The sequence below is a fragment of the Lactuca saligna genome, chromosome 8, assembly GCF_052625555.1.
Source record: "Lactuca saligna cultivar CGN05327 chromosome 8, ASM5262555v1, whole genome shotgun sequence".
NCBI classification, from domain to species: Eukaryota; Viridiplantae; Streptophyta; class Magnoliopsida; order Asterales; family Asteraceae; genus Lactuca; species Lactuca saligna.
This window is the reverse complement of record NC_136424.1, coordinates 207,721,403-207,783,052: the sequence shown is the minus strand read 5'-3', so window position 1 is coordinate 207,783,052 and position 61,650 is coordinate 207,721,403. Positions and strand designations below refer to the sequence as shown.

The 61,650-nt window shown below is 36.6% G+C and overlaps 2 protein-coding genes and 1 long non-coding RNA gene across 5 annotated transcripts; 2 read left to right on the top strand and 1 right to left on the bottom strand.

The window, feature by feature from the left end:
- The first annotated feature begins 16,251 nt into the window (after positions 1 to 16,251).
- LOC145010458 (uncharacterized) lies at positions 16,252 to 16,749 on the top strand. The gene has a single exon (XM_078968997.1). The coding sequence runs from the start codon at positions 16,252 to 16,254 to the stop codon at positions 16,747 to 16,749; it is 498 nt and encodes a 165-aa protein (XP_078825123.1).
- A 14,369-nt stretch (positions 16,750 to 31,118) lies between these two features.
- LOC145012959 (bifunctional riboflavin kinase/FMN phosphatase-like) lies at positions 31,119 to 34,880 on the bottom strand. Its single transcript, XM_078971745.1, has 10 exons — positions 34,704 to 34,880; positions 34,205 to 34,391; positions 33,729 to 33,859; positions 33,109 to 33,178; positions 32,845 to 32,910; positions 32,570 to 32,724; positions 32,366 to 32,443; positions 31,690 to 31,826; positions 31,521 to 31,613; positions 31,119 to 31,438 (listed from the first exon to the last, which is right to left on the bottom strand). Exons 1-10 carry the CDS (start codon positions 34,762 to 34,764, stop codon positions 31,352 to 31,354), a joined length of 1,065 nt encoding a protein of 354 aa, XP_078827871.1. The 5' UTR covers positions 34,765 to 34,880; the 3' UTR covers positions 31,119 to 31,351.
- Positions 34,881 to 40,933: 6,053 nt separating this feature from the next.
- On the top strand, positions 40,934 to 44,030 carry LOC145008260 (uncharacterized). 3 transcript variants are annotated; one of them, XR_013663332.1, is made up of 4 exons: positions 40,934 to 42,665; positions 43,038 to 43,174; positions 43,256 to 43,318; positions 43,894 to 44,030. It is a non-coding gene; the product is annotated as an uncharacterized LOC145008260 (long non-coding RNA). The 3 variants fall into 3 exon arrangements; XR_013663331.1 differs by lacking the exon at positions 43,894 to 44,030 and having other exon boundaries at positions 40,934 to 41,661; positions 41,966 to 42,665; positions 43,256 to 43,498; XR_013663330.1 differs by lacking the exon at positions 43,894 to 44,030 and having other exon boundaries at positions 43,256 to 43,498.
- Positions 44,031 to 61,650: the final 17,620 nt, after the last annotated feature.

Sequence of the window (61,650 nt, the reverse complement as noted above, 5' to 3'; positions counted from 1 at the left end):
ATACCTTGGATCTATGTTTTCACTAATTATACATGCAAATGGTTTCCAAGGCATTAAACCTATAACTAGCATGCATTTGACATAAACCATATAATATACTAGTTAGGGAAACATACCTTTTATGTGGCTTGAAGCCTTGATGTATTTGGCCTTAAGAGCTTAGCACCAATAGTATGAAATGCCTCAAATGGAATCACAACACACCTAGGACAAAGGTGGCTCTTGAGAGAGAATTCCATGCACCAAAACACCTCCATATTTCTCTAAGAAAAGAAGTGGTGATTTTGGCTATGGAGTAACCTATTTATATGTAGGATTCCAAGGGTCATAGGTATAACCCATAATCCATACCCATGGGTTTTATGATCCATGGTTCATGTGGCCCAACTCTTTATGTATCCATACATAAACTTGGTCCAACATGGATCATAAGCCCAACACATATAAATATAACTAATTTTCATAATTAGTCCCTATAGATTTGATTAGTCTCTTTTGATCACTAAATTAATTCTTGATCGATACTTATTAAAACATATGATTTCATATTAATATATTATAACTTATAATATATTAATAAGCCATAAATAACCTTCTCTCAAAAGTCCATCCTAACAAATTGTCCTGATGATATGCAACCCAAATGAACCATGCTACTCTCGGGTCAAGTACATACCAATAATAGTTATGGGCTTAGACATCTAATCCAACAGTCTCCCACTTGGATAAGTCTAAAACTATTATTGCAAGTACGACTTCATAACCCGACTAGCAATCGTAGCTCTTAAAGTTGCTGTCGAACTCTGAAGAAATCAATGACGCATCCATTAGATAAGGGATCATATATTCCTCCATTCTAAATATCATATGGACTGAGACATGGATTATAATCATTCTCTCTGTCCATTTGTTGTTTCCCGATTTCCGATTTATGACGACTAACTAATTGAACAAATCAAATCAGTCCTGGCCCGGCCGAGCACTTCCATTTGTCATCATCAAATCATCGAGGGGCCCACAGATATCGCTTTTATCCCGAAGGTAAAAGGAATGGATAAACTTCGACTCATATGGCTTGTTCTACTACTTGTTGAATCATACACAAAGGCACGTTTTATAACACCGAGTTACCAAATGCGTTTTTGTGCAATCAATGTACAACCAACTCATAGTAACAACTCATATCTCTAGGTTTGAAGAATATAAGATATTATCGTCTCATGATCACTCGTGATAAAATCCATGAAGTGATTCCAATGAGCGCGGGTTGAATCCAATACTCAGAACTTATGAGCACTCATGGGTGTTGTAGCCCTTTGTCCAACATCTTAGACCTCTACAAGCCAACCCATGACAGTCTTGATTCATATCTACTTCCAACATATGACCAACCGTGGATGCTTTGAATAACTTAGTCATTCTGGAAGAATAACCTAGTTTATTCTGGAAGTCAAAACATGCAAAATGAAACACAAGAATAATTGAATCCAATATGGTATCAAAACCTATGAACATAAATAAAACACCTTTTATTTATCACCATATGATTACACATTATTCATTGTATACTGTTTCAGCTAACAACTATATTCTTGAATTTAAAACAATAGTTGTCCCATGCTCCAAGCATGTACACTATGTTTTCTAAACACTAGTCATGTCATACACCAAGTATGCATACTATGTTTGTCTGTGATCTTTACTTTGTGAACTAGATCAATTAAACATAACTTCAATGATTCTCTTTTCACACTCCCAAATCCTTACTGCAAGTACAAGAATTCCAAATTCATGTCATTTACTGAAATCTGTTAGATTCTAAACTTATATGCATTGATCCTCTCGTAATGATTATGCACAAAGTCAGACAGACTTGACAACAACCATTACAGAGAATTCCAAAAGAGATCAGCTCCTTAGAAACATCCTTCTTGCATTAAGTTTCCTAATCTTAAACAGATTGAAAATTCTAACTTTGAAACATTTCCAGATTCCATTTTGACTATCTCTTTTGAACAAGAGTTGCCTCCTTAGAGATTATGTCAATATAGTCCTTCTAGAATTATCACTATACTTCCAACTGTCCTTGAGTAACCAATCTTTGATAAACCTTAGATTGTCCTCGATAATTGTTTAATCCTTTTAGTCATATCCAGTTCTAAACCTTTTCCCTTCTTAATGCCCCAGGCATTTGGAAAATTTTAGAAAGGATGAATATAGCACATGTAATCGATCCTATATCCAAAGCATATGGGACACGATTCATGATGTCTCACATAAAGACTAAACCAGTCTTTTGCTATAACATTTCCATATCTATTTGCCAAGTTCAGATTATGAAAAGGGATGCCGTAATCATAATCGAATTTAAGAACGCAAATAATGGACCCATATACAGAATTTCCTTATGTTGACCCATTCCAACATGAAATTCATATATATTTCCTTGACTAAATGATTAAAACCTCACGATCTAAGCTTATAGATTTGAGATGAAGTATAATTTCCTCTCCCTTAATTATAGCAAAACAACTTTTCCCAATTGAAACCTTTTGTTTTCTATAATTAACATTGCTAACATGCAATACTTATCATAATTATCATGCTCCCACTAACATGATGATTATTAGCATAACACTTATGCTCCCACTAGCTTTGACATGTAACCAGAAATCAACTGAACTTCTAGAATTCAATACTTTATTGACTTTCTTACCAAAGTTCAGATTTCTGATACTAGATTGCCTTGATAAGACTTTATCAATATCATACACCTCTCTTAGATAGCTCACATGTGTGTCTAAACAATTATGAAGAGGGATGCCGTAATCATAATGTTTAGACCTTTTGTCATTCCCACAATTGCTATCTACTCAAAATCTACTTAGTGAAAGAGTTTCCTTACCATCATTTTCATGAATCGAAGAGCAACCTTATGACACTTAGATTTAATGGTGTATGTGTTCTTATCCATGTGAATTGTCAAAACCATAGTCACAAGACAAGGATAATGACAAATCCAAACTCATATGGACTAAACTCAATCTTAACTTCTTGCCACCTGGCAGCTCAAGGGCCTGCCATTGCTTCCAAGTTGTTGTGCAACACATTGAGAACTCTAAGAACTCATATGCAAAGCCAACTTTAACTGTAATGGGCACAGAATATGTCAACACGATAGGTTATAAACCTCAAGTCGTGTGCTAGTGAAGAACTTCAGGTTCTATTCTTGATTAGTTCTTGAGACTTTCAAGACCTTTAAGACTCCCACTGTCCTCTTGACCTATAAGACTCCCTTGTCAAACATCCAAGAGATAGTGTGGATTCTAACCAAGACAAACACTTCACACAATTGGCCTAAGTTGGTCTTTGTTTTATCCAAAACATCACAACTTACCAATTTCAAATGTACAAGAGTAGAAAACTTTTACTCTTACATTTGACAAGTGTTTTAAACCTTCTTTAAGACATGTCACTCAAGTTACAATCTTGGAGTATGACTCTAAGAATTGTTTTTGGAACGAAGTATGAATCATATTCTTGATTTAACCACTTCAACAATTCATAGTTCCTCTTCTTAGCTATAAGAAAGCACTTAGAGGATGAATTGTGATAAGGTCTCTAAATCATTAAGATGATCATAAAAACTGATACGAAAGTACTCTCCCATCTTTTCAGATTTGAGAAACTTCTATCCTTCTGCCTAATTTGATTCTTCTTATTCGCTCTGCCTTACATTGGAACCTTTTTCCAATGTCTCAGAATTACACTTAAGCTTGTAAGTATAACCATATTTACTGAACTTTAGTAAATTATGACGAATAACCTTATTGATCTTTTGTGGTGGACTTGACCAATGCATAAGAATGTGTACTCGACCCCTTAGTCCTTTACTTGACTCACACATCCATGTGAACAAGTAATTAGTCTTAATTTTCCAATACTTGAAAGTTCTCATTCATCATGCTATACAACTTGCATGATTCCAAATTCCGGTCCAATTGAGACTTGGGTGATGAGAATCTTTCCTTATTTGGTAAATTTAGACATTATCACAAATGAAGGAATCAATTTCATATTTCCACACTTGCTATTAATGGAATCATATAAGCAACAATTTTTCCTCAAATGCCATTGTAAGGATATTTTAAAATAAATAAAATCAAAAATTTTCTTTTATTTTAAAACTATGCGGAAAAACTTATCCTTACAATCCATATGAAAACTTGTTGTTATCTATTCCTAAGCAATATCTCATAACTCCTAAGAAGTAGCTCAAGAATCCGATCTTCAAACTACGCGATAGAAATCCATCTATGCGATCAGATTCAGCGTATTCTTTCTTTAAGTTTCTTCACTTTTCTTTGATTCATAAAACATTACCATGTGACCCAGTCACATCATGTATCAGGAATCTCATAATAGAAACTTAACAGAGTTAGATAGTGGACTTTACCTGAAGTAGAGTCAAACTTGTTGACTTTAACCTCCTTAGGTAAATTTGGCAGCTTCGCAACCAATGCCCCTTCCTTTGGAAATATAAACATATGGACACTTTGATAATGGTACACGAGACTATCATAGACTTAGCTTTTCTCTTTACCATTTGGTCAACCGAGTTGACTATGGCCGATCCCTTTCCATTGGGAAGAGAATGCTTTTTTGGATTTCCTGTGTCCCTATTGTCAATGTCCATCAAGTTTTAAGGAAGTTGATCTTAATAAATAGATAAGATCATTAAGGGTCATGTCATAGTCTGTTTCATAGGTGTCCCAAAGGAACTCTCTATGTGACTTAGAAAGTGATTGAACCACCAACTTTCTCAAGACTTTGACACCCAACTCTTCCGGCTTGTCAATATGTGACTACATCTCCAAGATGTGACCACACCTAGACCTTGCCTTGCCAATAGGGCTTGAGTGATCTTAAACTTCTCAAGAACTTGTGGGTTAGGGAGAATAATTGGAGGAGGTGAAAGAAGTATGATTTCCAAGGGACATCATCTTTATTAGGAAAGCTTGTTTCAAGAGATTTGGGAAGATCATAAATGTCTAAACTAGACATCTTTTGGGAGATATTCAATATAGTTGATTTAAAGTCCTTAATATGACACCCAATATGAAATATTAAGGCTAGGACCCAACAAACTATTTTATAACTTAGAAGAGGGATGCCGTAATCTAAGCTATAAAATATTTGAAGGTAGGTGAATGACGATTCACCAATTTCCACCATGAAAAACGAAATAATAATTAGGTTTTAATTGGTTTTGAAACTCCTAGATCTTTGAGATTCATTGAACTGTTCAATGGCATGTTTCAATCTCGAGTGTGCCCTTCAAGTTTTGTGACTGTGATGCCGAGGATCACAAAACAAGGTGTGAAGTAACCATGCAAATTACTTGGCACCCTTAAGTGTTTACCCCTCAATCGATGTGCCGGTTAACCACACACGCTCCATCGATACTATGATAAACATTAAGTTACCCTTTGCCTACCTTGTTAAATACGAGTTAGTGTGCCGGTTAACCACACACGCTCCACTAACCGACTTAAACAAAGTGCAAAGTGTAATTTCATGGATTAGCACCTTATTCACATTTTCCTAAGTAACTAAGATTGGGTATTTATAAAAGGTTTAGTTACTTAGTATTTTTCATTAATAATTTTAATGAAGGGAGAATTATAGTCCTTGTCCTACCCGTTCGGCTAACGACCCTCCACCAGTCAAGGAAGCGGTGGGTGAGAGTGGACATCCATTAAACTACCATTTTATAAGCTGTAACCTTATACCACCCCTTATAGACCGGCTTCGTGAATGAGGCCTACTAACGGTAAGACTGACTTTACTCTTATACATATATATAAATATTATTAACTTATAATATTATAAAGTATAAGGGTTGAATTTTAACTTTTAAAATTCTAAGGTCTAGTTTGGAATTAAAGTATACATGGGGGGTAACTTTACAAATTCCAAAACTTGAGGACAAGTTTTGAAACCTTTCAAAACTCTTGGATTTTTCATAACTTATGAGTTTAATTAAGGTTTAATGAAAAAAAAACCAAGTTCCATAACTTGAGGACAAGTTATGGAAGACATTAAATCATTTAATGATGACATTAAAAATAGAGACTCTTCTATTTTCATAACCTATGAGTCTTAATGACATTTTAAAAAGAAAAACTCTTCACTTTCCATAACTTGAGGACAAGTTATGGAGTTCATAAAACCATTAAGATCAAATATTCCAATTAACACAATAATCAAATAATTTTTCTATGATCTAGATTAAACTCATAAGTAAAGATAATTCATATCAACAATTTTCAAGAAATTAGATAATCATATAAACTAATACAAATCTTGAAACTTTGATAATTATCCTTTGAAGACTCTTGAACTTCATAACCTAAAGAGTTAATAAATGAGACATTTCACATCCATAACTTATGGAAGTTTCAAAACTCTTAATATCATAACTTTAAAAAAAAACTTTTGAGTTCCAAAATTTTATGACAAAATTTGTAACTCCTTAAAACCACTTAGATCAAACTTTTAAAATAAATAAATAATCATATCATTCTATCTTTTAATAAATTGATATAATTCAACTCTTGTAGTAAAGTGACTCAAATTTTACAAATTGTTAGTTTTTCATAAAATCAAGTAATTATCATAAAATTTGACAGACTTCATGTTTTTTTTCCATCAACTTGAAAAAAAAAAACATTTGCATCAAATATAGTAGAAAACAACCCATGGCTCTGATACCACTGTTGGGTTTTGGTATAATACAACATCCTATGGTGCACATACAACCCTATATACCTTGGATCTATGTTTTCACTAATTATACATGCAAATGGTTTCCAAGGCATTAAACCTATAACTAGCATGCATTTGACATAAACCATATAATATAGTAGTTAGGGAAACATACCTTTTATGTGGCTTGAAGCCTTGATGTATTTGGCCTTAAGAGCTTAGCACCAATAGTATGAAATGCCTCAAATGGAATCACAACACACCTAGGACAAAGGTGGCTCTTGAGAGAGAATTCCATGCACCAAAACACCTCCATATTTCTCTAAGAAAAGAAGTGGTGATTTTGGCTATGGAGTAACCTATTTATATGTAGGATTCCAAGGGTCATGGGTATAACCCATAATCCATACCCATGGGTTTTATGATCCATGGTTCATGTGGCCCAACTCTTTATGTATCCATACATAAACTTGGTCCAACATGGATCATAAGCCCAACACATATAAATATAACTAATTTTCATAATTAGTCCCCATAGATTTAATTAGTCTCTTTTGATCACTAAATTAATTCTTGATCGATACTAATTAAAACATATGATTTCATATTAATATATTATAACTTATAATATATTAATAAGCCATAAATAACCTTCTCTCAAAAGTCCATCCTAACAAATTGTCCTGATGATATGCAACCCAAATGGACCATGCTACTCTCGGGTCAAGTACATACCAATAATAGTTATGGGCTTAGACATCTAATCCAACAAGATACGTCTCGTAAGGTCAAAACGGAGATAACAGACCTTAGACAGTATCAAATGAAAGATACGTCTTGTAAGGTCAAAACAGTGTGACTCTGAAAATGAATCACCAGTATACTGTGTAGATTGCTGGTGAAATACCGTTATCTTAAAGCCATGAATTATAAGGTAACCCAGGATACTCGTAACCATACTGACTAGAGTTCCAGACGCCCTACAAGCATCTATATAATGTGACATTTATCACCCCTTGGCTTGATAGGTCGTGGACTATAGCTAGCAGTCAGGGTGCGGGGTTGTCAATCCCGTATAGGCCTATACACACAATGTCCGCTCTCCCTATAGGAGACTCTGGTTACCAACTAGACGACGGAGAAGGCCGCATCCCGAAGATACATCCCAAATAAAGGATAGTGTGTTACTAGGAGGGAGTGGGTTTCTAATGTAAGTGTAGACTAGAGGTATAGACTCTTAACTGAATTGGCTGAAGAAAACTCGTATGTCTATGCTCGTGTATATAATATATAACTAATGAATCGAACGACCTTCAGATGGACATCCGATCCCACCAGACCACATCTCAACGAAGAAAAGGAAATAGGGCGGACAAGCCTTCCTAAGTCCTTCAATCATTATTTATATGCATCTATACAAGCATAAACATACATCTAACTACGTTTGAGTGTGTATCAAGTGGTATCATACGGTGAAGTATAAGTTTACAGTCGAACATCCGAGTTGTGAAGTATAAGTGTACAGAGGAACATCCGAGTTGTGAAGTATAAGTGTACAGTGGAACATCCGAGTTGTGAAGTATAAGTGTACAGTGGAACATCCGAGTCGTGAAGTATAAGTGTACAGTGTGGTATAATCGAATCGTGAAGTATAAGTGTACCAAGTATAAGTGTATCACGAAGCGGAGACGACAATAAGTGAAGTAAGAACATCTATCAAGTATAAGTGGAGTAAATTCGTTATCCAGTATAAGTGAAGAAGAATCGTATTACTAAGTAAGAGCGTGAATAAGTATAAGCGTCATCAGGTATACGCGACTACAAGTATAAGTGAAAGCGTTACCGAGTCGGAGTATAAAATAAGTATAAGCGAAGCAGCAGTATTTAACAAGTAAAAATATACGTCTAAAAGGGAAATCTTTAATGAAAAGCCTTTATGTACAGAGAAAATCACAAATTGTATTCTTTTGTAAAATATGTTTAAAAACCTTAGAGGATCTTTCATAAACCAATTTAGAATGAATTTGGATAAATCGGTATAAGTAAAAGTTATGAAATAAGTAAAAATCACTATAGTGTCCCACTTGGTAAAACAGTGTAAAGTGGTAAAATCTTGTGCATGCGGGTTATCAATCACATGTGATTGACATGATAATTGGCATGTTTAACTTGTATTCCCCCCTATAAAACATTTAAAAACATTAAAAAGTTCATTCAGGGGTATGAACTCACCTGGTGTAAGTAGGTCCAACGAGAGTGCTGTTTGGGCGTTCGGTGCCACGTAAGGACTCGAACACACTCAATGACCTATTTAACATATGATAACATATGTTCACATACAATTAGTATATTTAATGCTAATTACACAAATATACGCACTCAAAGGAGCAGAAAACACTTTTGGTTAAGTGTTTGGGGTCCCGGGTAGCGTTTAAGGGTGCTAAGGGTCTCCTATCAGTTGTGGAACTTTGCTAAACTCAAATATCAAGTGTGTGAATGGGTTTAAAGCATTAACATGGACCATTTTGGAGTTTACGGCCTAACTCAAGGGAGTTTACGGCCATAAACTCCCAAGGTCATATTCTTGGGTGTTTTATGCTTCTATCTTGCTCATTGATTTATTCTAAGCACTTTTCCCAAAAGGCATGAGTGGGTTTGAGGCCTCTAAGGGCATGATATATGAGTTTACGGCCAAGGGACCACTCCTAAAGGAGTTTACGGCCGTAAACTCTAATCCTTAGAGTTTTGGGAAGTTTAAAGCCCCTAATGCCTTTCTAGTGATTTCAAATGAAGTATGATGCTATTTTGGAGGATTAAAACCATCATTTGAGTGGATTTTGGGGAGTTTACGGCTTAGATAAATGCTTGGGCCGTAAACTCCAAGCCATGCCTCATTTCCTTGTGTTTAAGCCTTTAAATCCCCTCCTAGTATTTCATGGTAAATGTATGAGGCTATTTGGGGGACAAAACAATTATTTTGGGCATGTTTAAGGGTGTTTACGGCCTTGACCCTTGTCTGGCCGTAAACTCCCTTTAATAATTCATTTTGGAGTGTTTCAAGGGTCTAAACTCAAGAGGATAAGTTCCTAAATTATGTATGAAGCCCTAGGATGAGTTTGGAGTGCATTTGGGACCATGACTTGGGGAGTTTACGGCCTAAGCATGTGCTTGGGCCGTAAACTCTTCTTTGAGTCCTAAATCCATGCATTTTAGTGTTTAAACACCCCTAGGCTAATTCCCCTATTTATTTCCAAGCTATTAGGGACAGGTTTGGGTCATTTTGACCTTGTTTTGGGTGTTTACGGCCTAAGGAGGTGCTTAGGCCGTAAACTCCTTTTCCATTGCTTCTAAGTCCGATTTTTGGGCTATAAACACACATCAATATGTTTAGAATAAGCTAGGGTAAGCGGACTTACAATTTGGAAGCGTTTGGTTGCGGATTCGGGGCTAAAATGAGTCTAGAGAGAGAGTATAGAGAGAGAGTGTAAAAAGTATCCAATGGACTCCACTCACCCTTACATAGGGTTTTAAGTCCGGACTCAGTGGAATTCTACCCGATACTACCGTTAAACGGGGCTTTTGGTCGCACCCGATCTAGTGGTCGTAATAATGAAACTTAACATTTCCAATTAAATGGAAATATGTGTTATGTGTTTTATTTCCTTTCATCACGGCTTAACTGCATGCTTATTGCAACCAAATGGAATGTTTACTAAATTGACGCCCTCTAAGTAACGGAAATTTTATACAGTGGAATATTCCGTTAATGGTAACGGAGAAATGTAACGGGACAACTTGGGTTGTCACATTATCCCCCTGTTAGAGGGAATTTCGTCCCGAAATTCAGGTTTAGGCAATGAAGTAGGTATGAATGGCCTAGTAAAGGTAGGTGGATACTTCCTATACGGTTGTCCTCACATTCCCAAGTGAATTCTAGTCTGTGCTTGTCATTCCGACAGACCTTCACGTACGGGATGCGGATTCCGTCTAGTGTAGCTAGTGGGTTCCAACTGGTATATTTATGAAGTCAGGGTCCTCAATGGTTTTTATCAAGATGTGTGAGGCACGAAAAGTGTTATCGGGAAATCACGTATCAAGGCTAAGAAGTAGATTGATCGAATGTGAACCTTGTGGTATATCCGAAAGTAATAGCGGCCTGAAAAGGGTTGGACCATGTCTCCATGAGGATTCTCGGATAGTCCTAAACTCTTGGAAAGGAGTAGAGCTTTTCAGTACTAAGAACAGAGTGTACTTTTATGGAAAGATCAACACTGGCATGATCGCCATTTCGAAGTTCCTAACGTTCTCAGTTGTACTGGATGTGTAGTCCTTCAGGTTAGTCCTTAGGAAGCTCGGGTGGTCTTCGGTTTCGTGTTTTCTTTCAACTGGCTGATAGAGACTTTCTAGATTGCCGTGTGGATTGCGCGACTATGGTCATTGGTTTGCTATAGAGCGTCTATCCCAGACTCGTGCAAAATGGTCCTGCACTAACGACGCTTGAGATACGGAAACCCTGAGGGTCGGGGAGATAGGGTTTCACTAGATGAACGTTGGACTATCTCGGGAGGTGGTTCTATTATCTCTGCGTGAGATAGTATTAGTGGAACACCTAATAGTCCAATGAATCTCTAAGACTGTGGTTTATCCTAGCGTGGAAGGTGTATGTTCCTGCATAACCCTTCGACTAACACCAGGGCTGGTGTCAAGCCTATGATCTCTTTTGGATCCGAGTCATGAGATTTAACGCACCTATTTTCACACTTGACCAAATATTCTTGGTTGCGAAGGTTATCTTGTGGTTCTCGGTATCCTAGTGTTCACTTTAGGGAATGTATTTCATCATTTACAGGACGACGACGATTTCCTCATGCAATAGGGTGGAGGATGATAGGCACTACCTGTCTGTAACAGGGTAGGTAAAGTGCCTGAGTAGTTAGAGCATCTACTGCTACTACTCTTCTGAAGGTTCTGGGTTTTCTTGGTCTAGGTCGAATCTAATGAGTATAGAGTCTTCTCACCCGGAACTTTAACAGTTCAACTCGTAGTGATTTTCTTGACTCCGGCTCCTATTTTATGGATTAGGGTGAAAGTGTTTTGCGAAGTGGTTCGTGGTAGAGCTCATGCTTTGTCTAACCACAATTATCAGGTGTATGCGAGCAGTATACGATTGAGGTCGGCAGGACGTTCAGCTGTGCGACTCCACCCCAAACCCACAACCCAACGAGGAACAGGGAATAGGGAGGAAACACACACCTTAAATCTTTTTGATCTCGATTATATACTACCTTTATGCATATACCTATTTATAGTGGTCAGTCTCATGAGTTCTGTTCTCTAGGTTCACGAACCTAATGTGCGAGGTTTGAAGGGTCTCTCGGGGGAAATCTACGGAGTATGCTTCGGTCGGTTGTCGTCTTCTAGAGTCTCTGCAATGTCCTTCGCTTCGGTGTTCATCTGAATACGAGGGGTCGGTCGACGGTGTGTGGTACCCTCACTTGGGTACCTTGGAAGGTCTGAGATAAGAGGAACTATTGACGGATCGCATTGGTTTTGTTTATTTGTGTTATGTTCAGGTTCAGAAGAACCTTTATTTGCCGATATGGCTATGGAGAAAACTCTTTTTACACAGCACTAAGAATGTACACATGGTTGCACGAAGTCAAACCATGATCAATAAAGTCATCGAAGTTGGGACACTCCGACATGGTGTAAAGTGAAGATCGATAGAGTCATGTGCCGAATAGGCACACTAGTTCTAGGCATCTCGGGTTCCGTCCTAGGCATCACTACCGCGGATACTTGGACCGATAGAGTCGACGCAGAACTATAAAGAGTTCTAAGTGTTTCTGAATAGAGTATCTTTCGTGAATGAATACTCACAAGGCATTTCTATAATTGCCTCACATATACTAGTCATGTATATTTAAGGTGGGGAGGACTGTTGACTGAGCGACCCCGCCCTAAATCCACAACCAAATGAGGAACAGGAAATGAGGCGGCATTCGCTCACTCTAGGTCTGTCCATCTTAAATAGACACGGCCGTAACGTATATGTTTAGCCACCATAGTTTTACCTAATAAATTTTAAGTTTTATAACAGTGCTGCGACTTTCGCCTTACTGGGAAGAATTTGCATTTGAATTAGTCTTTTATTGTTCTTAGCTTAGTTATCCGAGATCGAGAGTCGTACCAAAAATCTACCGAGTTCCTTGACGTTTCTCCCTAAGCAGTAGTGTCAGGCTCCTTCTGTGTCTTTGTCTTTCCCTTCGGTTGGGCAGTCCTTCTTGAAGTGTCCAAACTCGCCACATAGGCGGCAAACCTGTGTGGCCGCCGCATTGGCGATTGATGCAATACGTTCCACCGGAGTTCTGCATACACGAGCAGTATGCCCCTTCATGTGGCACCTAGCACAATAGAGTTCCTGGCAGGCACCATGATGATGGTAGCTGCACTTGCTGCAGTGGGGAAGGTCTCCTAGATACGGTCTTCATGGAGTCGGGAGGGAAGGGTTGACAGGGATACAGACTGCCTCAACTCGTTGCCCTTCGGAAGGTCCTTGAGCCGAGGTACTTCCCTCCTCTATCTTTAGTTTTCTCTTTAGTGGGTTCGGTTGAGGTTCTTGGGTGGCTGAGTATGGAAGTGTGGGTTGATGTTGTCCATTGTCAGGATTGGAATTTCCGACGGGCACCTTGCTAACATTGGCGTTGTTAGCATTTAGGTGAGCCATGACAGCTGCTACGGTTGCGGAGACTGCAGCTTGAAACGTAGCTTCATCGAATAAGAGAGTGGGTTTCTTGCTTGTGGATTGGTTGCGCTTCTTCGGTGGCATGGTTTTTCCTACACGGAAAGGAATATAAGGTAATGAAAGGCGATAGTTAACTCTGGACATTTCTGTCCTGAACGTATTAGGCATAATATTTTTCCCGTGCCTCGGGTATTGATTGTCTGAGTGTCGACCTACATCCCTATGATGTAGTCCTGGTAATCGAAGTGGGTGTATGAGTATCAGAAAAAGGCCATAAGATGCGAGTCGTTCCTATTAAGGTACCTTTATACTGAGAAAGGTTTCACTCTCCGGCCTGGAGAGATTTGAGAACAGTTCGGAACGAAGCTGCGGAAAGAGAGGCTCATGAGGGCTTATGGCTAAACAACCTCACAGAGGTGTGGGGATCCGCTCTAAGCGCATTACTGGCAACGGGAACAAAGCGATTTCCCTAAGACGTAGCGTGAGCAGTGTAACCACTAACTCACTAAATTGTATTATTTTATGTGTGTATTAGCGTGACGAATACGAGGAAAAGACGTTTCCCGGGTTCCATGTACTGGCTCCCTCGGTCTTCCTCGTAATCTTTGACTGGTATCGGCGTTGGTTTTCTTCGGGTAGTTTCCTAGGGTTCTCTTCTCGTATAGACATATTGAATCTCTACTCCGCCTTACTCCCGAATTCGACATTGGATGTCATCACCTCATAAGGGCGATTGGAAATCTCAAAAGTTTAGGCAAATTTCGCACCGATGTCCTTAAAAGAATATAGGCACTTGGTGCATTCCATAGTCTCGACCCAGTTCACTTATTTCCGACCAGGAAATCTTCTCAATGAACCTCCTCGGGGTCGCAATCAACTCTTCTGTCACGCGCTGAAGTGGGTAGGGTTTTCTACAGGGTTCGCGCGAGAATAGAAATGTCTAAAGAATCTTAAAAGATTATTAACATTTCACTTTATGATCCATATCGAGTCCTGCTACGATTACACAGGGTATACAAATCATATATAACTCAAATCCGATAGGCCTTCGAATATGTGATACTACTCTATATCCACATCCCAACGAGGAAAAGGAAGTAGAGTGAAACCACACATTCTTAGCCTATGGGATCCCTATTAGATATAACCTTGGGAGTACACCCTCTGTAGTTGTAGGTATATCAACAAGGATCTTTTTAGTTATTCACGCAATGTTGTTTATGCTTCCTAAAATACCCCTATGGTATTTTAATTCTTGTTTGTTTTCTTATCTTCTGAATGTCATTTTGGGATTAGTGTGAATCTTTTAGCGCTCTAAAATACTCCTATAGTATTTTAACTTTATGTTTAGCTCTAGCAAATCCTAGTTGGTAAGTTTCAGACCTGTTGCACACCACAATCACTCCCGAGCACACGTTCATCGCATCTCGAATAAAGGTAGTTGATCGGGTTACATTTATTCCAGCGTACGATTTCATAACTGCCCAGATTTGTCTGTAGTGCTCAACATCCGAAGACTTTTATTCTTGTTCTTCTTGTGATACTTGTGTTCGAGTGCTTAGATTCCGGATGTTATTATACTTTGGTAAAATATGGTTATATTTTAAAGTATAATTCTTGGTCAGAGTGTTTTATCCCTTTTGTATTTATAGGTTGTATATCTTTTATGAATTGATATACTTAGCTCACTATAAACAATGCTCTGATACCAATCTGTCACACCCCAGAACGTTTCTGCCGTTCCGGTTTTGGAGTGACAATAATAGGTATAGTTTATGTTTCGTATACATTACAAACATTTATGATAAACTATGGTAAGTATAGTTTATGTTTTATATACATTATAAACATGTTTCCATTAACATAACAAACACATTTCAGAAGGTTTTATTCCCATGGAAAAAGGTTTTACACTCACGCACACTACATTAAACTTGTTAACGTAAATTGTGAGACATTCTTCTTAGTACTCCTAGAGTACGGGTTAAAATTCCTGGTAGTTATAACTAGAGTCTCTTGTAGGGAGAATGTGATAGTTGTGTATAGATCTATAGTGGGTCTGACAAACCCACACCTGAGTTGCATGCAACAGCTAGACCGGCAAGTCTGGGGTGACAAGTATCATTATCTTTTTCGACGCCTGAGAAACATCGTGGCAGGTTCATTAGTCATAGTATGGTTATAGCGACTCACATAGGGAGTTAACAACACATAAAGTTTACGGGGATTTTCTCAAATCAAAAAGGGTTTTATGTCGATTTAAAATCACTTTTTATATCAATAAGTATGGATATTACTTGTACATTTCGGTCTTGGTATTTAAGACTACACATCACTCTTGTAACGAAAATATTGGATTTTTCTTGGTAACACACAACTCATTACAAAGATCGGTTTCCAAACTCATCATCTAAAAAGCTTATGAACTCAACAACTTAATTGTTGGCGCTTTTTCAAAACTACTTGTATTCTTAGGAAATCAACGAAACCAGGTAATCACAAGCTTTTGAGGATGGAACGCTACGGCATTGAATAACTATTTTTATATCATGTTGTAATCAATCATTGAAATATGTAACACTTGAAACCATGTAATTCTTTTCCGATTATATTTATGATTGGTTATATTGCTTTGATCACTATTATACTCGTTGTTATGATACTATACATGAAGTCCGCCACCCCCAGACGTTTCCGCCATCCTTGGTTTGGGGGTGTGACATCTTTTGTGATTTGTTATGGCTGGTGAAACTCCTGAAGGGAGTGGAACTCCTAAAGGTAGTCCTTCTATTGATTTTGATGATCTCTTATATGTTCATCCTTCTGATGATGTTTTAACTTCTATTATAACGATTAAACTTACTGGAAATGAAAACTATCATTTGTGGTGTAGTGCTATGTCTAGAGGTCTTAAAGCTAGGAATAAATTAGGGTTTGTGGATGGTACCCTTACTCTTGAAAAAACTGAAGCTTCTAAAACTTCTAAGTGGGAGCGTGTGGATGTTATTGTGTGTAATTGGATCTTAGGTTCAATTTCTGAGACTATATATGCTAGTCATGTATACTCTGATAAAGCTAAAGATATTTGGGATGATTTGTTTGAAACTTATAATAAGGTTGATGGATTTGTAATCTTTAATATTCATCAACAAATTAATACTTTGAAACAAAATGCTTCTTCTCTTTCTGATTATTACAATAAACTTGATTCCTTATGCAAAGAGTTTGTGGTTTAACTAGTTTAACTGAATGTGTTTGTGAGGCTGCTACTAAGTTTAATGATCATTCCAAATTGATGAAGCTAATGCAGTTTCTAAGTGGTCTCGATGATGTCTATAATCCAGTTAAGAGTCACATTCTTTTGATGGAACCCTTACCAAATGTTAAAATTGCCTTCTCTATTCCTTCTAGAGAAAAGTCCCTTCAAAAGAATGGCTCTTTAAGTTTTTCTACTACCTCAAAACCACAGGTTTCTGCTTTTAATAGTAAAGTTAGTGATCTTAAAAGAGGACAAAGTCAAAATAGGTCCAGAAATCAAGGGTTACAGTGCAAACACTATAATCTTAAAGGTCATACAATAGAGAGGTGTTATAAATTGATTGGATATCCCAAGGATTTTAAACCTAGGAATGAAAACAATAATGGAAATAAGTCTTTTTCTATGAATTCTTCTTCAGTTGGGTCTAACAACAGTGACACAACTTCTTCTGAGTCTGTTCTTGGTAGCGATGCTCACAATCTAACTAGTGAACAATATTCCAAGTTTCTTCGTCTCATTAATGAGAGTTTGTAACAACCCGTTATTTCAAGTCAGTAAAGATCGAGTCATGTAACCCCCTTGAGAAAGGAAATAGAATATGAAGTATTCAAAAACTCTATTTGGAGTATACTATGTGGTAGTTATCGTCTTAAGGTTTCCAAACATATAAATAACACAAAAATCCGAGTTATAACGAAGAAGTTATGCTCATTATAAGTTTTCCGACAAAAACCAGCAATACAAAGTTGCGTAAAAACGCAAAGTCTCAATAAAACACTTTCTGACCTTAGGTGTCTAAATGAAAGTCATAGATATCGTTAAACTACAAACATGCATAAAAAGAACGCTCAAATCGGACATCATATGAATAAGTTATAAATTTTTAAAGAAATTCCTTAAACACGTCACTTTAATAAATAAATAATAAAAATAATTTCGGAATTTGCCAACGGAATCTAAATGAAAGTTGTAGATCGTAGTCTCACCTTCACGGGGATATAAAGAACGCCAAAAACGGAGTTCGTATGAGGGAGATATGAATTTTTGAAGTTTGATAATTAATTTATATATAATTTTTATTCAAAATTCGGTATTATCCGAAGAGGAGTCAGCCTAGGGCTATAGTACGCGCCGCGTACCCTAGTACGCCCCGCGTACTGAGAGGCCACGGCCTCGGATCGTCCACGTCGCCCCTATGCGAGCTATCCCTCTCCCGTCCCATCCGAGACGCTGCAGCCGAGGAAGCGGTCAGCAATGACGTCCCGTACGCGCCGCGTACGGGAGTACGCCCCGCGTACGCAAGCTGATCTGCCCCCCTATAAAAGGGATGCGAGGGCTCCCGAGAAAAGGGCTCATTCTCTCTCATTTCTCTTGCGTTTTTCCTCGTTTTCCGTGCTCGTACTACCCCGAAGCCCTGGTCGCTTCGTGCAAGATCCGAAGGTCGATTTTCTCCCGAGGAATCCCGAGATTTCCGAGGAAAATCCATTTCCCGAGACGAAACTCTGCCGTTTTTCCATCTCGCTATCTTCAAGTTGTCAAGTGAGTTCATACCCCTTTCTAACACACTTTAAATACATTTTTAAATACTTTTACACTCTTTTAGGGGGGGAATACAAGTAAACATACGGTTATTATCGTGTATTTTATAAAGTTTCACTTCACTTATATTATCAAATAAACCACTTGGAACTCATTACTATTATGGAAAACTCTTGTCATACTTTGTGTGCATTAGACTTATACGAAGCATATAATGATCTTTCATTGTTAAATCGTTTTATACATTCTAAAAACTTATGATTTTGCTTTATCAAACATTGTGAAAAAGGATAAACTTTGCATACAAAACTGTCACTTTAATATAGACTTAATTGAGAATCCATGAGACGCGTACATCTTCAAACGTTACTTTTCTTTATTAGAAAGTACTGCAGTAAGTCCTGTCTATAACCAGAATCTCCCGCGACGAGAACGTGTCAAATGTGTATAGATCTATACGGGAAGTCATGATCCCGCACCCTGACTGTTAGCTAGAGTCCGTCTTTTGGGGTGACAGTTGTCATAGCACTGCGACGCCTGAAGAACGTCGTTACAGGCATATTATGTTTAGTATGGTTATAAAACTCATCGGATATACAATTATTATGATATTCAGTTTTGATGAACGAGTAGCTATTAAAACTATTCTTCATCCAACCGGTTCGATCTTCGCGTAGTTTTATTATATATAAAACTATGACACAACTTACGAGAAACGTCGTTTCTTGCAATTTTCGGTCTTAGAGACTGCCATTTTGTGTGAGGAAAATAAGGGTTTTTCCTGCATACAAACCAAACAACTAATAGGAAAATAAGGGATTTTCCCGGTGCAATCACTTACAACTTATAACACGAATATTTATATGCATTCCATACTTTTATAAGAAAATAAGGGTTTTCTTGGAAAACACAACAACTCGTATCTCAACCATTAGGGAAAATATGGGATTTTCTGGATCTAATGCTTTCATTTTCAATACAACAAATCACAACTCTTTACATTTTGAAAAGCTACGTTTACTGGAAAACATACACCCATTTTGGAATGGCATCCAATTTTTCTAAATTACTTATGGACTCACCAACTTAATTGTTGACACTTTTTCTTTGAAATAACTTGTATTCTCAGGAAATCGCTAAGCAGGTTGGGAATCAACTTTTGGGATTAACGCGCTGGCGTTAATTACTTCTTTTGAATGATGTTTATGTATTTATCTTTTGAACATGTAATGAATACAATTATGTAAACATCTTGCAAAATTACTATATATGGTGGTGTGTACTTTCCTTTCTATGAACTGTTATGATATTGAACATGATGTCCTCCGCCCCCGAACGTTTCCGCCGTTCTGGTTTGGGGGTGTGACAGATTGGTATCAGAGCATTGTTTATAGGGAATTAAGTATATCAAAACCATTTCTTTTGGTATACAACTATAAACTCAATTGGGTAAAAACACTCTGAGTAAGAGTCATACTTTTAAAAATAAAATTTTTATTTAGTTTTTGTAAAGTAGGCATGCATTCATTTCATATCAACAACATGGTCATTATCATAATTAAAACAACATTGAAGTATTATATATCGGTTGTGCAGTGCAGGTATGCCTTGGGACATGTAATCGGAACTGGGAAGGATATAGCCTGATCAACTATATTTGTCCAAGAGCCGACTAAACATATGCCAAGGAGTGTCTGTAATGGACAACAAATTTTAAAATTACCAAAAGCATATCACTAAAGAATATTGAGGGTGTATTCGAGTGCCGTCAACCATTAAACTCGAGAGTAAGTTTCATGTGCTCTAACTTATAGTAAACTTTTAACCCTATTCTCGTACAGTCTAAATGGCGGGATTCCATCACCCTAATGACCCCTACTACCCCAACCAAGGTAATGGTGGGTGGATCGAAGCAGATTCTGAAGAAGACGAAGAGCCTATAGATTTGGAGGCAGGGGATGACTCTGGCACGGATTCGGAGCCAGAAATTATAAATCCACCAGTCCTACAACCTCCCGTCCACATGAGGAATTTCCAAGGACCCACTCCAGTGTGGGGAAGTCACCTCCATCATTGGAGCCAACAACAAAGCTTACGCCCTCCTTACGGTATGTGCCGAGACTTATATGATGTGAGAGGCGGGGGATCAGCCGATCGCGCACTTCCGGTCATGGTTGGCAATCTCGCCAACCAGTGCTATCAATCTGGAGTGCAAGCCAACCGAATCCGAGAGATCAATGTGGATGTGCAAATTCACACGGCCGATATCAACCGCCTAGAGTTGATGCAGAACGACATCCACATTCGCGCCGAAGCGTTTCAAGCACAAGCAAACGCGGCCTTCGCAGAATTAAGAGAACAACAAGCTGCGTTTGATAGACGCCTCATGGGGTCGAAGCAGTCTGACACAGAGTCGAGCTCTAAACGCAAGGCGCACCGCAAGTAGTACTTGCCCAACTCTCAAATTTTGTTGTAAACTAGGACTTCGGATAAAAGTATTACTTTCTTTAAAAAATTTCCGTAACCGGAGGCCTTTAGAGAGGCCAAGAAATTTTGTCTAGACCCCGCTGTAACACAACTATATGTTTAATATATATAAGGGTATACCGCTTTTCTTACCGTTGTTAATCATGCGCAAATAGTTCGATTCATTGGTGCATCTATTCAAACTTTACTTTCAAGCTTAAAACATTGTGTCAGTTAAACTCAACTTCCTAGAACTATTAGAAGTTCATTCAATATCATTCAACTTTGAACTGCCAAAACTTATAATTTTCTTCCATATTTTTCTTTTGGCAGCAAGATGCCTCCTCGTCCAAACCTAAGGCCCAGGCCGGGCACGGCACCACCACCACCTCCACCACCAGCTTATGATCCGGCCATGGTTCAGGCTGCTATCACGGCAGCAGTAACTGCAGCCCTCTCGCAAATAAACTCCCAAGGGAATGGAGGGGTGGGAAGCAGCACGAATCATCCAAATCATGGCACTGGTCATGGCCAAGGAAGAGAATGTACCTACAAGGAGTTCTCTAACGCTAAGCCAAAAACTTTTAATGGAACAGGAGGAGTCATTGCACTAATGCAATGGTTCGAAAAGACCGAAACGGTCTTCGAGATCTGCTCATGCCTAGAAGCAAGCAAAGTCAAGTTCGCTGCCTGCACCTTTGTAGATCGAGCCCTCACTTGGTGGAAAAGCCATGTGAATTCAGTGACGCTCACTGTCGCCAACGCCATGAGTTGGGACGACCTAAAGGTTCTACTACTGAAAGAATACTGCCCAAGGGGCGAAGTACAAAAGCTTGAGCAGGAGCTCTGGAATCTGAAAATGACTGGGTCTGACCTAATCACCTACACCGCTAGGTTCAACGACCTCGCTGCACTGTGCCCTACCATGGTCAACCCAGAATCAAAGAAGGTTGAAAGGTACATTTGGGGGTTGTCACCCCAGATTCAAGGGCATGTCCTAGCTTCTGGCCCTGCTACCTACAACAGTGCTAAGCGCCTGGCCCAGCAACTCATCGACCACGGAGTAAAACCCAGTATCATTTCGACAACCGCAAATCCACCTAGGGAAACTCAGGGCCAGAGTAAGACTTGGAACAAAAGGAGGGGACAAACTCTCCAGGAAAACCCCAGGAAACAACAAGTGATAGCGACCCACGCTATTACTGTACCTGTGAACCCTGCCCCCACAAGCTCATACATTGGGAAACTTCCTAAATGCAACCAATGCAGTTTCCACCACCACGGTCCTTGCTCCAATCTTGAATGCACCAACTGTAATAAAAAGGGACATACAGCCCGCTATTGCAAAGGGCCCATCCAACCATCCGTTCCCACCACTAATACCGGGGTAAACCGCGCCTGCTTCGAGTGCGGAGACACAGGGCACTACCGCAAGTACTGCCCAAGGGTAAACAACCGGAATACCGGTGGAAGGGGCCGAGTTTTCGCAATGGGACAGGATGAAGCCATTGCGGACCCTACAGTTGTTACGGGTACGTTCCTTCTCGATAACTCGTATGCATGCATTTTGTTTGATAGTGGCGCGGAAAGGAGTTTTGTGAGTCACGGCTTTAAAGGCCTGTTGAAATCAATACCACAGTCATTGAGTGAACCATTCATAGTAGAAATGGCCAACGGGAAAACCGAAGGCACTAAGGAGATATACTTAAATTGCACCCTAACTTTAAATGATCATCCATTCTCAATCAACCTCATGTCAGTCTCGATTAAGAGTTTTGATGTCATCATTGGCATGGATTGGCTGAGTTCTCATCATGCGGACATTCTATGTTATGATAAGGCCGTTCGCCTTAATCTGCCAACCGGCGAAACTTTCGTTATCTTGGGCGACAAACCAAGTACCACTCTTCGTATCATCTCAAGTATCCAAGCTCAGAAATGCCTACGCAAGGAGTGTCACGCGTTCTTGGCACATGTTGTGGATGTGAAACGCAAAGTCCAAGATATCAAGAGTGTGCCCGACGTACGCGATTTCCCTGATGTTTTTCCCGAGGACCTTCCAGGAATACCACCTGCGAGGCAAGTGGAGTTCCGAATCGATCTGGTTCCCGGAGCTACCCCAGTAGCCAAAGCACCCTATCGATTAGCCCCGGCAGAAATGCAAGAGCTATCCAGCCAACTGAATGAACTACTGGGAAAAGGATTCATCAGGCCGAGCTTCTCACCATGGGGAGCACCTGTACTGTTCGTGAAAAAGAAGGATGGATCATTCAGAGTGTGCATCGACTACCGAGAACTCAACAAACTTACCATCAAGAACCGATACCCCCTACCCCGAATCGATGACTTGTTCGACCAACTCCAAGGAGCCAACTACTTCTCCAAGATCGATCTGAGGTCGGGATATCACCAGTTGCGAGTCCTAGAGAGTGATATCTCCAAGATGGCTTTCCGAACACGATACGGACATTACGAATTCGTAGTGATGCCGTTCGGGCTAACCAATGCCCCGGCCGTATTCATGGATCTAATGAATCGGGTATGTCGTCCATTCTTGGATAAATTCGTGATAGTATTCATAGACGACATACTCATTTATTCAAAGAATAAAGAAGAGCATGGTCAACATCTGAGGCAAGTGCTAGAGATGTTACGGACTGAGAGACTATATGCAAAATTCTCAAAATGTGAATTTTGGATTAGAAAGGTGGACTTTCTCGGTCACGTGGTCAGCAAGGAAGGGATCCACGTGGATCCATCAAAAATTAAGGCTATCAAAAACTGGTCTGCGCCAACTACACCAACAGAAATTCGCCAATTCCTAGGCCTGGCTGGTTATTATCGAAGGTTCATCCAGAATTTCTCCAGCATCGCAAAGCCTCTTACCGCCTTAACCCAGAAAGGTGTGACCTACAATTGGGGAGAAAAGCAAGATTCTGCATTTCAGACTTTGAAACAGGCCCTTTGCAGTGCGCCCATCCTTTCTCTCCCAGAAGGGACCGAAGATTTTGTAGTATATTGCGACGCTTCGAAGCAAGGGCTGGGCTGTGTACTAATGCAGAGGGGAAAGGTTATTGCATATGCCTCACGACAACTAAAAACGCATGAGGTCAATTACACCACTCATGATTTAGAGCTTGGGGCGGTGGTCTTCGCTCTTAAAATCTGGAGACACTACCTATATGGTACCAAATGCACTATCTTTACAGACCACAAGAGCCTACAACACATCTTCAACCAGAAGGAGTTGAACATGAGGCAGCGACGTTGGGTCGAATTACTCAACGACTACGAATGTGAGATTCGCTATCATCCAGGAAAGGCTAATGTCGTGGCAGATGCCCTTAGCCGTAAGGAGTACTCTGGCCGAAGAGTGAAGTCATTAGCCATGTCAATCCATTCGCACCTGTCGACACAGGTCAAGGAAGCTCAGATAGAGGCCCTGAAACCCGAAAACGTGACAAGTGAGACCCTTAGGGGAATGGACAAGAATTTAGAAATCAAGAGTGACGGAGCACGCTACCTCATGAACCGAATATGGACGCCCAAGTTTGGTGGACTTAGAGAGGTAGTTATGAGCGAGGCACACAAGACTCCATACTCTGTACACCCCGGGTCAGACAAGATGTATCAAGATCTCAAACAACTCTACTGGTGGCCAAACATGAAAGCAGAGGTCGCTACATATGTGAGCAAGTGTTTGACTTGCGCCAAGATCAAAATAGAACACCAGAAACCCTCAGGACTACTCCAACAACCTGAAATTCCTTAGTGGAAATGGGAGCAGATTTCCATGGACTTCATAACGAAACTGCCCAAAGCTCAGGGTGGCCAAGATACTATTTGGGTAATCGTCGATAGATTAACCAAGTCCGCTCATTTCCTACCAATCAAGGAAACTGATAAAATGGAAAAGCTATCGAGAATCTACATCCGAGAGATCGTACGACTCCATGGAGTGCCAATGTCTATCATCTCGGATAGAGACAGCAGATTCACGTCTAGGTTCTGGCAATCATTGCAAAAATACATGGGAACAAGATTGGACATGAGTACAGCCTATCACCCCCAAACTGACGGACAGAGCGAAAGAACGATCCAAACCTTGGAAGACATGTTGCGAGCATGTGTAATCGACTTTGGTAAAGCATGGGATGTTCACTTACCTTTGGTTGAGTTCTCTTATAACAATAGTTATCATACCAGTATCAATGCTGCTCCATTTGAAGCCCTTTACGGCCGTAAGTGCAGATCACCTCTGTGCTGGACGGAAGTAGGCGACACCCAACTAGCAAAAGGTCTCGTCCCTGATAGCACCCTCACTGGTCCAGAGATCATCAGAGAAACTACTGAAAAGATCGTGCAAATACGAGAACGACTGAGATCCTCGAGGGATAGACAAAAGAGCTACACCGACAAAAGACGTAAACCATTGGAATTCCAGATTGGCGATCGGGTACTACTGAAAGTCTCACCCTGGAAGGGAATGACACGCTTTGGAAAGCGTGGGAAGCTGAATCCTAGGTACATTAGACCCTTCGAAATCATTTCAAGGGTTGGTCCAGTAGCCTACAAACTCCAACTTCCAATAGAGCTTAACAAAGTACATCCAGTATTCCACGTGTCAAACCTGAAGAAGTGTCTATCCGATGAAACACTTGTAATTCCACTCGATGAGATCGAACTAAATGAAAATCTTAACTTTGTGGAAGAACCCGTCGAGATCATGGATAGGGAAGTTAAACGAACTAAACAGAGTCGCATTCCAATAGTAAAGGTCCAATGGAATGCTAAGAGGGGACCTGAGTTCACGTGGGAACGAGAGGATCAAATGCAACAGAAGTATCCACATCTCTTCCCCAGCCCCTAAGACTCTTCTTTTGTATTAAAAATTTCGGGACGAAATTCCCTCTAACGGGGGATGATGTAACAACCCGTTATTTCAAGTCAGTAAAGATCGAGTCATGTAACCCCCTTGAGAAAGGAAATAGAATATGAAGTATTCAAAAACTCTATTTGGAGTACACTATGTGGTAGTTATCGTCTTAAGGTTTCCAAACATATAAATAACACAAAAATCCGAGTTATAACGAAGAAGTTATGCTCATTATAAGTTTTCCGACAAAAACCAGCAATACAAAGTTGCATAAAAACGCAAAGTCTCAATAAAACACTTTCTGACCTTAGGTGTCTAAATGAAAGTCATAGATATCGTTAAACTACAAACATGCATAAAAAGAACGCTCAAATCGGACATCATATGAATAAGTTATGAATTTTTAAAGAAATTCCTTAAACACGTCACTTTAATAAATAAATAATAAAAAATAATTTCGGAATTTGCCAACGGAATCTAAATGAAAGTTGTAGATCGTAGTCTCACCTTCACGGGGATATAAAGAACGCCAAAAACGGAGTTCGTATGAGGGAGATATGAATTTTTGAAGTTTGATAATTAATTTATATATAATTTTTATTCAAAATTCGGTATTATCCGAAGAGGAGTCAACCTAGGGCTATAGTACGCGCCGCGTACCCTAGTACGCCCCGCGTACCCTAGTACGCCCCGCGTACTGAGAGGCCACGGCCTCGGATCGTCCACGTCGCCCCTATGCGAGCTATCCCTCTCCCGTCCCATCCGAGACGCTGCAGCCGAGGAAGCGGTCAGCAATGACGTCCCGTACGCGCCGCGTACGGGAGTACGCCCCGCGTACGCAAGCTGATCCGCCCCCCTATAAAAGGGATGCGAGGGCTCCCGAGAAAAGGGCTCATTCTCTCTCATTTCTCTTGCGTTTTTCCTCGTTTTCCGTGCTCGTACTACCCCGAAGCCCTGGTCGCTTCGTGCAAGATCCGAAGGTCGATTTTCTCCCGAGGAATCCCGAGATTTCCGAGGAAAATCCATTTCCCGAGACAAAACTCTGCCGTTTTTCCATCTCGCTATCTTCAAGTTGTCAAGTGAGTTCATACCCCTTTCTAACACACTTTAAATACATTTTTAAATACTTTTACACTCTTTTAGGGGGGGAATACAAGTAAACATACGGTTATTATCGTGTATTTTATAAAGTTTCACTTCACTTATATTATCAAATAAACCACTTGGAACTCATTACTATTATGGAAAACTCTTGTCATACTTTGTGTGCATTAGACCTATACGAAGCATATAATGATCTTTCATTGTTAAATCGTTTTATACATTCTAAAAACTTATGATTTTGCTTTATCAAACATTGTGAAAAAGGATAAACTTTGCATACAAAACTGTCACTTTAATATAGACTTAATTGAGAATCCATGAGACGCGTACATCTTCAAACGTTACTTTTCTTTATTAGAAAGTACTGCAGTAAGTCCTGTCTATAACCAGAATCTCCCGCGATGAGAACGTGTCAAATGTGTATAGATCTATACGGGAAGTCATGATCCCGCACCCTGACTGTTAGCTACAGTCCGTCTTTTGGGGTGACAGTTGTCATAGCACTGCGACGCCTGAAGAACGTCGTTACAGGCATATTATGTTTAGTATGGTTATAAAACTCATCGGATATACAATTATTATGATATTCAGTTTTGATGAACGAGTAGCTATTAAAACTATTCTTCATCCAACCGGTTCGATCTTCGCGTAGTTTTATTATATATAAAACTATGACACAACTTACGAGAAACGTCGGTTTCTTGCAATTTTCGGTCTTAGAGACTGCCATTTTGTGTGAGGAAAATAAGGGTTTTTCCTGCATACAAACCAAACAACTAATAGGAAAATAAGGGATTTTCCCGGTGCAATCACTTACAACTTATAACACGAATATTTATATGCATTCCATACTTTTATAAGAAAATAAGGGTTTTCTTGGAAAACACAACAACTCGTATCTCAACCATTAGGGAAAATATGGGATTTTCTGGATCTAATGCTTTCATTTTCAATACAACAAATCACAACTCTTTACATTTTGAAAAGTTACGTTTACTGGAAAACATACACCCATTTTGGAATGGCATCCAATTTTTCTAAATTACTTATGGACTCACCAACTTAATTGTTGACACTTTTTCTTTGAAATAACTTGTATTCTCAAGAAATCGCTAAGCAGGTTGGGAATCAACTTTTGGGATTAACGCGCTGGCGTTAATTACTTCTTTTGAATGATGTTTATGTATTTATCTTTTGAACATGTAATGAATACAATTATGTAAACATCTTGCAAAATTGCTATATATGGTGGTGTGTACTTTCCTTTCTATGAACTATTATGATATTGAACATGATGTCCTCCGCCCCCGAACGTTTCCGCCGTTCTGGTTTGGGGGTGTGACAGAGTTCTACTAGTAATGATGTATATGTTGCTTCAAATATGGCAGGTACGTCCATGTTTCAATGTTGTAATTTATCTGTTATTTCTAATGACTCTCAAAGTTGGATTGTTGACTCAGGGGCAAATCAACATATGATAGCCTCTGAGTCACAACTTAGAGATGCAGTGGATGTGTCTAGACTGAACCTTCATGTAAAATATCTGAATGGTTCTTCAGCTCCTATAAACAAAATAGGAAATCTTCCTTTGACTTCACAACTTACCTTATTTGATATATTTGTTGTTCCATACTTTAGTGTTAACCTTTTATCTGTACATAAACTATGTAAGGATAGTGGCTGTGAAGTTGTTTTTTTTTTAACATGGTTGTAAAATTTAGGATTCACTATCAAAGGAGATGGTGGAGAATGGTAGAGAATCTGGGGGATTTTATTTTCTTGATCGTGTTCCCTCAGGTATTCCAACAACTACAACTAGTTCTAGATGTTGTGTCTCAAAATTGACTTGGCATAATAGACTCGGTCATCCTGCTGACCAAGCTCTATGTTCTTTAAAAGAAAAATTAAAATTTGGAAATGAGTCTCTTCCTCCTTGTGATGTCTGTCATAAAGCAAAACAGACAAGAGATTCGTTTCCACATAGTCAGCATAGTTTAAATGAATTAGGTGAATTGATTCACTTAGATGTTTGGGGGCCTTATAGATTTGCTTCTATTGAAGGTTTTTAAGTATTTTTTTGACTATTGTAGATGACTTTACTAGGGCCACTTGGGTTTTCCTTTTAAAATCTAAAATTAAGGTTTTTGATTGCTTTAATTCTTTTGTTAGTATTCTTCTAAATCAGTTTAATGTTAAAGTTAAAGTAGTACGTTCAGATAATGGAACTGAATTTGTCAATAATCAAATGAAAGTTTTTTGTTTTGATCGAGGTATCATTCATCAAACATCTTGTGCTTACACTCCACAACAAAATGGAGTTATGGAGAGGAAGCACATGCATATTCTTAATGTGGCAAGGTCTCTTTTGATTCAGTCAGGAGTTCCTGTTAAATGTTGGGGAGATGTAATCTTGACTTCTGTTTTTTTAATAAATAGGATGTCTACTTCAATTTTAAATGGCTCATCTCCTTATGAACTTGTTTTTAAAAGAACTCCCAGTTTTGAACATTTAAGAGTATTTGGTTGTTTATGTTTTGCTGTTACACAAAATGTTGTTGATAAACTGTCTGAACGTGCTGAAAAATGTGTCTTACTAGGTTACTCTTCTGATAAAAAGGCTTATAAACTTCTTAGTCTGGATACTAACACTTCTTTTGTATCCAGGGATGTGAAATTTTATGAGTCAGTCATTCCTTACAAGTTAAAGTCAACTAATGTTGATGAAATTCCAAATAACTCTGGCCCTATTGATCTTTTTTCCTATGATGATTTTGACACAAATGAATATGTTAATGATTCTATTAATCTTGATGAGTTGAGAGTAGAGTACCAATTGGATGGTGCTGATGCAGCCATTAATCTGGATGATGCCAGTTTTAATGAGACTATCAACCAAGGTAGTAAGGCACATGTGCCTCTTACTGGTGGTTCTGTTCCTTCTTCCTCAAATGTATCTGAGGAAAGTAGTCAGTCTGTCTTAATTCCTTCTGTAGAGCAGTCTTTAGGTGCTTCTAGAACTAGACGTGAGTCACATATGCCAGTTAAGTTTGCTAATTATGTTATTGAAGGATAATACAAGTATGGCATTGAAAGGTCTGTTAATTATTCTTGTCTTAATACTAAAACTAAATGTTTTATTTCTAATCTAAATAAAACTATTGAACCCAACGATTACCAAGAAGCTTTGTCTGATCCAAACTGGGTTAAGGCAATAAATGAAGAAATGGAAGCTCTTCATCATAATCATACTTGGGAAATAACAAAGTTACCAAAAAACAGAGAACCAATTGGATGTAAATGGGTGTTCAAAATCAAGTATAAATCAAATGGAGAAGTAGAAAGATATAAGGCCAGGTCAGTTGCTAAAGGATATAATCAGAGAGAGGGAATAGATTTTGAAGAAACTTTCTCGCCTGTTGCTAAAATTATTTCTGTTCAAATAGTTATTTCATTGGCTGCGCAAAATTCTTGGCATTTATATCAATTAGATATAAATAATGCATTTCTTTATGGTGACCTCACAGAAGATGTATATATGTCTCTTCTACCTGGCTATTATTCTAATAATGATATTAGGGTCTGTAAACTTACTAACTCATTATATAGTCTAAAGCAGGCTCTTAGAAAATGGAATGAAAAACTATGTTCATCTTTGTTTATGTATGGTTTTAAACAAAGTATTAGTGATTACTCTCTTTTTTTTAGGAAATTTGAGAATTCAATAAATGGGTTACTAGTATATGTTGATGATATTATATTGACTGGAAGTAGTGAAACAGAAATTAACAAAGTCAAAGACTTTATGAAAAGTCAATTTTTAATTAAAGATCTTGTTCTTAAATATTTTCTTGGAAAAGTAAGAAACAATCTACTGTTTCTAAATCCTCTACTAAGTCTGAGTATAGAGCTCTTGGCTCCATTACTTGTGAAATAATTTGGATTATAAAAATTTTGTTTAAATTGGAAGCTAAGTCTTTTTAACTTCCAATCCATTTCATGCCAACTAAACAAGTGACAAACTTTAATTTCTTCGCATCCTAATTGCTTTCTTGAAAGTGATAACATTTTGAACCTTCTATACACAAACCAATAACACTCACATGATCATCTTACACTGAAATACATACTCTTTCATAGTATTTCAAACTCTTTCAAAAATGAATGAGAAGGATACATAATCCACATTTGTTACCTTGCAAGCAGAACCTAGAGAACAAACCAAATCATCAAATCTAATCATCTAACTCCTTTAAACTACCAATCCATAATACAGATGTTAATAAAAGCAATGGCCATAAAAGAATTATACATTGCAATTCATTCCATTACTCAACTATCAAAATACATAACAAGTTATATCATACTCATTAATGTTCAAAATTTATATTATTTCAAATGTTCTTATTATCCCAAATGTGGGACCTCTTACATTTCAAACTTAAAAACATCAAATCACATTGATCCACCCACAAACACATGGACACAACTCCAGTTCTTGATCAGAAAGATGATGTATTCTAATAATTTGTATAAATTTGAACTTTATTTCAGTGCAATGGTTTAAAAGTTTAACTTTTCCCACCAATAGGCACTGTTAATACTGATATTCTGCTAAATCCAAGCAAGCTTCTGCTATTGACTTATCTTGATCAAGTATGTGAGTATCACTTGAAGGATTCTTCTGTAAATCATGTATGATTTTTCTTTTAAAAAAACTTACACTAATATAAGTAGAAATTTTTTTTTTAAATAAATTTAGTTACCTTTGTATCGAATCCTCTGATGAAACCAACTAGTGTCACTTTCATTGGCTCATCATAGATTTGCTCTTTGCTTCCATTCATAAAACAAGCTTCCTGAAATCAAAGCTACATGTTTATCTTTATTTATAATCGCATTTTATTTTATATATGCAATTGTTTGAAATCTCACAATGGTTTTTCCAAAAGAAGCAGAAGTATAGTCCCATTTTATGCTAACTATAATCTTGAATCTCTGTTGTGAGTCAACTTCAACCCACCCAAAATACACACCCCATGCTTGATTAGGAAGATCAGAAGCTCCATTAACTGAATAAAACAACAAAAGAAATGAACAAACATTGCTCAAATTGTCTACACCAATATTCCAAATTTCTTTAAGGAAGTTTTAAGAGAGATTCAATAAAAACAAAAAGAAATGAAAGTATATTTTAAAGAGTAAATTACACGAATGGTCCTTATGGTTTGGGGTAATTTGCGCGTTTGGTCCCTAGCTTTTTTAACTCGGAAGGTCCCTACTATTTGTTTTTGTTACACGCTTGGTCCCTATTGTTTTCTTTTGTTACGTGGTTGGTCCCTGTCTTATTTAAAAAGACTTATTTAAATAGGAAAAAATGATGAGGTAGGTAAGATAGGTGAGGGGTGGGGTTGGAGGTGTGTTTATTAAAATAAATTAAAAAAATAAGGGAAAAATAGTCTTTTTAGGTAAGACAGGGACCAAACGCGTAACAAAAACAAACAGTAGGGACCTTCCAAGTTAAAAAGAATAAGTTAGAGACCAAACGTGCAAATTACCCTAAACCATAGGGACCATTCGTGTAATTTACTCTATTTTAAACAATGTAAACCTGAAAGTTCTTGAAGAAATCCATTTTTGTATGAAGCCTTGAAACAAATTGGTTCAATTGGTAATGCATTCATCACCCCTGAAAAAGATAAACTATTATTGCAAACTATATATATATATATATATATATATATATATATATATATATATAATATGGTGTAAGGCATTTGCATGGAATCTTGATAAAAAAAATTTATATATATACAGTCATCAAAAGGAGGGAGTGCCCAAAGCTCTGGTTGAAAATCAAGAAATGAATGAATTATATGATCAGCAATTGAATATTGATCTGATTCATCTTGAATAGAAGGAACAGCCACCACTTGCATTTTTGCAGCCTTTCCAGCTTTAACACCTACACTGTTGGTATAATTACATTATTAACCCTGTTGATAGTCTTTGACAAACTATCAAATACCTAAAGTACCCCCTTAATATAACATACTTTAGAAAAGTGAAAAAATACCAAAATTCACTTACAGAGAATCTTCTATCACAAGACAGCAAGATGCATCCACACCCATCTTATTTGCAGCTTCCAGGAATCTAATGTTTCAAGTGATTTTCATCATTTTAAGAAAAGTGAGTCACAAGAACTTTCTCTTATACTTGAATAAAGTTTTTTTTTTTTTTTTTTTTTTTTTTTTTTTTTTGTATAGGGTCCAAGTTTTGGATCTCAGCTATGAGATAAATGGCCAAAAACAACTTTTAAAGAATCATCATATAAATGCTTACAAAGCTTACAGATCTGGAGAAGGTTTTCCTGATTTGACTTGATCACTTCCAAGAATTACTGAAAAGTATTCTTTCCAACCTGTTGTAAGAAAAAATTTATAAGAAATAATATTATAAAAAAACTCTGTCCAATAGACATCAACATGCTTAAGAAGTTCTTAATAAGAATTAAGAACAAAGTTTGTGTTTTTCTTAAATTACCATGCTCCTACATATGTGGAACTCGCAAGGTATGATTTTAAGAAACAATTAAAAGGATTCACTATTCCTCAGCATATGCAAAAAGTGCAAAAAGAAAAGGCTGCAAATTTGCTTTTCCATTGGACATCATTCATATCATGATATATTACATTATGAATACTTACTTCCACATAAATACTATAGTGGAAGATGATTACATGAAAGTTTCTATATCGAAATTGGTGTAAAGAAAAGTAGATAAAAAAAACACATCAGAAGATAATTAAACAAGAAAACAATACAACTTTACTAAAGAAACAAGGACTATTTTTCTAGTGTGGATGTGTATGCAGGTCTATGTAAACATGAATGTGAGTAAATCTTCTAAGAGGATGTGGTTTGATAAGACTTAATAACAAAAAGAGTAGAAAAGAAGGAAAACCCATGACCTTTCTGGGAAGAGACTTTGACTTCAACATTCTTCCTTATGGAGTTGGAAGCAAGTGCAAAAGGAACTCCATGTTTATGGAGATGCTTAATGAGGCGATTGACACCAGGAAGTGGTTTGGCTTGAGGCCACCTACAAGAACACAACTTGCATAAGACACGTCATCATCCCTTATGGTACTAAATCTGTTTTTAGCAACTTAGAATTGATGGAAACATAATTAAACTAAATTGGTTTAAAAATATAAATATGTAATCACATAAACAATTTTAATGGCTAAACATGTCAATCAAACATGTGGCCAAAAACCATGATGATTGTAAAGGTCTCCACCAATCAAAATTTTGAACCACAGATGTTTAAAGTTAATGCCTCCAAACAAGAAAAAGAATGATGCATAATCTAAGACCAGGATCATATCAAGTTTGCTTTATGGAGTGTTAAGTTTTACAAGGAATACCCAGAAAGAGAACTCACTTTTCATGATACATGGGCATGATGTTTTGGGTGTATTGTTGAGGTGTAATTGGAAGATCATAGTCTTTAACAACTGCAATTGCTGACTCATGGTGTACCATTCCCATCCTCTTGTTTTCCTTCTCCATGTCCACCACTTTCCCATATCTAGCAAGAAATTCCTTTAACAGATCCTTTGTAACTTGCTCTAGAAACCAGAAAAGAGCAAATTTTACAACAAACTATGAGCTACACAGATCAACATTTGAAAGAATGAACCGAAACATAAATACCAGAGATGTTTAGTTGTACTTTACGCTTAAGTTGTGGTAATTCATGCTTGGATACTCATATTATGTGCTTAAAAGTTAAAAAGTTGTAATTAGGGCTTCTTCGAATGTGTTATTTCAACTTGAATTACAAATAATGGATAAGCAAGCAAGAAATTTCACATTCACGATAATAATCCGTTGTTTGTTATACTAGAACGAAGATGAAGCAAGTATAGGAACTACGATACCTGTATTCAAAAGGGTGCCATCCAAATCGAAAATCACGGCAGAGATGCGATTGCCATTCATAGCGATGGTGTGGTGAGAACTGAGAAATCGTAAATGGGATTGAAGGGAGACGAAGAAATTAAGGCAATATAAGGGGATTTGAGATGATGTGACAAATTATTCGCATAGGGCAAAGGGTACAAAAAGGGAGCCACAACTGAGAAAGCATATGCTTCCCGCCTTCTCCATTTGGAGAAAGATAATTACATATACACCCTTTGGTTTTTGAATAATTTCACTATGAACCCAAAATTTCTATTTTTGTTAAATATGACAGCTACTTTTGTTATGTTGTGCAGTTTTACACGCACCGAACACTTAAGTGACGTTTGCTTCATGTAACTTTAAATGGAACAATCGAAAACGAGTTATTCAGGATTGAATATGATGGAATTAGGTAGGTTGACAAAGGATATAGATTGTCCTCTTTTTAATTACAAATACCACTATATAAGTTGAAAAAAAATATGCTTCCAAGAAAAATATTATATATAATGAGAAATGAGTTCAAAGTGCTTAAACAGATATATTATGTGACAATTGTAGTCGCATTCAATATTTTGTCTCCAAGAAATTGTAATCAATAGTTATTTAATTAAAATATACCAATAATTGTATTTTTAATTGTCATATTTAATTCATACCCCACGATTGCACTCTATGTCCACTATAATATCCTTATTTCCACAATCCTTATATGCATTTTATGTATGCTCTTAATCGACCAACATTTTAATATATACAAGAACTTACCCCTTCCCCCTTTGAAATTTTCTTTCAAATTCTACATAACCTTATTGTCGTATTTATGGTCACCCCTAACATTATGTAACGTCCGATTCCATGTACGTATTTTTAATATAGGTTTTTGTAGTTTTACACTGGGACTCGACGAGTTGGAGGCCCAACTCATCGAGTAGATTAGAATTTTTTTGGACTTGGGTGGAAGAGTCTACTCAACGAGTCAAAAGCCCCGACTCGACGAGTAGACATGTTTGGATCAAATCCTAAATTTTAGGTTTCACACCCCATTTCAACAACTTATATGACCTCAACTCCAGCCTCCATCACCCTCAGACCCTATTCTCGAAACCCTAATCAGTTGGGAGTGTTCTTGAGCTACTTTGTGCCATTTTGTGTGTTTTTGAAGCTTGAAAAGAGGGAGGAAGCTTGGGAGATCAAGAGGAAACAAGTAGATCCAGTGATTTTGTCATATTCCCAGCTCATTCGAGGATATAAAGTTTGTACCTTGCTCATTCATTCATTAGATCTCTCCATGTTTGAGTTTAGGGCCATCTTTTAGCAATTTTGTGAACCTTTTTGGAGTATGGAGTGTGATCTGAAGTTGTAACTTTGGATCCAGATCCCATTTCAGCCCCTATAGCAATAAAGTTTACGAAATTATCATGCTTTAGCACTTCCCTTTGGCCTAGACTTCATTTTAGACTTGGAAATGGTCTTTTTGGCTCATAACACCTTGCGTGCACGTAAAGTTTATAACTTTACATCTAATATCGACCCTAGGAGGTCAGATCTACATTTTAAATGCACTAAGCCCGACTGAAGTCGACTGCATGGACTTGGACTTTGGGGGACTCAGCGAGTCGTTCATAGGACTCGGCGAGTCAGGGTTCCCCAACCTTTTCTATTTCGGAGCAATCTGGTTGAGTCTAGAAGAGGACTCGACAAGATGGGCGTGAATATGGACTTGAAGATCAAAGAATTCGACGAGTTCAAGGATGAACTTGGCGAGTTCAAGGCAATGTCCCAACTTGTATGAAGAAGGACTCGACGAGTTCATGGACGAGCTCAAGAGCAAAGGGTCCTAATTATGTATGAAGGAGAACTCGATGAGTAGGATCGAAGTTTCAGTATTTTGGTGGATTAGAGAACTCGACGAGTTGGGGAACCAACTCAGCGAGTTGAATCAACCAGATGTTGACTTTGACCAAAAGTTAACTTTGACCAAGGTGTTGACCTTGACTTTGACTTTGACCTGAGTAGACCCTTGAAAGGGTTATGAGTATAAAAAAGTAATTAAGGAAGATGGTTATCCCCCAATTGGAAGATCATAGTCTTTAACAAACTGCAATTGTTAACTCATGGTGTACCATTCCCATCCTCTTGTTTTCCTTCTCCATGTCCACCACTTTCCCATATCTAGCAAGAAATTCCTTCAAAATATCCTTTGTAACTTGCTCTAGAAACCAGAAAAGACCAAATTTTAACAACAAACTATGAGCTACACATATCAACATTTGAAAGCATGAGTGGCACTCGCCAAAGCAATTCGCTTAGCTCGCCATTGATGTAGAACACTACCCCTAGCTCTTGCTAAGGGGCTCGCCAAATGATATTCACAAAGCTGAAAGCGAGAAGTAAGAGAAAGAAACAGATGACTTTGAGTGGGTGGAATACTTTCTTTGGGATTGCAACATGTATCAGAGTCCATTGAAAGTAATTTATGGCTAAACTCAAATATCTCAATTCTCAACAATGGATAATATTAATATCTCCACAACCTCAATAATTCACTTGTTATTTATTTTTTTAAAAAGCGTTTTTAATTATATATATATATATATATATATATATATATATATATATATATCCAACTACCAATTCAACTAATATAAATTAAACAACACCCTCACCAATTTACACACACAAAATATCATATCTTTTTCACAAACTCTCTCAATTCAAGAAAAAATGTCTTTATCTCAAACAAAAAAAAAACAAGAACCAACAAAAAGAAATCTCCAAACCCTCCATCACTACACCTTACACCTCCAAACACTCAATCAACAAAACTTCCATCCCCAAACCTTCAATCACCACCATGTTATCGACCATCATTTGATCAACTGATTCACTCTCCCGCTAACTTCTACTTTCCTACAATGGCTCCGCAAATGTTTCCATTTAATCCTTTCTCTTCTCGACTAATGGGATTTTACCACAACCAATCTCAACCAACACTTCGTCCGGATATGGATCTTGATTCGTTTGAAACGGTTCAAGAAACTCAATTCTTTTCTCAACCCCAACCGCAAACTAACTTTCAATCTCAACCACGTCGCCTACTTGGCGATTCATCTGATGAAGGCCCCGTTGAAGATTCAGTTCAAGAATCCTTTCAAGAGCCCAAAGTGGAACCACACGTACAAAAAAAGGAAAAGGGAGGGCTCCAAGTAGAGGGTGGACAGATGATAAAGAAAGGGCACTAGCTCAATCATGGCTAGATGTGTTGAAGGAGCCGATCCACAAGAAAGACCAAGACTCAACAACCTTCAATCAAAAAGTTTGGAATAATTTTTGCAACCTCATGAATAAAAACTACCACAACCCCGATTCAATTTACTCGAAGTGGAGGAACGCCAACCGAGCCGCAATGAAGTTCAACGACATATACATGAACGCGATGAAAAATCCCCAAAGTGGTGCAAATGAGGTGGATGTCATGGCTAAGGTTCGAAAGATTGACAAGGAGAAAGTCGGAAAACCTTTTGTTAATGAATCATTTTGGGGAGTTGTGAAAGAGCAATAAAAAATGGCTAGATCTAAAAAGTCCAGACGATTACGGGGGGATGTCCAAACGAACCAAAACTTTGGAGTCCAGCCATAGTCAATCTTCTGATGCGCATATCGGAGGGATTAACCTCAACAACTACTGACGAGACAAAGTAAAAAGAACTTTGAAAGGAGCACAAAGTTCGTCGACTGAAACGGAGGAGATAAGAACTCAATCAAATGGTTAGACGATAAGTTTGAGGGTTTTTTGGAAGTGTAAGAGTTAAAAGAAATGAATCGTGCTAGAAAGGAAAAGAACCATGCGTTACAACTTTACTTAACACCCATGGGAGCTCAATTGTCCGAGGAGGAACATCGGTTATTAACAACGCCAAGCGGGATCTCGCTAAAGATTACAATTAGGAATATTTATAGTTTTTTTAAGTCGTGTGTTTTGTTTAGACCTAACAATCTGTGTATGTGTGTCGTGTATTCGTGTGAGACACGAATTTACACGACATGAATTTGTTAAACACGAACACGACACGAATTATAAAACGTGTTTGGGATATCAAACACAAACACGACAAGTAAAAAATTCATGTGACACGTGACACGACACGAATAGACACGTTTTGCAGCCGTGTTATACGAAAACATGAAAAAGCACGAATAAAACGTTTTTAATGGATTTTTAAGCAAGGGCTATAAACTAATTATTGACTTTTACGAAATTGATCCCTAATATATTATAAATATAAAATTTTAACCCTAAAGTATATATGTGTATATCTGTGTTTATACGTGTCACGTGTCAAAACGAATTTGTATCGTGTCTTATACGTGTCTATGTCTAAACAGGGAATTCGTGTTCGACACATATAAAACACGAAACACAAATTTAAAATACGTGTCAGACACGAATAAACACAAATTTCTAAAACACATACACGAAAAAGTCGTATCGTGTTCGTGTCGTGTATCAAATTGTCAGGTCTAGTTTCATTTATTATTAATTCGTAGTTTTTTTAAGTCGTGTGTTTCGTCTACTATTAAGTCGTAGTTGTTTTAAGTTGTAGTTTTTTTAATCTTTTTTATTTACATTTTAAGTGTTTGTAACCTCCTTTATTTAATATATATATATATATATATATATATATATATATATATATATATATATATATATATATATATAGAGAGAGAGAGAGAGAGAGAGAGAGAGAGAAAGAGAGAAAGAGCTAGGTTCAAATGTTTCTAGCAACTATTATGTTCCTAAATACAGCAATGAGAATTCAACAAATAATAAATAATTAAATAAATCATTTAAAGGTATTTTGGACCTTTTGTACTTTTAATAAAGAATCATTTAATTGATTTTCTTCAATTAAGGAAATAAATTAATATATTTGACCTACTATCTCTCTTATATCCTCTCTTATATTATTCTTTTCACCTATAGGTGGATCAACAAAAGGACTCACATCGTCTGCCTTCTTATTCTCTCTGTCGGTTATTGTTGTTATCCATCTAGGGAGGTTGAACATGGAGGATATTCAGCCAAAGAATGCTAGGGTTTATCAATCATCGATTTTCAGTTGGCGGCTGCAATTAAGGTTTATCAATTATCGATTTTCACCATCATCATCACCGATCTCCATTTTTAGCCTATTGTCACCATTGCCAACCGCCTTATCATCGGATTCAAACTTAATTGTTGTTGGTGATCTTTTTTATTAGCAATTCAATGTATAAGAACACCTAATTGGGGATAAATACAATCATACACGCATAACAGGTAATTAATGAATCTCGTTCATTTTTTTTTTTTTTTTGCTCTTTACATCTCTATTATTCATCTTCCTACACCAACATCATCTTCATCACCATTTTTTTGCCACCATTCTATTTGATCAGGTAAACATATTCTTAAAACATCATACACTCATCCTCTCTACTTCTAATTAGAGGTAATCATATTCTTATATCATTTTTAGCTAAATTTTGATATGTAATTAGGTAATGGTGTTCAAGGCATCTTTATTTTTAAATATATTTGATGTTGGTGCATTTAGTTGTTCATTTCATTAGTAATATTCTACAAAGCGTGATGATTTGTGTGTGCCCTAAAGGTGTTTGACGAAATGTCTAGTAGAAAAGATGTGGGTGAATTTCATTTTTTGTTACAATATTTTTGGTTTAAAAAAGATTTAATGACATAGAAATCTTGATATAAATGGTTGGTTAATATTTTTTCTTAGGAAATACATTCATTATTTCTTTTTTATTACGTGATACATCTTTAGTGGTAATACATAAATGCAATATAAAATAGCAAATTCAAAAGGTTTTTAAATGACGCCATGAATATCTTATGTTTGAAGATCTTTTCATGCTTAGAATATTTTTGACGTATTTCTAACACTTTCCAGGTTGGTGATAATGTTTATATAACTAAAATAGAGAAGAGGATGATTAAAACATCGATATTTCATCCCAACTTATAAGAAATACTCGAATTGCTCTTGGACTTTTATACACAAATATACTCATCTAGGTAAATATATATATATATATATATATATATATATATATATATATATATATATATATATATTAAAAGAGGTTCCCAATTGAATTGGACCAAACTTTTTTTATTTACTTTTTTCTTTCTGATTAATTTGCTTTTAATTTTATTTTGCCACCGCTTCTCTGAAGCTGTTTCCCTGTTCTCCTTCCCATTTGCCTCCACGTATCTTCCACCGCCTCTGCCTCGTGTTTTAGAAGCCAATAGAAATCAGATTGGTGCCCACCGCCACCTCCTCACCACTTCTTATATCCATTTTCAGCTCCTGTCACTTTTCTGAACCGATTGAACGATAATCTCCTTTCGCTCTAATCAGAGGATGGAGGGAAGCAAAAGCTAGCGACATCTACCATCTCCATGTACGTATACTAACCACTGGTCGCTGCTCTCTCAGATCTTGAAGTGTAAAAAGGGGATTTGCGACGCCTTTAGTTCCAGTTGATGCAGATGAAGTCGATCATGGTCCTTCTACACCGCCTTCACTCTATCCTACTCCTTTTCCAACTTCGTCACCTGGAAGCGTTAGTCTCCAATGGAAGAGAAAACAATTCCAATTTCCACCGACAATAGATGCATTCCCCACCCATGTTTATCTTTTCCATTGTTACGTGTGGCTATGTGCTCCTTAGAAAGGAGGAGATGGCATGCACTATACAGATGTTAGGAAGAGACGAAAGAAAATCAATCATCCTGTTTGCCTTGCCAGATGCTTCTCTCTTCCCCTTCTTAAAATCGCGTGCCTTCCATTTATTTGGGCCAAGATATTCACAATAATATGTACAAATTAGTAGTAATTTGAACACTCATTATGACGTTTGAAAGTAAGTTTGATGGTACACGCTAACTGTTCGATAAAATGCTCGAACCAAGTTTTTCATTTTTTTTTCAAATCCATTATTCATATTTAGGAGGAATCTTAATTTTATGCTCACTTACATGAAGATGTTGAACAGTTTTTATGCTCGATGCTTAGTGATGATTATGAATTGGGCGTGGATTTGGTCAAGGACATACTTTGTGACCATTTTTTTTATTGATATAATTTATGCAACTTAGTCTTTGATTTATGAGTGTTTAATATATATACCCATTTCTCTAATGAAGAATCTATTTGTTATTTGGCAGGTAATAGTGGTAGTAGGATGCAAAAGCTATCTCCATACTGATAAGAAGAAGCAACACAACTGATCTCCTACAAGAATTTACGTATAGGGTATTTCTAATTTTACTGTTGGTACTTACTTTCATCCCAGGTAACGCAGAAATTTGAATGGTCTTACCATTACTCACGTTATTGCCTTTCTCCTAACCTTGATTAGATTAATTTATATTAGTAAATCCACGTAATGGTTTAAATTTCCGTAAACCATTAAAAGCAGAGTTTCTCTTCATCAAAATGGTCTTACCATTATAACTTTTAGGAAATTTATTTTTGGTTGTAGATAAGGTTAAGATCTCTCTTATCCTTCTGAATTACATCCGTTGATGAGTTTAAGAAGTAGGAAGATATGAAATAAAATTGCTACAATATATATAAACATTGGAAGTGGGTTGTTGAATAACACTTTTTTAAAAGCTTAAGAATTGTCAACATTTAATAACGTTATCTAAAAATTATGTAGAAAATATCATTGTGCTTTTATCTATATCATGTACATTTGGTGGTTTTGGTGCTGTTGCAACAGCTGCAGGAACTGTTGCAGATTCTGTTGTATGAAGTTATTATCAATGCAAGTCTGATGGAGATGATGTGGTTGTTGAGTCTCAAACCTCACCTCTTATGAAATATGGAAATGTGCTCTGTTATATGGATCTTTTTTATTAGGTAAAGCTCAATTTTATATAAATTTGTTATCTTTCATGCATAATTTTATATAAAAAAAAAATTGAATCTTCTCTTATAGCTTCTACAAATGTTTTAGAAAACAAATTCAAATGGAACTCAGAGATAAATAACTTACAACAATAATCAGATCCTAACTTTTGCAAAAACAACCGACATACTCCCATTTATCTGTCTATTATATCATCCTACCTTCAAATCTTATCATTACAGCATTAGCATTATGCTTTTTCCTTACTTTTTATACTTTTGAAAAATCCACCATTTATAGCGCTCTACTTAAAAAAAGTTCTTATTATGACAAAGGATGCTATGATAAACAAATTAATGAAATTACATTGCTATTTCTTGTAGGACATTAGCTTTAAAAACATGATGAGACTAAGAATCAGTGTCTTGATGGATATTCCTGATGGTAGCTACAAATTGTCCCAAAGATCGATGAAGAAACATAGCCGAGTTTCTTTTTGTCCTCATCGCTTATGTTTTTGGTATTTTACATGCTTAAATTTGTTTATCTTCAATTTATTATTATAGAAAAAAATTGATTTTCTTTTGTTTGATTTTTGAAGTTTTTCAGGTATCTTTTGTTGAGAAGGTTGATCTGGTACCTTCATCTGTTAAATTTCATATGGGTAAATTGATGTATGCTTTACAGCAACAACCTTATGATAATTACACTTTAGGTTTAATGATTCTTTAGGAATGTTTGTTAAAAATTTTATAATATATTTTGGTTACACAATAGTAATGGGTAATTGTATGATGCTATAAATGGTAATTGCATATATATATTCTATCAGAATTAAATGTTATCTACACTTTATATTTAATGATTCTTTTAGAATCTTTGTTTACCTGTTATTATTATTATTTTTTGTAATAGATTTATTATTTTTTGTAATAGATGTTTCTCTTGAATTGTCTGTTATTGTTATTGTTATTGTTATTGTTATTGTTATTGTTATTGTTATTGTTATTGTTATTGTTATTGTTATTGTTATTGTTATTGTTATTGTTATTGTTATTGTTATTGTTATTGTTATTGTTATTGTTATTGTTATTGTTATTGTTTCTCTTGGATTGCCTATTATTTTTTTCTATATTATCCTGTCATATTCTATATATTCTACCAGAATATATAAAGTGATAGGTAATTGCAAGTAACATGTTTTTAACCATTATTAGTTTTTGTTGTATTTTGTTGTAGGAATGGCTGAAAGACTTAAGAATGAATAAAGTTTGATCACACTCACAATTTTAGATCGTTGTTATTTTTTAAGAATTTTATTCATTTTTGTTGATATTCTTTTACAATATTTATAATTATATTAAAATATATAAGGCTTTTAATTTATAAGAATATGTATGGATTTGTATTTAAGTTCAGATGTATAACAATATATTAGAATGTTGTTATTTTTCAACCTCGTATTCAAGAATATTGTTATTATTTAATAATATTCTGATAGAATAAAATTCTGAAAGAATATCATTCTAACAAAAAAAAATATTCTTATAGAATAAAATTGGTTATGTATACAAATTATGTTAAAATTAAAATTAAATTAATTAAAAAAAATTCATATTTTTAAAATTAGGAGAATTAATTATCCCTAAAATCCAAAAAATTTCTTTTATAAATATAGTTAATTGTCGAAAATACCCTTTTGGTAAATTTTGTGTGATTATATGGTACATGTTATCACATTGTAATATCATACACCCTCAAATCATGTCCATTGATTAATTCATCCGTTGGTCCAGATCTGGACATTCTGATACACAATAGTTAGTAAAAATCAAAATAACCTAAGCTTATATATATATATATATATATATATATATATATATATATATATATATATATATATATATATATATATATATATATATATATATATATATATATATATATATATATATATCGTATATATTAAGTCGTGTACATAACAAGGATATGTGGAGCAATTTAACTTTATATATTTATATTTTCATATATATATATATATATATATATATATATATATATATATATATATATATATATATATATATATATATATATATATATATCGTATATATTAAGTCGTGTACATAACAAGGATATGTGGAGCAATTTAACTTTATATATTTATATTTTCATATATATATATATATATATATATATATATATATATATATATATATATATATATATATATATATATATATATATATATGAAAATATAAATATATAAAGTTAAATGTAATATATAATAATATTATATGGAATAACGTGATTTAGCTTTGGTGAATCTACTTTGGTTTCTTATGTATTGAATATATGTAGAGAATATATGCAACTTTGGCTTCATATGCATGGAATTTATGTAGAGAATATATGTAAAGAATATATGTAGAGAATATATACAGAGAATCATAAGGAATCAAATGACTTCACATTAACTCCAAGCCGTAGCAAAGCAAAACTATTCTAAACTCTTCAAACATTGAATCAAGTTGTATCAAAGAAAAACTATTACTTCAATGTCATCTTCGTCATCTTCATCGAACGATGTTCTGGATATTGTAGTGCACTCGGTCGTCTCCATACGTAATATGCTACAACAACGTCTTAACAACATTGAATCAAGCAACACTCAATGTAAACGAAGAAGATATATTTAAAGACAGCGTGAAGCGGCCACCAACGTCTCTTGCAAGATTATTTTAACGAGAATGCTCTCTTTGAAGGATATTATTTCCACAGATGGTTCCGGATGCATAAAGATTTGTTTATGCGTATTGTAGAAGGTGTGACTTCAGTATCAGAGTATATGCAGCAACGCACAGATGCAAGAGGTACATTAGGCTTTGATCCAATTCAAAAATGTGCTGCAGTATTTTGTATGTTAGCATATGCCACCCTCCTGATGCACTGGACGGGAGTTTTAGAATGTCTATACGTACTGCACGAGAAAGTCTTCATAAATTTTGCATAGCTGTCATGTCTTTGTATGGTCCACGATATTTGCGTCGGCCTATTGCTTGTGACATACAACAATTGTATGCTCATCATGGAAATGTGCATGGTTTTCCTGGGATGTTAGGAAGTTTAGATTGCATGCACTGGAGATGGAATGTGTGTCCTAACGCATATCAAGGACAATACACAAAAGGCAATTATCATTATCCCACGGTCGTACTTGAAGCTGTAACCTCACAGGATTTGTGGATCTAGCATGCCTTTTTCGGTAGTGTTGGTTCGCTTAATGACATTAATATTCTCAATAATTCACCAATATTCAACAAGGTGTATGATGGTACTGCCCCAGATTCGTCATTTGTACTCCGAGGAACATAATACAAATTTGGGTACTATCTTGTGGATGAGATCCATCCTGGTCTTTCTGTTTTCGTTAAAAGTTTGTTATGTCCGGATGACCCTCTGTAAAATACACGTTCAGTTATCGTGTATTGTAAATTATAAAAGTGAATAATATTATGAAATATTATTTAAATTTGAATGTTAATTTCTAACAGATGGTTTTTACTAAGAAATAAAGTAAAACTATGCTTAGAATCATTCAGAAAGTATTGGAAGTCTTAAAACTATGCTTAGAATCATTCAAAAATATAAAATTTGAAATAAGTAAAATTTTATTATTTAAAGTTCTAAAGAATCTCGTTAGAAAAGTTTAGGCGAAAACTTCATCGAAATCCGAGTTATAACGAAGAAGTTATGACCAATCGAAGATCCGCGACAAAACTGGTACGGCGCTGAATGATGTAAAAAGTGAGTTTTTGATAAACTACTTTTTAGCCTTAGTTATCTAAATGAAAGTCGTAATATTCGTTAAACCGATAAGTTCAATAAAAAGAATGCCAAAATCTGACTTCGTATGAGGAAGTTATGATTTTTCTAAGTTTCAGCTTAGCAGTAGACAACTAAAAACTCGAATTTTAGATCGAGTGATTTTTAGCCAACACAACCTAAACAAGAATTTAAGGTCTCTTCATTAGTAGTACAATGGTAAAAAGTCTGACGAAAACGGATGTCGGATGAAGAAGTTATGAATTTTTAACGTAATTTCTTGTCCCGGTTTGTTAAAAATAATAATATTAAAATTAAATTCGAAATTAGCCGACGAATTCTAAACGGAAGTTGTAGAGCATAATTTTAGCTACGCGTGCATATAAAGAACGTCAAAAACGGAGCTCGTATGCGAAAGTTATGAATTTTAGAAGATTTTGGCACATTTTTCGAGAATTTCGCAAGGATAAGGCTCTTATCCGGATAGGCCACGTCACCTCGCATGAACAATAGCCACCTGTCGCCTTCCGATTGGACCGAGCTTCGGTCTGGTAAGCTTTCGATGTGCCTTTCGGCGTCTTAGGCGACGTCTAAGACGCCTCGCATCTGGCTGCCACCGAGTTGCTTAGCTGCTGTCTCCTGATTGGCTGACCTTCGCAGCCCTTCCCCTATAAATAGAAGGTTGCGAGCCTTCCACGGTATTTTCAAGAAATTTTCATTTTTGGCCCCCTTTTCCATATTTTTAGTATCTCCACTTTCCCGAAGTCCTGGTAACATATCTAACACCCGAAACACGCCCCGAAGTGCCCGTGAAGCCCGAGAAATTTATCTTTTCGGTTTGAAGCCCTACCTTCGTAGAGCCCGGTTTTCAAGAAAGCTCCCTGTTTTTATAGAAGAAAGTTATATATAGTAACAAAGTGCTACCCAAATTACTATTTTAACCCCCGATTATTTCAAAGTGAGTTTAATATATAGGAACAATCGTATGTTATGTGTTATATGTGCTATATGCTTTTTAGTGTTATTATTCCGAATTATTTTCCCGTGTTATTTTTATTTGTTATTTTTAATAGCAAAGAAATAACTTTGACCATGTGATCAGTGAAATGACTTAGATTCACATTGGTACTGGTATGTAGCCTTTGGCTATGTAGAACATGTCTCCGTAAGAGAATGATTTCTATTCTATGGTATTGGCAAATGGTTAGACTGGGCTATAAGCCTGAAATCTACCAAATTGTTAATCAAAAATTGTATGTCTTCCGTGCCATTTGGGTCGAAGCTTTATTGATGTATATCAAGTTTGGAAATTGTTATGTCTCATTGATTGTATATCTTTGAATCAATTCATTGATTTACATGGAAAGTTTGTCACATGATTCGCATATACCTTTGTTGTTCCTTGTTCCTCTTTGCTTCTGCCATATTGAAGTATATATATGGCATAACTTTATATTGTATCTATTATTGAACTCACTAAGCGTCATTGCTTACCCTCGCGATGTTTTAATATATTGCAGGCAATAAGCATCCTGTATAGCTTTATACTGTTCGAAGAATTAAAATAGTTTATACTATTACTTTTATATTTAAGTTTTAGTATGTATAAAATATACAATATCCTAGGTAGTTTTGTAATAAACTTAAACTTAGTCGGTTTGTATCCAATCGTTTGTAAATAGATTATCAATGTAAAATATTGTTTGTGAATATGCATGTAACATGTTTTGGAGTAACAATTGTTGTTAAATTCTGAAAGCATGAGAGGTCTTTCAATCATGGTATCAGAGCAGTAGTTTAAGCGAACTAATTACCACAGATTGGAATTTAGACTTAAACTATTGGAAGTTCAATATATGAATTGATTTATTGTAATTATATGGATATAAACCTTAGGAAAGACTTAAGTAGGGTATTAAATAATGATAAACCCTAGTATTCTAAAATACGATGTTACTCCATATTGCAGAGTAATGGCTGAACAGGTTAGTAGCTATATCCCTGATGTCGGTGGAGGTCCTCAACCTGAGGAAGTGAATACTCCCGTATCTCATTGTGAGGAGCGACTGTTGGGTAAACTTACCGGTGTTATTCGACAGAGTCTTGAAGAACACAAAAAGAATGGCGATAAAGAAAAAGAGAAAGCCATTGGAGAATCTTCAAAAAGGAGAGGTGAAGCGTCCCTCATTCAAAGATTTCAAGACTAGTGGTTATACAGAGTTTTCCGATGTTCTTAATCCCATTATTGTTCTTACATGGATCCAGAACACAGAGAAAGTGTTTCGTATTTCTCATGTGGATAACGAAGACAAGGCTAATTATGCTTCTACAACGCTCATTGGAGAAACCTTGGTCTGGTGGGAAGCAACATGTGAAGCTCTTAACGGGTTTGACCAGGAGAATTTAGCCTGTGAAATGTTTAAAACTCGTTTGCTAGAGAAGTATTGTCCTCTAGACATGATGAGGAGATTGGAGAAGGAATTCCTCGAGCTTAAACAAGGAGGGATGACTGTGAATGAGTATGAAACTCAGTTTAATCAAAGAGCAAGGTTTGCTACAAAGTATATTCCAACTGAAGATGAGAAAATTTAGTTATTCATGGAGGGACTACGACACGAAATCCACGATTTCGTTGCCAACCAAGAAGTTTTGTCATTCGATAAAGTCGTTGAGTATGCTCGAAGACATGAGCATGACTTAGAAATACGTAGTGCCACTTTTACTCTTTCAAAGCATCCACGTACCGAAAGAACTGTTCCTGTTCCTTCTTTTCTATCAGCTGATTCCGTTCGGACTGGACCTAGTAATCAAATGCAAACTCAAAATGCCTCTCGTGGACGCGGTAGATTACAATCTTTTTCTATTCAATCGCCTTCATGTCGTGTTTGTGGAAGAAATCATCCGGGCCAATGCAAAATAGACAAGGAATCCATTGTTTGTTATAGATGTGGAGAAAAGGGTCATATAAAGCCAGCTTGCCCAAGAAAGGATGTTACTTGCTATGTATGTGGTATTACTGGCCATAAAAAGTGCTTTTGCCCTACTCTTACTAATCAAATGACGCGAAGTCAAGCTTCTGTTCAACAACCGACGAGAAATCAAGTCCCTGTTCAACAATCAAATGGTACTCCAACTAAAAAGGAGGAGGTGCCAAAACCTAAAGGTCGTGCATTTCAGATTACTACAGAAGAAGCACGTGAGGACCCGAACGTTGTGACAGGTACATTTCTTGTCAACTCTAGACCTGCTCACATCTTATTTGATTCCGGTGCTTCAAATTCTTTTGTGTCTCATGAATTTGCGCATTATTTTCAAATTGCTTGCTATGCAATTGCACAACCATTTCACGTAGATACTGCGGGAAGTATATCATTACTTGCTGATAAAGTTTATAAGGATTGTGTCATAGAAATTGAAGGCTATAGTTTTCTTGCCAATCTGATTCCTATATCCTTGCCCAATTTCGATATTATTCTCGGCATAGATTGGTTGTCAAGGAATCATGCTAAACTCTTATGTTATGAAAAGACAGTACGTATTCCTATTGAAGGGAAGAATCCTCTTTACGTCTACGGTGAACAAATACTTAAAAGCTTAAAAATAATCTCTTTCTTAAAAGCTCGTAAATTCATATCGAATGGATGTTCTATCTATCTGGCCTATGCAGTTGATACCTCGAAAGAGGAGAAGAAAACGCAAATGATGTTCCCGTTGTTAACAAGTATCCTGATCAATGTTTTGAAAACCGGACTGGACTCTGAACCGACCGTCTTACCAGTTCGATGGTTCAAGTGGTTCGACCGGTCGAACCGTCTCTAAAAACCGGCCATATATATATATATATATATATATATATATATATATATATATATATATATATATATATATATATATATATATATATATATAAGAACTAATAGTGTAAACAATAAAATATTGATGTTGATATATCGTTGATTCTTATATTAAGGTATCATAAATAAATTTATGTGTAATGTATCTCAAGCCGCTTCTTTTAAAGATGGTTAAGTTGCTTTGTATTTTATTTCCATTATTCAAAGTTCGAAACTTGTCATTGACAAGTACTATATTATTTTGCCAGCAATTCTTACTATCCCACATCGTTGGCATGATAAAAGTTGTATGAATTTCATCTTCTACAAAAAGGAAGGTAATGCTCATATCCTTTCAAATCTGAGCTAGGTGAAATCCCACATCGGTGGGACAATAAACTTTTGCCATTTTAATGCTCTATATAATGATATGTCAAACATCGAATCATTATCCAACTGTTTGGGTTGCTGTTGAATGAGCCAACCCAGAGTAAAAAATTATAAAACCAGTTTTCAGTTCGGTTAGAACAGAGAGGTTTGACCGTGGTTCACAGAAAACCGCTGATTTTAAACGGTTTGGTCCCCTAGCGGTTTTTGGTGTCTAAAAAACCGGTAACCTGGCCGATTCCTGGTCGAACAGGCCGGGCCGGTCCGGTTTTCAAAACAATGATCCTGATGTTTTTCCTGAAAATTTGCCTAGATTGAATTCCGAATTGACCTTGTGCTTGGTGCTGCTCCGATTGCGACTCCTTATCGTCTTGCCCCAACTGAGATGAAAGAAATGATTATCCAACTGCAGGAATTGCTTGACAAAGGCTTTATTAGACCAAGTACCTCTCCTTGGGGTGCTCCAGTATTATTTGTCAAGAAGAAGGACGGTTCGATGCGGATGTGTATTGATTACCGTGAGCTTAATAAGGTGACTATCAAGAACAAGTATCCACTACCCGCATTGATGATTTATTTGCTCAACTTTAGGGTGTTAGCTATTTCTCGAAGATTGATTTGAGATCTGGCTATCATCAGTTGAAAGTTCACGAGCAGGATATACCGAAGACTGGTTTTTGTACTCGATATGGGCATTATGAATTCGTTGTCATGTCGTTCGGTTTGACAAATTTAATAGAGTCCAAGAAAAAGCAAGAAAATATATTGAAAGGTCTTTCACCCTCAGAGGTCCAAATTTAATAGAGTCCAAGAAAAAACAAGAAAAGATATTGAACGAGCGTTTGGAGCACTTAAAAAGCGTTGGCAGATAGTTGCAAAACCATCCATGTTCGTGATATTTCTAATATGACAGAGGTGATGTATACATGTATCATATTGCATAATATGATAGTAGAACATAAAGAAACACAATATATGTGTACTACGAGAACGAAGTCATCCCAGAGACACAACCACTAGAATTTGGTGGTCAAGAATGGATGCAAAGATTGAGGATAATTCAGAGTGCAATAATCCGTACCGATCTTCGTCGTCATTTGACCGATCATCTTTGGACGATGGACAATCTTGATCTAAATATGCCACCGGAAGACGAATTGGAATGCCAGTATTCGGAGGAAGACCCGTTGCTTTAGTTCGAGTTTTTTTTAATGAAGTGAGTTTTAATAATGAAGTGTGTTTTTTATGTATTAAATAATGTTTTAGGTCTTAAGTAGTATTAAATCGTTTTTATTTAATATGAATTGTTTGTCGTTAAAAAAATTATTTCATTAATTAAATAAAAAAATGTTTGTGTATTTAATATATATATATATATATATATATATATATATATATATATATATATATATATATATATATTATTTAATATTAAATAAAAAATATTTTTTTATTAAAATAAAGTAATTAAATTAAATTACAAAAAGAAAATACAAAAAATATATTTTATATAATATTAAATAAAAAATATTTTTTATTAAAATATAGTAATTAAATTAAATTAGAAAAAAATTGAATTTTAAGAGTGTTACCACTCCCCTTAGCCTTAGATAACGTTTGTTCATGTAACTTTTTCATAAATAAATGTAATAATAGAAAAATAGTTATTTAGGATGGAGATAGGTTGGTTGACAAAGAATAATAGATTGTCTTGTTTTTAATTTAAAATACCACTAAATTAGTTGGAAAAAATTCATATGTTTCCAAGAAAAATATTTTATATAATTAACAAATGAGTTCAACTGTTTAAACAAATAAACAAATAATTTATGTGACTATTATAGTCTCCTTCAATATTATATTTTTTCTCCAACAAATTGTTATCAATCATTATAGGAATTAGATCTAACATGATTTTAAATAGGAAAACTTCAATCATTCCAATTTGTTTGAAAGGAGAAAAAAGAGGTAATATCTATACCAAAATATTAATCTGAATTACCATGAATCTCAATGACCAAGAATTGACAACGGACACGGTAAGTGACGATAAATACATAGAAGTTCGCGTGCACAAATAGCACGCAATACCGATGTAAATTAGTATTAAATTTGATTGGGGTTGTGTTAGGTTGAAGTTTTTAACCAGATTCGTGTCATGATACAAAATTCCATAGAATTGGGTATACCAAATGAATGGTACTATAATTAACTCGTTGATTTCGAACAGGAAAAGATGAAAACTGCAGATGAATTTTCCTACGAAGAGTACTGAACAAAAGTTGGTTTGTTTATCCACAACTGGAAAAAGATATTGGTTAACAAAATATCTAACAATATGTTTCTAGTTAGGAGGTAATGGGTTCAACTTCATACATATTCTTCTAAAAAAATTAGAAAAACATTAATTTTACTTTTATTTATGAAATTCAATAATTACTTTCATATATATATATATATATATATATATATATATATATATATATATATATATATATATATATATATATATAAGGGTGAGATTGGTTGAGAACTCATAATTTCTCGAGAACCTGAGAACTAAAAGTGGAGCGTTAGATCAAAACTAATTCATTAAGGACATGATTGTAATCTTATCAATTTTATTTATTTAATTTTTTGTGTTATTGTAAATATGAATAGAAATGTCTAAACAATTACATCAAAAAATTTTAAAAAAAAATAATATTTTTCACTTTTTTTAAATAGTATTTTTCAGTTTTTGTTTTTAAAAAAAATACAGATTTTTTTTTTATAGAAAACATGAATTTTTGAAAAAAAAAAATTTGAAAAAAAGCATTTAAAAAAAATGCAATTTTTTTAAAATGCATTTAAAAATCAATAAAACTAAAAAAAAACTGGACTATTTAAAAAATACTATAGTTTTTTAACCAAAAATAATCAAGATTTTTGGTACATTTATGCATATTTTTACAAATGCATCTATGCATATTTCATATACTATAATATTTGTAAGGAAATCATAAAAAAAACTCATTTTATTTACTAATCTATAAACACAATACAATAATTATTTTATTCGATACAATATAAAATATGAAAAACAAAAAAAACGCTATAAAATTTTAAAGCATTTTCACGTCTTCGTGTCAATATTTTCATATTTTCTTCAATTTATCAATTTTTACCTCTTCAATATTCACCATAATTTCTTCCAAATCTAGAAGAAAATTAAAAATAAATTGATTGATGCAAAAACACTAACAAAAATGCATATACGATTTACATATGAATCACATGCAATTCATATGTGGTTTACATGTGAATCACATGTAATTCATATATGAGTTACATGTGATTTACATGTGAATCACATGTAATTTATATGTGAATCACATGTAATTCATATTTATTTACATGTTAATCACATGTAATTCATATGTAAATTACATATGATTCATATGTGAATCACATGTGATTTACATGTGAATTTATCACACCCCGAACCGAGTAAATGGCAAAAACGTCTGAGGGTGGATGATATCATGTACAATATCATAACAATTGTATAATAGTGATCAAAGCATTATAAACATTGTATTGATAATTTAATATTTACAGTGTATTTGAATCATTATAAAAGCATACAACAAAATATAAGACGTAACAATACTAAGCTCCGTCTTCACCAAAACCTGTGTGGGTACCAATCTACTGATTTCCTTAGAATACAAGTAGTTTTGAAAAAGAGAGTGTCAACAATTAAGTTGGTGAGTTCATAAGTATTTTGTATGAGAAATATATGTCTTTGTTCCTTGAAAATGTTAGTGTATTCTTCCAGAAAATCCAATATTTTCTTTAAGATGTAATGTAGTCTTAAATGTTCCAAGACCAAAATGTATAAGTATTGGTGTACATTGTATTATATAGCATAGTTTTATATCTTTGTAAAACCATTTGAATACATGTTCCCAGAAATATAAATTGTCTAGTACAACACAATTTACATCGGTCAAGGGTTGGATCTCGGTTTATGATGCTCCACAAAAAGGGGATTTCGGATTTGGGTGGGTTTTGATTCCAAAAAAAAAAAAAAAAAAAAACACTTAAAGTAGGGTAAATGTTCATTATTTATTGGTTTTAATTCTTAACCATTGAATTATTTGACTTATGTTTGATATAATTGACTTGCTTTGACTTTGGTTTGACATGTTTGACTTTTATTGACCCGAAATAACTGGTTGTTACAGAATTACATGTGATTTACATGTGTATCACATGTGATTTACATGTGAATCCTATGTAATTCATATGTGATTTACATGTGAATCACATATAATTCATATGTGAATCACCAAGTTAGTATGTGAAAAAATATGTATATGTATAGATACCAAGTTAGTAAACAACTATGTGAAAAAATATGTACATGTATCGATACCAAGTTAGTATCTATATACCTGCACATTTGATCTTTGGTCACTGAATGGATCAATATCATTATCTGAAGCATCCTTTATGTTTGATTCTTCATACAAGGAGGATTCTTCTGTTTGATTATCTTCCAGCTCCATAATGTTGTTCCAATGCAAAATGGTTGGATATTATATTATAATCAGAACATGACAGTTGATGCAATAAGATGAGAATTCAAATCCCAGATAAAAACTTTTATGTCAGCCAACAAACTAACCGTTTATCTGCCTTTTTCTTTTAACATACTTTAACATCTTTGGGTGATTTTGGGAAAGGCAACTCTTCCAACTATATAAAAAGTAGAAAACAATTCAATTGCAATATAAAAAACTCTAAAACTGACAAATTGACTTTATATTTCATTTTCAAAATTACCTTATTGCATCCTAGAGTGACTAGCAACGATTAGGATCTAGAGTAATGTAATCAGGTGTGTTGCACCCATGAATATCATCATACAACATATAGAACCAAATATCAATTACCAAAACAGTATATGCACGAAAATAAAATGTAAGATATAACTGGATATATTTTCATCAAATAGAGTCAAGGTAAATAAGTTGACGATAAATGAAGAATGAAAGTCTGGAAAAAGGAAAATCAAATCAGAGATCAACTACAGAAAAAAATGAAAATCAAAACATGTAAAAATGGTAGTAATATATCATCAAGAAGAAGGCAGATCCAAAAATTGAAAGCCACTATTATCACTTATCATAAAGGATCATATTTGGAATATTATTCTTTGAAATTTTGATCGATGTGTAGGAGATATACATCCGGTGATGAAGGTGCAGCGGACGGAGGAATAAGATACATGTCTAGAGCCATCGGTGAGTGTAAATTACTTTCCATATCATTCAAAATATCCAAAAATAAAGTTTTTGTTGTCTCAAATTTTCAATTATCATGCTAATTTTATTAGGCGAAATTATTGAATACTTACATGAGTTGCGAGCCAAAAGTGAAGATTAGAAAACGGGCGCCAGAAGATGAGTGTTTAATTATTGCAAGTGATGGACACTGCGTGTGGAGTGGCGAGAAAGTATCTGAAAGGGAATAGACCGACGATGAACATGAAGAAACTAACAGAGAGCGAAGAGTTAGAGTCAGAAAATTGTGAGAGAGCTTGCTCTGATGCATCGATGCTACTGTGTTCGATTTCAATGCGTATGAGTTCGATTTCAATGTAAAATTCTTTCTGTAAGACGTGACGATGATTATTCCATCGATCCAGCCTCAAACGACTTTGGGCTTCGGTGATCTATGACTGTAATCGAAGATGAACATGAACATCGTTGATCTCTCAGTTTGTGGATTCAACGTCGACGATCTGGAAATTAAGGACGTCAGATTGGAGTTGCACATTGATCCTAGACTGAGGTAGAGGCGGTGGATGGAGGGACGAAAGAGGAGATCGATGCAGAGGTAAGAAAAGAGAAAGAGAAATAGGAGAGAGAAAAAGTAATTTAGGGAATTTCTCTAATTTAGTAACTCGTGTTGTATTGATTTTTTGTAATGTTATTGTTTCTATACCAGATTTACCCTCAATGTGTACCGAGAAAACCTAAACTGCCATTAAGTAAAGTTATAATTACACATATGTCACTATTCATTCGACCTTTTATTTTTTTGATCCAACGCTCCACCTCTAGTTCTCAGGTTTTCGGGAAACTATGAGTTCTCAAATGATCATTTGTAACGCCGAAAAATTTCAAACAAATTTTCACATTTTAAAAACAATTTAATTCACAATATTATAAAACACATTGTTTCTTATACTCAACATAAGTCAAAATCCCAAGATCATAACATATAAATAAAACTCCGCGTGTGTGTAGTGATCATGTTGGCGCTTTCCCGCAATCCTCACTAGTACCTGAAAGACATAACACAAACACTGTAAGCACGAAGCTTAGTGGGTTCCCCAAAATACCACATATAGCACATATTAGCCACTCAAGGCTATAACTCTGGTGGGCCCTTGGGCCCTAACTCTCTAGACCTCTTAAGGTCCAGATCTAAGAAGAACTCCACCTTTGGACCTCACATACATCGAATCCAGCCAAAGAATGCACAAGAAAACCCTAGATTCAACTAGAACACCAAATACACGAGTTTGAGCATAGATTAGTACCTCTAGTAGGCTCCTCTGATGAAATGGATGATAGATCTGAGCTCCTCAACCTTCCTTGATTGTCCTCCTTTCTTCTTTCTTGCAAAACCACACTTAGAATGATGAAATAGCCCTCCTCTTGCACTATAAGCCTCCTCTTTGCTCTCTAGGGTTTCTTAAGGGTCTGATAGCCGCACATGGGGGCTATAAAGGTCCTTAAATAGGGCTCAGGCCCCAAGAATTAGGGTTTCATTAAACAATGTGGACTCACTGAGTCCACGCATGGACTCACCAAGTCCGCCATTAAATCAGTCCAACCATGCGCGATTCTACTCGGCGAGTCTTAGCGCCTACTCGACGAGTCCCTCTCCAAAATTCAATATAAATGCATAAAATAAGATACCTAGGACTCCGGATGTTACAATTCTCCCCCACTAGAATCAGACTTCGTCCTCGAAGTCTCGTTCTGCAAACAACTCTGGATGTTGCTCACGCATCTCTCGCTCCGGCTCCCAAGTCAGCTCGGACCCTTTCCGATGTTGCCACTGGACCTGCACCAGGGGCACTTCCTTGTTTCTCAAAACCTTGATCTTCCGATCCATAATTGCAACCGGTCTCTCAACGTAGTTCAGGCTCACATCTACTTGGATATCCTCTAACGGTACCACCGCCGACTCATCGGCCACATACTTCCTCAACTACGATACGTGGAAGGTATTATGAATCTGCCTCAACTCCGCAGGTAGCTCCAACCGATATTGTAACACCACAAATTTCAAAACAAAATTTTCAATTTTCTTATAAAACATAATTCGATTAATATTCATCAAACAATCATATTAATTATCCAATATAGGTTAATACAAAATCCCAAGATCACAATGTAAAAACTCCGAGTGTGTGTGTACGGATCAAGCCGGCGCCTTCCTGCGATCGTCACTAGTACCTGAAACAATAACATCAAACACTGTAAACACAAGGCTTAGTGAGTTCCCCAAAATACCACATATAACACATATTAGCCACTCGAGGCTATAACTCTGTGGGTCCGTGCACCCAAACTCTGTGAACCCTCAGGTTCTAGCTCTGATAAACATGCACTACATAAATCACATAGAAATAATGCAGTACAACACATAACATACATAGCATACAAACACTCTATCACATAACTCTGGTTACCTACTCAAGGTAATATAGTATAGTGAGAAGACTCACCTCGCGTATCTCAGTATCTCACGAATCCTGGCAATCCCTCGTGCTCGATCCTCCGAGCTCTAATCCTCCTATAACATTATATGTTTCTAATTAACACTTTATATCTTTAAGGTTGACTATCCATAAGAAGTCAATCACAGGTCAACTATGGTCAACGGTCAACGGTCAACTCTGACCGGACTCGACGAGTACCATTCCGACTCGGCGAGTCTAGACGTTTTCACCAACCCTTTGAAATCCCCTTACTACACGTCGAGTATTCCCCCCTTTACTCGACGAGTTTCACCTGAATGAATCGCGGGGCCACCCCGACTCAACTCACCGAGTCTCAAGGACAACTCGGCGAGTCCAAGTTTGACTCAGTCCACTCGTCATCCCTCTCCAACTCACCCTGACTCACTGAGTCTACCCATGACTCGATTGGACCACTCGCTGAGCAGTCCCAAGGCAATCTTCAAGCTACTCGCCGAGTCGGATGAACAGACTCGGCGAGTCCATGCCATGAAACCACTCCAACTCGCTTCTAAGGTCAGATCTGCTTCCAAAAACTATAGATCTGGCCTCCCTCGACTGATTCATCACGTAAAGCTCCTATCTTGGTGCTCATAACACACCCTATAGCTCATAAATGGAGTTTTTGACCTAAGGCATGAGGATTCCAATCCAAAGCCTCCATTGATTCTCAAAAAGCTTGGGTAAAAGGACACTCTGGACCTCTAAGGGTCCAGATCTATGGTTCCAACCTCATAAGGGACCAAGAGGACACTAAATCTTGCCATAAAAGGGTTCAACAAACCCTAAATCTAGATAAACAACAACAAACAAGAAGGTAACTCGGATTTATTACCACAAAAGTGATGCTCTGGACTCCAAACCCACAGAAGTGGCTCCTCTTGCTTTCCCTTGGCTAGCTCTTCTCCTTCCTTGCAACAATGGCACCTCCAAGGTCAATAATGGCCTCCTACTTAGCTCCAAATGCTCACACTCGATTAGGGTTTCACTCAAGGGGCTGGTGAGCACAAATGACGGCCATTAGGCCCTTTAAATAAGTTTCAAACCCGAGAAATTAGGGTTTCATTACACAGAGCTGACTCGCCGAGTCCATATCCTGGACTCGTCGAGTCCAGGCGCGATCCCACGTCCAGATCCGCATCCCTACTCGGCGAGTCTGAGCTCCAACTTGCCGAGTCCCCCCCACAAATCAACAAAATAATAATAAACAAGATACCTGATAAAATCCGGCTGTTACAACTCTCCCCCACTAGGACTAGACTTCGCCCTCGAAGTCTCGCTCTAAAAACAGCTCTGGATGCTGCTCCTGCATCATACGCTCTGGCTCCCAGGTCATCTCTGATCCCCTCCGGTGTTGCCACTGAACCAACACCAGAGGTACCTCCTTATTTCTCAAAACCTTGATCTTCCGATCCCTGATGGCCACTGGTCTCTCGGCATAATTCAGGCTTGCATCCACCTGAATATCCTCTAACGGAACCACTGCCGATTCATCGGCTATACACTTCCTCAACTGCGACACATGGAAAGTGTCGTGAATCTGTCCCAACTCTGCTGGCAACTCGAACCGATAGGCTACCCGGCCTACCCTCGCAATCACACGAAATGGACCTATAAACCGGGGCCCCAACTTGCCCCTCTTCCTGAGCCGAATCACTCCTTTCCAAGGAGAAACCTTCAGGAGAACGAAGTCGCCGACCTGAAATTCAAGCTCGGACCGGCGCCTGTCCGCATAACTCTTTTGTTGGCTCTGGGTGGTCAATAACCTCTGTCTGACCCGCTGTATCTGCTCTGTCATCTGAATCACGATCTCCGTACTACCCATCACTCTCTGCCCAACCTCACCCCAACAAATGGCAGTCCGACACCTCCTACCATACAACAGCTCAAAGGGCGGCATACCGATGCTCGAATGATGGTTGTTATTGTAGGAAAACTCTACCATGGGTAAATACGTATCCCAGCTACCCCCAAAATCCAATACACATGCTCGAAGCATGTCCTCAAGCGTCTGAATTGTCCGCTCACTCTGGCCGTCTGTCTGGGGGTGATATGCGGTACTAAAATGCAGCTTAGTACCCAACTCCTCATGAAATTTCTTCCAGAATCGGGAAGTGAAGCGCACATCACGGTCCGAAACAATCGAGATCGGCACCCCATGCCGAGATACCACTTCTCTCACATAAACCTCCGCCAACTTCTCCGCCGAAGAACTCTCACTGATGGCAAGAAAGTGAGCGCTCTTCGTCAACCTATCCACAATCACCCAAATTGCATCAACTCCTCTGGCAGTCCTCGGCAATTTGGTGATGAAATCCATAGTGATCTGTTCCCACTTCCACTCGGGAACCTCCAATGGCTGCAACTTGCCATGCGGTCTCTGGTGCTCGGCCTTCACCCTTCGACAGGTCAAACACCTCTCGACAAACCATGCGACGTCCCTCTTCATACAAGGCCACCAATACTCTTTCCTCAAATCCAAATACATTTTTGTAGCCCCGGGATGGATCGAGAATTTCGATCTATGAGCTTCCTCCATCAATGTAGTACGCGTACCGCCCACAAACGGTACCCAAATCCGGCCCTGAAAAATCATAAGCCCTCGACTATCCGACACAAACTCAGAAACCAAACCAACGACCCGTTCTCTCTTCTGCATCTCCGGATGCACAGCCTCGGCCTGTGCCCCACGAATGGCGTCCAAAACTGGAGCTATCACGGTCAATCTCAAACATACATTTCGCAGTGGAGTACTCTTCGCCCTGCGACTCAAAGAGTCGGCTACCACATTAGCCTTGCCCGGGTGGTACAAGATCTCACAATCATAATCCTTGACCACATCTAACCACCTCCTCTGCCGCATATTTAGGTTAGGCTGATCCATCAAGTACTTCAAGCTCTTATGGTCCGTGTATATCGTACAACGAACCCCATACAAGTAGTGTCGCCAAATCTTGAGAGCGAACACCACTGCCCCCAACTCTAAATCATGTGTGAGATATCTCGTCTCATGAGGCTTCAACTGCCTCGATGCATATGCTATCACATGTCCCTTCTGCATCAGCACCACTCCCAGCCCTAAAATCGATGCATCACAGAATACCACAAAATCCTCCATCCCTTCCGGAAGAGCTAATACCGGAGCTT

What these genes read in the sequence shown, in the direction of transcription:
- LOC145010458 (XM_078968997.1), top strand. Translation starts at nt 16,252, where the DNA reads ATGGCTGGTGAAACTCCTGAAGGGAGTGGAACTCCTAAAGGTAGTCCT.
- LOC145012959 (XM_078971745.1), bottom strand. Translation starts at nt 34,764, where the DNA reads ATGAATGGCAATCGCATCTCTGCCGTGATTTTCGATTTGGATGGCACC. An exon ending in ACTCCCTCCTTTTGATGACT is followed by an intron (nt 32,444 to 32,569) that starts GTATATATATAA and finishes TATCTTTTTCAG; the next exon opens with GGGTGATGAATGCATTACCA. An exon ending in ATTTCTTCAAGAACTTTCAG is followed by an intron (nt 31,827 to 32,365) that starts GTTTACATTGTT and finishes TGTTTTATTCAG; the next exon opens with TTAATGGAGCTTCTGATCTT.